We start from the raw sequence: 72,089 nt of genomic DNA, 5'->3' as shown, positions 1-72,089 counted from the left end.
AAATATACCAACTCCGAGGCCGCACTACATTGAAGTAAATGGAAATCTCCCCTTACGGAGATTTCCTTTTACTTCATCGACGTTCTGCAGTTTCGCTATTCTCGTGCCGACAATGTCAGATTCGATATTGTCGGCTTCCGAGAATTCAATATAGACCCGTAGGTTCAAGTATGTATTGTGCACTTCTTGGGACATGTAGGGTGACCTATAGCTGGCTAGGATATGGTACTTGATTTTGTCTGTGCTGATCTGCATGTGGAGGAATCCAGCACAGCATCCTGTTTGACCACCTTAGAGGTATGCTTGTTATTGATGTATATTAAGACAGCTCTGCCTTTAGCCCTTGTCTGTACAGCTACTGGAGTAAAAGTGTGGAAGGCACTGAAACCTTGCACTACCAGGGTACTCTCTTCTGCTTTAAACCATGTCTGAGTAAATGCACATATGTCTATATTCTCAAGTGTGAGGAAGGCTTGGAGGAAGTGTATTTTTTTATTTAGACTCCTGGCATTGAGCAGTAACTGCTTGAGGTTCAGTTGAGTTGAGTTTGCTACATCAGTAGGTTTGTCAATTTTAGCATTGCATATTAAAGGCACAATGGGAGTGGATAAAGTTTTAGCCAGTATTCAAAAGTCTAGAGGAGGCAGGTGCAAACCATCCTTGGCAGACCATGTGGTCTGTTAACCATGTCCTCCCAAGCTGATACATTTTGGATCCCCTTAGAATGACACCAGAAAGATAGCCAATTGTTGAACTTGATCATTTTTTGCTCATTTTGTGGCATCATCCTCAGTGATGATGGTGTGCTACCCAATGGAAGGCTCATACCAGCCTGACACACGTGGTCTGAGAGTACCATAATGTCTCTCTTCATATAGTCCAGAGAGGTGTGTCTCAGGTCATTTATACCCACATTGACTATGATGGAATCATACTGGGACCTGTGGTGTAATGACTTGAGTGCTTCATGATTTGGTGGGTCGTGGCTCCAGGTAAGCTACTAATCACTATCTCCTCCTTGTTCAGCCTGGTTAGAGGGGTATCAGTGTGTCTTACAATTGACTGCCCTGTGACAAGAGTCATCAGAAGTGTGTTTGCTTGATCTTATAGGTTTAGTGTTGGGAGTCCATTGAGAGTGACTGAACCTGTGGTATTAGGTGTTGTTTTTTCTGAGTGCCTTTGGGCTTGTTTAGGCATAGCTTTGCAAAAGGGTGGTCTAGGCAATCTTTGTTGTTTAAGAAGATTGTTTTCAAGTGCACCACCATATGTTAGTGTATGTGTGCATTTTGTGTGCTATGTGAGGCGAGTGTTGTGTGCATGGTTTCGACAATCTGATGTGTGCTTGTATGGAGAGTTTAGCCCCCCCACTGTATTTGTATAAGTATACCTCTCATACAGTATGTCTGCTTCTTTAAGGATTAAGTAGTTCTCTGTAAACATGAGGCAATTGCTATATTGTCTCAAGATACCTACTTTCACCAAGATGGTTACAGAGAAGTTAGAAAATGTCATATCCGTGTTGTCACTCCTTTGATTTGTGAGCTACAAGGGGTGGTGTATTGGGGTTAAAAGGCTATTAAAGGTGCTTTACTGAGGAAGATTATGCTAAACAGTATTAAAGTCTACTAGCTGTTAATGTTTACACAATACTGAATTCTACTAAATCTATAGGTAGTGCCACTCAACTCCCAATTAGCTGCTCTAAGCATGTAACCTCAAGTTAGTTGCTCTATATTTGCTGCTTTACAAGGTACAGTATTATGGAGCATTTTGTAGGGAATATTCTGCTTTTTAGGTGCTTGCTACTGTACAGAGCACTGCTAGCTGTCATTGCACAGTGAGCACCTCTGCGCAAAAGCACCAAATTTATAGCAGCACAGAAAAAATAGAATACTAACTAATGAGCCCTCTGGCCAATAAAGCAACTGCACTATGAGCCCTTTTGTGTGTTTCCCAACTCTGATAGACCACGCAAACCCCTCCCTCCATGAGATGAATAAACCCAGTCCTTCTAATATGAAAACACAGTAGGAGACACCCATACATGCAAAACTAAACAACTAGCTGGAAATCCCTTGCTGAAGGCAATTTCAAGACAGTCTTACAGCAGTAACAGTGAGAGGAAGAGCAACTTGTTTGTTCTTTTTTTGAAATGCATAAATAAAAGCAGAAAACAATAGTGATCACTCAAAATACATTAAGCAAGTGAGATTAGCAATCAGCTAATCGACCAAATAAGAAATCTTGCATCACTGGAGCAGTTTGTGATCTAGCTCTCTCTCATCCTCTTTGTAGGACTCCTTTCTGGGCAATGTTATTCTCCATTAAACCACCACTGATACAGCTGCCACTGCTGTGCTGCTGCAGTAGCATATTCACATTCAAGTGTATGGACTCCAGTTTTGTCTACTTTATTAGCTTTTTTTCTGATTTATTTGTAGCATTATGGCTTGGAAATTTGAGATTGCATATTTTCTTGCATTTGCTCTAAAATGGAACATTAATATGAAACCATGAAGGTTAAATAATTGCATCCCATAACAGCCAATGTATTAGTTGTGGATACTTTTTAACCATCTTTGTGTAGTAATCTGGAATGTTTATCAAAATATAAAGATGTAAGGTGGGGACAACCTAACCAATCTTACTCATTAACGCAGACCGTAAAGCCAATTTTTCCACTCTCCAAACACACCACAACAATAACCCTAAAAAATTCTGGGATGGAATCTCATCTCTTCTTAACCCAGGTAAAAAAGAAAACCCTTGCCCCAAACCAAATGCCTCTGACTCAGATTTAGCTAGTCAATTCAACTCATTCTTTATTGATTCCATATCCAAACTATCATCATCCTTCACTAATAACCTTGCTTCTCCACAACATCCTCCATACATCTCCTTCTCCTCCACTATCTCTAGCTCCCAACCTCCTCCCTTCTCCATGAACCCTATCCCTATCTCTACCATAAATAAACTTATTCTAAAATTGAAACCTTGCTCTAATGCCACTGACGAAATACCCTCCTGCTTCCTAAAAATAGCTGCAGAAGCCATTGCCCTCCCTATTTGCATCCTAATAAATCGATCAATTTCGGAATGCCATGTTCCCCACCTCCAGAAAAAGACCTATATTATTCCACTCCATAAAGGCAGTAACAATAATGATATCTCCAACTTCCTTCCCATCGCTATCTTATACCCTATTTCTAAACTTCTCGAAAAATGCATCCACCTGCAACTCCTACCCTATCTTATAAACAATAACCTTTTTACTCCCACCCAGCATGGATTCTGACCCAGCCATAGCACCACCACCACTCTCCTCTCCTTCCTAGAAACTGTAAACAAAGTCCATAACTCTGGTCATATTGTACCCACCCTCCTTCTAGACCTCTCTAAGGCCTTTGACACCATCTCTCATAACATTTTTCTTACTAAGCTTTCTAATAAATATATCCCACTCCCCTATTAACTGATTCACCAGTTACCTGTCAAGTAGGCAACAAGCAGTTAAGTGGAAAAAAGCTACCTCACCATTCCTAAACACTCCCACAGGTGTACCGCAAGGCTCAATTCTAGGCACCCTTCTATTCAATATTTTCATTAACGACCTCTACCATGCCATCCCTAATGCCAACCTCATCCAATATGCGGATGACTCGACAATAATCTTTTCTGCAACCTCCACTTCTTCATTAACAAAACTAACCCAAGATGCCTTCTCCTCTATAGAACAATGGATGCTAGATAACCATCTAGCACTAAATGCAACCAAGACTAAACTCATGATATTTCCCCCCTCTAAAATCATCACCCTAGACAAAAACTCTTTATCACCAGCTGAAATAGCACTCCTCTTATAATAGTCTCCACTGCTAAACTGTTAGGAATCCTCATCGATGACCAAACTAAAGTTTGATAGCCATCTTCATGTAAATATAAAAAAAAACTCAGAAGAAACTTTGCATGCTTTATCGCCACCACCGTTTCATTTCTCCCTCCACCAGACTCGCTCTTGCTAACACATACCTCATCCCTTCCCTCCTGTATAGTGTCTCTATCCTTACCAATCTGCAATCCTCCCTCAAATCAAAACCCTCCTCCTGCTGCTATAAAATTTCAAAATTTGCAACTGGCCACAGATCCAATGCCCATCACTGCATCTCCCTGCACCAACTGAACTGGCTTGAACTGCCCAATTATCTTACCTATATTCAACTCATCCATGCACATAAACTTATTTTTAGCCCCTGTCTCTGCCCTTCCCTTGCCTCTACCTTCCAAATGCATCTTCCTAACAGATGCCTTCGATCTAACTTACAAAACTACATAAAACTGCCTGCCTCCTAGGCAAACATCTTTTATCCTTCTGCTTAGCACACCACTGGAATTATCTTCCACCTCTTATCCATACCACTAACAATCTCTCTACCTTTAAAACTTTACTTCACTCTCACCTAATCTCACAATGGAAATGCTCTTTCTCTCAACCTACATAACTTCCTTAACTATAATTAACTATAATTTTCTCTACACCAAACATATCTGCTAATAGCCTTCTGTAGCCCATAATTTTCCTGAAGGAACTTGCATTCTTTATACCACCTTACATTTTTCATAATGGGATTTTTCATGCATTTGCTCCATCAAATGCCAATTTATTGCAACTGTTGTTACCATGTATTTTTTTCTCTAATGTCTCATTAACTGCTTTTGTAAACCTTGTAATTGTTCTTATTTTGTAATTCTGCAATTTACTATATTTCTATATATTTGCATTTTCTGGAGCTTTTCTCCCCAGGACTTCATTGAAAATGGGCTCCTCATGGCCCAATGGACCATCCTGGTAAACAAACTGCAAATAATAATAATAATAAAAATTAGAAGTTAAAAAAGAGACAGTAGCAGGCTCTTCCTGATATATATACTGGATAAATCTTGTGACTCTACAATAGATTTATACATCTTGTCAGACATTTTTGGATGAATATCCTGTGAATGTGGACAAGGACCATTTTAGAGCATCTTGAAAAGTTCTCATTTAAAACTCATCTTGGAGAGACGATCCATTTTGAATCTAACAGCCTCGTTTTCTTTCTGTGTCGCTTTATCAGATGAGCTATTTATTACAGACCAGTTTTAAAATTCCCATATCAAAGTCTCTACAAAGAAACTATCTTCAGGAGGAAAACATGACAATTGTAAGGAAGAATTCTCTTTATCTGAATCCTGATAAATATGAGAGTCTATCTATCCCCTATCTCCAAAATTCTCGAAAAATGTGTACATAAGCAACTATTAAGCCTACCTACTGAAAAACAATATCCTATCAGCAACACAACATAGATTTTGACCAGGTCACAGCACATCCACAGCACTTATCTCCTTCCTTGACATAATCAACAAGGCCCGTGATTCAGGTAATATAGTGTCAACTATTTTTTTCGACTTATCTAAAGCATTCGATTTATCTAAAACATTCGACACCATCTCCCACCCTATCCTCCTCACCCAGCTATCTGCTATGGGACTATCACCCCAATCCATTAACTGGTTCAAAAGCTACCTCTCAAACAGGAGCATGCTGTCAAATGGCAAAACTCCATCTCCTCATATCTGCATAACCCAACAGGAGTACCTCAAGGCTCTGTCCTAGGCCCTTTCCTGTTTAGTATTTTCATTAACAACTTAAATCAAACTATCCAATACAGCTCCCTAATCCAGTACACAGACAACTCTACTATAGTCTGTTCTGCTCAGAGCTCTGACACCCAACTGAAATTCATCCAAGCAGCATTTTTCACAGCTGAAAAATGGCTTCACAAAAAACATCTGTCCTGAAATCCAAATAAATCCAAACTTATGATATTCTCCCCTAGGAAAAATAGCCCTACTAATATAGACAACTTCGAAATCTTCTCACTTGACTCCTCTAATATTGAGTTAGTCACCTGTACTAAATTGCTTGGGTTAATAATCGACGGAAAACTCAAATTTTATCTTCACATTCAGAACTGCATAAGTAAAACCCACAAAAAACTTGGGTCACTCTACCGCATAATAAATTCCTCTCTCTCCCAACCAAACTTTAGCCTCATTTTATCTTCTACCCTCACTAACCTATGGCACCCCTTTACTAGTAAATTTACAGTCTTCTTCACTAACAAAACTAGAATCTTGCTATAACAAGATTGCAAGATTCGCCACCAGTAATCACCATTCTACACAACACTGTCTAGCCCTCAAACGATGTCTAGAACTTCCCCACTATCTGCTTCTCCTACTGCTCACAGGTTCAAATAAACCAATATATAGGCCTCTAGACTGCCCCGCTCTCAGCCCTTTAGTTAGCCTCTATAACCCTACCAGGTCCCTACAATCTGAACACCAATACCTCCTCCAAGTCTACAAGCCCAAGCTACCTGTAAGACAGTTATTGTACTCATGGAAATTGCCAAAGTCTGGAATAACCTTCCTCCTTCGATCCGCTCACAACAATGTCCTTCTATATTTAAAAGGGAATTATAGCTTCAATTTTTTTATCCAAATGGAAATGCAACTGTTCTGCTACTCACTCTGCCATCACTTAATTCACCTACTTATACTCAGTCACTGACTCTAGCATATTCTATTACAATACCTATACTCAACCACTGACCTTAGCCTACTCTAACTTTGTCACCTTATTACTTACCCTTAAGCTCCACAAATTTCTCTCTCTTCACTTACTCCTCCCTTTCTGCTTAAGCCTCTCCACTCCTCCATTAACCTTCCTTCACTCCAAATCTCCCCTCCAAAATTTAAATCTGCTATTTCCTTTCATTCTTCTCTCTCCATGCTGTGCTTCCATTGCCCAATGTATAAAAAAAGTATTATTATTATTATTATTTTAACTTCCTGCATTTGTAACAATCATGTAAAGTTACTGTTCTGTAAATTTGTTCAAATATTCTCTTATTTTTCAAATATTATATAACTTCTTGTCTGGAAATGTAACTATTTGTAATAGAACTTTTCTTCCCAGGCCTCCACCAAAAATGGGCTTTCAAGCCCAGTGGACTTTCCCGGTAAACAAATGCCAATAAATAAACAAATAAATATCATGTAAAATTCTCACATTCACTGATTGATTCAGGGGGAAGGACCTCTTTTCTTTTCTTTTCTTTTCTTAAATCTACAAATATAATTGCCAGGGTTCCTATTTCTGTATTATGTCTATAAACTGATGTCATTATAATAACAGTGTCAGTGTAGATTCCTGCTGTTTCATCACAGCTGTCTGCTCTATGTTGAAATATTCTCTTGCAAAGACGTTATAGTCAGAAGAAGGCTGCATTAAGATGGAATCCAAATTAGCTGTAGTTATGTTGGCCATAGCCTTTCTCAATACTCCTGCAGTGCTAGGTTTGCCATTATTTTGAGCCCTGGATCTAATATAATCACAGGGAATACAAATGTATGTATCTGTAAAAACACCAAATGCTTAGTTTTTATCTTTTGGCAGCATTACTACCATGACAATGACTTCACATCCTTTTTTGGGAGCCATTTAATTATTAATACCATCCTTAAGAAGCAAAACTGGAACTAAAAAATTATGTTGTAGTTTATTTGCTACCTACTTTGATGATTCAGCTTTTCTTTCTTTAACAGCTTTGTCTGCTTTCTCCTAATGAATGTCAAATTTCCTGCTAGTCATTTTATAAAAAAAAAAAAAAAAAAACATAAAAAGATGAAAAAAATTAAAAAGAAAACATAGACACTTGTTATCTAAAAGGCAGCTAACCTACGACAATCACACCTCAGTGCTTTAACAGTTTACTAAAGCTTTAAGCAATGATATTCAAAGAAAATGGTGACTGGTTAAACCAGAATTACCAAGGCATAAATGACGCAGCTGAAATGCTGAGAGCGGTGAGAAGAACAGATGAAGCCTTCTAATAATGCTGGCTACATATCCGTGTCCGGCACACTACAGCAAAGTTCCAAAGAACTCTGGCATAAGAACAGTGCTGGCCTTTACAGAGATATAAGGATACAACTGATGAGACCACTGGGAGGGTGGAAATAGCATGCAAGATGGATAACCACAAATATTATTATTTACTATTACAGCCCCCACCCAAAGATTTTAATGGTCTTTTTCACCTTCCATTCAGATTTCCATGCTATTTGAGATTTGCACTTACGTACCTTATTCTTGTTAAATCAAGAGGATAAATATATCTGCATGTCTTTATTTATGATGGGATGTATGGGGTAGTAAATATTATTCAATATAAATCAGATTGTGATGTGTATTTGTACTTGTCATGTCTTCCTTCAGGTGTGCAAGTTTTTCTCAGGTCACAGTACTGGCATAATCTAGTTTTTATATGGTTCAATAGCATTCATAGAAAGTGCATGTCAAGAATTAAAATCACATACAATCAAAAATGCACTTAAGATTAAAAAAAAAAATTTTGCTTAAGAGACTACCTAAAAATAAAGAAACTAATTTTAAGTTGGCCATATTTGCAAACAATCCATACTGCCTACCTGGACCTGGCTAAGGAGTTCGATACAATACCCCACTCGGGTATAGCTGACAAACTTTACAAGCCAAGAAGAAAAATACGTTACTGCAGATACTCCAATTCATGGTTCCAGCAGGACACAATCTCAAAAAACATTCAAAAGCTGTTGAAATGTTTGTTTTAGTACTTTCATTTTAATAAATGCAAAACTTCTTCAGATAAAACAGTAAAACTCCAAACACATTTGAAATGGAGCTTATATAACATCCTAAGTCACATGAGAACCAAGCCCTCTTTCATTCATGAAATTTAAAGCTATACACCCCTATTAAAATTTTTACCCCATAGCTTAAATTACATGGGTATTAAGCATTATAAAAAGATGTAATCTAGTTTGTTATGTTAAACTAAGTTTAGGTGACAGCTTTTCTACAGCTTTTGAGTGTTTTTTGAGATTGTTTCCTGCTGGAACCTTGAATTGGAGTCTCTCCAGCAATGTATTTTTCTTCATAGTTGACAAACTCACTGAACTGGACATAAACACCAACATAATTCACTGGATTGCCAGCTGGATCTCAGACAACACCCAGGAAGTCAGGACTGGTGATACTACCTCCACTAAGAGACCGGTCATCAGCTGGGTACCCCAGGGCTGCATGCTGGGACTGCTTTTATTTGGCATGTACTTCTCAGATGTAAATGCTAATATCAAGGGCCTTTGGCTGACCAGGTTCACAGATGACTGCAAATTGTGAGCTGTCATAGAATGCCCCCATGACACAAACATCTTACAAGAGGGTCTAACACAGACAAATGACTGGTGCCAAGTCACGGACTAAAACTCAATGTCAAGAAATACATTATAGTACCTTTAGGGAAAACTACCACCAGGCTAATTACTACATTAATAAAACACCCCTAAGGGTTAGCTCAGTAGTCAGGGATCTGGGAACATATGTAGATAGTAATCTGGCCTTTGACGAACATGTGACCAATTTAGTAAGAAAATCATTTTATGTCGCCCAACTTATAAGAGCACGGCATCAGGTCCAAGGAAGTCATAGTCCCACCTTATTTGGCCCTTATCAGATTCATCATTGAGTATAATGCCCCCTTCACACATATGCCTATGACCAAACATATATACAATAGCTGGAACACCCACAAAGGTTCTTTATCAGGAAAATCCAGGGTATAAACACATTGACCTATATGGATCACCTTAAAGCCCTGTCTCTATACTCTGTCTCCTACAAGTTACTGATGGGCAAGCTATGGTATACAAGGCATCCTCAAAGCCAGCTCTGATGGACCTTTTGCACATCTGTTAAATGAGCAACATCAGAACCACTAGATCCAAGGAATACATTTTGCTTGTGACATAAATAAGACATGTTGGTGAGACAGACGTGTCTCAGAGGATCCCCATGCTCTGGAACAGGCTACCTGTCCATGTGTAGCAGAGTCCATTCCTAACTCTATTTAAGTGTAACCTTGACCAATGGATGGGAAATCAGAAATTTGCTCCGGGTCTGGTCCCTATGTCTCTGATAGACAGAGGCAGACAGTAATACCCAAACTAATGCACCCTCCCCGCACATAACCTCTAGAAACTTCCTAACATACTCTCTCCTAATAAATCCTAGTGATATATGGGGGCACAATTGGGTTGGATTGAACAGCTAGGCTTATAAAACCCTGGGGGTCATTAGCCTAGTATACAACTATGAACCTATGAACCTAATTGTGGGATTCAATATATTAGGGCTTTAAAAGCAATTTTTTTCATTCACAATGCTAGTTTCCTGATTATACCTGAGGTCAGGTATTGAAATAGTTGTAGAATTAGTGCTCTTGATTTAAATGTGAGAGTAAACTCCTCATTGCTCTACTGTTTTCCAAGTGCTTTAACTTGATTCCTTTTACAGTCATCAGGAATTAAAAAAATTCAATAACACATTACAAAAATCACAGGATTAGGTACCTTGCCATTCATGGAATTCCCACTGTTCACTGCATTTCAATGTATTTTATGACAGACTGGACCTCAGTACAGGTATACCAGGTATCCAGGCATGAAAATTAAGAGCTGCAAAGATGCCCTTGAATATCTCCATCACAGTTATTCCAAAAGACTCCTGAGGAAGCCATAACCAGATACAAATGATAAAGTTAAGCCAACAAATTCTATCATATAAGTATGAATACCATGGCCTATCCTCAAAGCAACTCCACACAATCAGGCCATGGTCATTGTGCATGCCCTCCCTGCCTGAATCACACAGACACACACACACACACACACACACACACACACACACACACACACACACACACATACACACACACACACACACACACACACACACAGGCAGATACTCACGCACACACATATAGGCAGACAGACAGGCAGACACGCATGCACACGCGTGCGCACGCACGCATGCACATGCGCACACACACACGCACGCACGCACACACACACACACACACACACACACACACACACACACACACACAGTCTCTCTCTCTCTTTTTCAGTGTCCATAAACTTTGCAACAGTGAAACAGCATCTATCTACACTATCTAATATGTCTGTTGTTGCTAAAATCAGTCCCTGGTAATTTAGTTTTTCTCCTTGACAGATGTCCTTAGTGCACAAACATCAAAAAAATTTAAAAAATAATTTATTTATTCTTACCGATTATGTATTCCCTAATTAAGTTTCAAGACTGCAACAAGCTAGGCAACTTGCTGGAATGACATTTCTATTTAAGGCACACATAATAAAGCGAATTTTAAGAATAAGGGTGATGTGCAGAGCTGTAGTAACTACAGAGGGATTAAATTGATCAGTCACAGCATGAAGTTATGGGAAAGAGTAGTGGGAGCTAGTTTAAGAAGGGACGTGATGATTAGTGATCAGCAGTATGGTTTCTTGCCGGGAAAGAGCACTACAGATGCGATGTTTGCTCTGAGAGTGTTGATGGAGAAGTACAGAGAAAGTCAAAAGGAGTTGCATTGTGTTTTTGTAGACTTAGAGAAAGCATATGACAGGGTGCCTAGAGAGGAGTTGTGGTATTGTATGAGGAAGTCGGTAGTGTCAGAGAAGTATGTAAGAGTGGTACAGGATATGTACAAGGGTAGTGTGACAGCGGTGAGGTCTGCGGGGGGCTGCGTTTAAGGTGGAGATGGGGTTACATCAAGGATCAGCTTGAGCCCTTTCTTATTTGCAATGGTGATGGACAGGTTGACAGATGAAATCAGACAGGAGTCCCTGTGGACTATGATGTTTGCAGATGACATTGTGATCTGTAGTGAGAGTAGGGAACAGGTGGAGGAGACCCTGGAGAGATGGAGATATGCTCTAGAGAGAGAAGAGGAATGAAGGTCAACAGGGCTAAGACAGTATATATGTGTGTGAATGAAAAGGAGGATAGAGGAATGGTGAGGATACAAGGAGTAGAGGTGGTGAAGGTGGATGAGTTTAAATACTTGGGATCAATAGTTCAGAATAATGGTGAGTGTGGAAGAGAGGTGAAGAAGAGAGTACAGGCAGGATGGAGTGGGTGGAGAAGAGTGTCAGGAGTGATTTGTGACAGACGAGTACCAGTAAGAGTGAAAGGGAAGGTCTACAAGAGGGTAGTGAGACCAGCTACGTTATATGGGTTGGAGACAGTGGCATTGACAAAAAGGCAGGAGTTAGAGCTGGATGTGGCAGAATTAAAGATGTTAATATTTGCACTGAGTGTGACGAGGGTGGACAGGATTAGGAATAAGTATATTAGAGGGTCAGCCCAGGTTGGAAGGTTTGGAGACAAAGTCAGAAAGGCAAGATTACATTGGTTTGGACATGTGCTGAGGAGGGATGCTCAGTATATTGGGAAAAAGATGCTAAGGATGAAGCTACCAGGTAACAGGAAAAGAGGAAGGCCTAAGATAAGGTTTATGGATGTGGTGAGAGAGGACATGCAGGTGGTTGGTGTGACAGAGCAAGATGCAGAGGACAGGAAGAAATGGAAACAGATGATCCGCTGTGGCAACCCCTAATGGGAACAGCTGAAAGAAGATGATGATAATAAAGCATTAAAAGATCTACAACATCATAAACTATTTTCTTGTTTAAAATATATTAAAAGCTGAGAGATAATGTATGATTCTAATATAAATTCTTATATTGTGGGGATGAAATACTCTGGGAGAGGAGAAGTGAAATACTCTAGTGAGAAAATGCTAAACAACTGTTGATGAGTACTAACCCTTGCACACAGCTTCTCTCTTACCTGTGTCTTGTTTGGCCAGTCATCACAAATGCTGTGTAAAAAAACACACTGCTGAGGTGAAAGCATGCAACTCAGATTCAGAAAGAACCTGAGTGCTCGTGGAAAGTGCTGTAGTAAAAAGGCCCTGTTTCCACAATGTGGTAATTCGAGATTCAGAGGCACACTAAATGCAAGTGAGGAAAGATTTTGTTATCGACGAATTTGATGTCTCTGAATTCCTGTTAGCTACCATGAGTGCAGATCAGCAATGTCCTGTGGTAGTTAACACTGTCAGCCCATGCATTGCATTGGCGCAAGCACCCACCTACTCACTCTCCCACACGCAGACAGACACATACACACCGCATACCCTATACCTGTTCCTGAGTTGTCAAAACTTCCCTGATATCTTCTTTTTTCCTGCAGTTGTACTTAATCAGTCAGTTGTTTATAGCAGGCATTAGAGTTTCAGGCTTCATATCCTTCAGTAAATGCATGTTAATGCAAAAGCTTTTATTCTAGTGACTTTCTAAGTTTATAAGAAAAATAATAACAATCTATCCCTGACTGTGTGTCCCTGTCCCTTATTAGTTTTGTCTTTGACTACATTTCTTGCACTACAAAACTGAGAGCAAAAGGGAGTGTCTAAATATTTGGGACTTGATGATGGATCAACAATAAAACATGAACAAGTGCAAATAAAACTTAGAAAGGAATATTTTAAAATACTAAAATTAATACTGAAAACAGCCCTGACATGTAGGAACAAAGTCCAAACTATAAAGCAATTTGCTCTTCCTGTTCTAGCTTACAGCTTTGGGGTGACTGATTGGCCTCAAAAGATACTAGATCAGTTGGACAGGAAAACAAGAAAAATGCTTAACTCTTATCAAATAATTTATAAAAATCAGTGCATACCAAGATTATATATTCCCCATTCTGAAGGAGGTGTGGGCCTCCTTGAAATTGATTACATGTATAGATCTGCAGTTGTAGGACTGTATACTTATTTGATGACCTTGCAAGATCCAAACATCGTTAAAGTTTTAAAACATGAGGAGAACAAGTCTAAGATGACTTTCCTGCTTAGTTTAACAGAAGCATATTGGTGTCAAGAGGGAAAAGAAATCAAACCAGGAGTAGATAAAAATCAGGCAACAACTGAATATGGCAAAAAACAAAAAAAGATTATAAGGTAATGGATCAGATAAGAAGGCAAGAAAAATGGAAAATGCATAAATATAGTTGAAATACAGAAAACTCCTGGAACAACCTCATGTCAATCAGGATTTAATGTAGGAATGGTTAAGGAGAGGTAAATTTAAACCAAAAGACAAAAGGTTAATATTGGCGGACAAGGATGGTGGACTATGTATGCATTGGTTTACAAAGTCCATTGAACATGTTGGCGAAACAGATAAATGCAGGTTTTGTAAAACAGAATTGGAAACAGTCACACATCTTGTTGCTAGGTGTGATACACTAACGGTAGATAACCTGTATACTGAAAGGCATAATAATGTAGCAAGACTGGCGCACTGGGGATTGTGCAGACATTATAGTACTGAAGTAGCTGAGAAGCACTGGAAACATGAGCCACGAAGCATTATAGATGTGACAACCCACCACTGGATCAGTAATCAAGGAGCCTCAGTCCTCACCACTGGCACTAGTGAGAGACGTTCACTGAGAGGATGACAGGAACACACACTATTTCCAGATGCATCAAGTGCAATTTTCCTTAAGAGCATACAGAGACCACAGTCATTCTGGGGCTGGTTTCTCTCTCTTTCTCCAGATCCCCAATAAGACTCCCCACTGACACAGTTATAGAGTTGAGATCTCAGCTGAGTGACCAAGCCAAGACCTACCAGCACCCTCTCTGTCCAACCAGTGCTTTGTGACCCTCCTCAATTAGCTAACACACACACTCCTTGAGGTTTGATTTACACACACACACACACACACACACACACACACACACACACACACACCTGGGAGAGGCTGTCACAGATTTACTAACTATGCCCCCTTCTCCCAGACTGTTAGGTAGTTACCACTGCCACCAGTCAATTCCTTATCAGCTACTTTTAGGCCATTAACAAAGGGTGTCCAATCTTATTTTGTAATATTAATATTAATACAGATGGTAGTTAGACCAGGAGTAAGGCTATTAGGAGTGGCCTACACAGTGTCACCAAATAAATATGGAAGTACTCTCAAAACTTAATATCTCTACACAGATCAGCCACAATGAAAGGTTTAAATATGTGTAATAATAAATAATAAATGAACATAAAAATACTCAGTATATATTCACAGTGACATCAGAGTTCAAAATCATAGGAAATATTTAAAACAACCATGAAGGACAGTCCCAAATAAATAAATAAAAATATCCAAACTAAGCTTCACTAGATTCCTGACTGTATCTAAGAGAGTTACTATACTCTAGAATGTTAATCCAAAAAGTGCTCAGCCAAAACCGAGGTTCAGATGAAATGAAACGTATTTATTTAACAGGTAGATAAACCAACGTTTTCGCTTCTGTTAAACTCTAGAATGTTACTTATAGAGCAAGGCAGATGTGTGGTAAATGGTTCTTGTCAAGTCCAAGGCAGAATACAAAATGTTGTGTCTCTCTAAGAGACTTCTCAAATTAGTATCTCAAATATTACTGCTGGGATAGCTTGCAGAATGATATAATTTCTTGTTATCTGATTCTATCCCAGGTGAAACCCTCACTGCTGGAAGCTTGGCAGTATTTATCATCTACCTGTGAAAATACATAGACCTCAGATCTTTGGCAGATGCTGGAAGTCATAAAACAATTGCATTCCTTCATGCTTTCAGATGTGGTAATTAGTTAACTATGAAGACAATACAGAAAGCTTCTCAGCACAGACTCTGTGTCTCTAGCTGCCTTGAAAACTTAAAGATACCATCTTTTATTGTGTAGCCATAAAGTAATTTAATTTCAGCTATTTTCTGAAGTTAACCTCCTGTATATTAGGGTTGCCACCTTTTAAGCAGGCCAAAGTGGGGCATGGGGGTGTGGCCAATATGACACTGGTCACACCCCCTACCATGACATCACTACAGAAGTTAAGGGTACCAGTAAACATGTTCCCATCCCTCAAAAATGCAGACATATTTTAAATATTACTCTTATAAATGTAGAAAGGTGCTTAACAAGGTTTGTGTTAACATACATTTTCTGAAGGATTTGAAGTCTGAAACTCAAATATATGTTATTATTTATTGACTTCAGTACTCCTCAGATCTTCCCAATGACTTGCCAGAAAACAGAAATTTTATGATGAATAGACCAAAAAATATGACGCAAAAAAAGTTGGACATTCTGTGAAAATCTGGAGAGTTCAGAGGTATCTGCCACACCTAAATTGCAGTGATGATGGCATTAACTACAAAGCCGATATCATCACCATCACTGTAGTGTGCAGTTGCTTAAATGACTTTTTGTGTGTGTGTGTGTGTGTGTGTGTGTGTGTGTGTGTGTGTGTGTGTGTGCGCGAGTGAGTTATTCAGTTAGTGTTAGTACCTGTAGCAAAGAGTTCCACAGCTTTTGTTTTTTTTTTTAGTTTGACACTGGAGAGCTTGAATTCAGCCAGGAAGAACCCTACAAAGATTATCAACAGCTCTGCCCGCAGGTCTGGGTTTGTCATCTTTGGTGACGTAACTGAATTGCCATGGAAAAACTAGAAGTGTTTGCGTTTTTTCCATGGCAATTCGGCATTATTGAAAAGTGGGACTTTTAAAGTCCCACTGTTTTACAGAGCGGGCAGCAGGATGAGGTTGCTCAACCTGTGAGTGTCCCGCTGATAATGAGACGGCTGGCAACCTTACCTGTATTCCAGTTTCTACAGTTAAAATATATGCATTTAAACAGTTACAATAGTTCATGTACATTTCTGTTCTATTCCAGTAGGGTGCACTGTGATTAGATTTCAAACCATACTGTGCAAAAATCTTTTCAACACACACTTCTGTACTAGCAGTTTGATAACATGGCATGCAGTTCTAATTCATTTGTAACAGAAGCCTCTTATATAAATCATGTTGATATTCACAAATGACATATAATTATTTACAAAATTCCAGATACCTGTGCTGGCATTCCCCCCCCCCCCCCCACACTCTTTGTCACACATCTTCCCCTCTCGAAGACTCAAGCTAGTTTTTCATGTGCTCCTTGAAAAACATTGTTTGAGAGGGATGAGCCTACCTGAGAATACAGTACCCTATTCCCTGTCTTCAGATTCCAGCTGACTTAGCATTACTGACTCCAGTACAATGATGCACTGTCATATCATGTGCCTGCAATCCTAGGCTCCACCACAGTAATTTGGGATTTTGCTGGCTGGCTCCCTGTAGCCATAGATCCCCCTCAGACTCCTCCTGCCTTCTACTGCAAATACTTAGCAACAGGGCCTCCCTGTCATGGTAAGGTTTCATCATGTTTACATAGTACAATTTGTGCCCCTGCCTCCTGCCCAGCAGTTCTACCATGTAGTCAAGATCACTGACCTTCCTTACCACTTTGAAGGGTCCTTCCCAAGATGCCTGTTGTGTCTGACAGAAATGAGAACCATAACCTGCTGCCTTACAACATACTCTCTAGCTCAAGCATTCCTGTCATACCAGACCATTTTCTGCTATTGGGCTTCTGCCAGGTTCCCTGAGCCTTGTTCTGAGGTTTAGGATATATGCCACAGCAGACTCTTTGTGGGATTCACACTCACCCTCTCACTCATCATGAATAAAATCTCAAGGTCCCCTGAACCTATGCACATACAGCAATCTAAAGGGTGAAAAAGTGTGGATTTCTAGGGTACCTCTCTGTAAGCAAACAAATGGGGCAAATATTTGTCCCACTCACTCTTAACCTGGTCTGCAAATGCCCATATCGTGTTCTTTAGTGTAGAGTTTAACCTCCCCACAAGACCATTAGTCTAGGGGTGGTAGGGGGTGGTCTTTAGGTGCTTCACCCCACAGTGCTCCCACAGACAAGCCAGCAGGTCTGATGAAATTGGCACCTCTGTCAGTCACTATTTCTTTTGGGAAACCTACCCTGCTGAAAATCTCTAACAAAGCATTTGCCACCTTTTCCACCACAATGGAGGACAGAACTACCACCTCAGGTTATCTGGTAGCATCATCTACTACCACTAGGATATACGTCTCCCCTGTGGAACTTGGGGTACTCAGAGACCCCACAGTATCCATATCTACCCTCTGAAGTGGCTCCTCAATCACAGGCAAAGGCACCAAAGAAGCTTTGACCTTGTCTCCTGCCTTGCCTACCTTTTGGCACTGCTCATTGGTCCTGTAGTACCCTGTTACATCCCTGGAGATTCTAAGTCAATAAAAGTTCTGTATAATATGTCTCTTGGTATGGTTTATGCCCATATGACCTGCAAAGAGAATGTTATGGGCTATGGCTAAAAGTGCCAGATGGTAGGCTCTGGACACTTCCAACTGCTGTATTACCTCACCTTCCAGCCCTCCCTCAGGGGTCCATTCAATATACAGTAACCCTTTGTCCCAGTATACAAATTCCCCTTTTCCTTGAGAATCAGGCACCTTCCTGGCTATCACCCTCAAGCCTTGTAATATAGGGTCTGAGAGCTGAGCCAGTCTTAACTCTCTCTTTGTAACCCTTTCCAACTCCCCTTCCACAGGAAGTCTGGTATCTTCTGACAGTGGTGCCTCACTGTCAGCCTAGGTACTACTACTCACATCTGCTCTTGCAGTCACTCTGTCCAAGGGAACATCAGTACCCACCAGCAGCTGTGACTTACCTTCAGTCTCACTGCTACAGGGTAGCTCCCTCCCTGAAGTAAACACCTCACCAGTCCTGGTTTCTAGTGTGCAGTCTGTCTGGGTCCCATGCAGGCTACCAGACCCACATGCTTGTCTACAAGCCTGACTGCATGTAACAGCATGCACAGAAGGTACTGCATTATCAAAATCATTCCCTATCTAGACATCTGCAGGGATATCCTCAAACACAGCTACTTGCTTGCTTCCTTTCCCACCCTTCTAGTCAAGGTGAACCCTACCCAAAGGTATTTGGAATGGGGTCTCTCCTAAAGCTCTGACTGAAGTAGACTGCCCAAGCAAGTGGTGCTCCTAGTTAACCATTGTAGGCTTTACAATGGTTAGGTCAGAGGCTGTATCTGTCTTAACAGTAGCTTATTTTCCATCTACTAAGATAGGCTATAATCTCGTGTGGTAATTTTTTGCCCTTGTTGTCTGCAGACAACTTACCACTGGCATTCTGTCATTCCCACTTGCTGGCTCCTCTATGTTTTGTTCCCTACCTTGCCTCCATGGACATCTATATGTTACATGGTCCCACTGGTTGCATTTAAAACATTTAACCCTTGATCCTGGTTGTGTACCTGAACTAGTGGCTTCCCGTGTTAATGGCAGACTCTATTGGAGCAGTTTAGACTGTGCACCATGGGTTTCTTTAGACCGATGAGCAACACTGGGTATCCCTTTCCTGTGCAGTGATGCCCTGCTCACTAGGTATAGGTCTCCCTTTTTCCCCAACTCATCTGCGGTATTGCATTCCCTATCTACCAAATAGATTCTCATCTCAGGCAAAGTGCTAAGGGCTTGTTCCCTCACCAAATGGTCTGCCAGCCCTTCAGAAGTGGTGACCTGACACCCACTCACCCACCTATAAAAATATGTGCTTAACTCAGCAACATAATCACACACACTTTCATCTGCCTTGCATCTATGCTCACAAAACTTTTTTCTATAAGCTTCAGGTGTTAACTTAAAACATTCTAATAAACAATTTTTAACTGTATTATAATTTAAGCAATCAGTATCAGATAATTTAGAAACAGCAGTAACAGCTTTGCCATGGAGTAAGAGGGCCAGGAACCGTACCCAGAGCCCTTGGTCAACATTATACAGTTTACATACCCTCTCAAACATATGAATAAAACTATCAAAAGTATCACTGTATGTAAACTATGGGGGAAATTTCCTGACCTTTATTGCTTCTGGGGTTCAGTTATTCCCTTCCCTATTACCTCCAAGAGTCAGCATCTCCTTTTCATGTTGCCTGTGCCTCTCATTTTCCTCAGCTTCCAGATGTCTCAGTCTCTCTGCTGCTTCTAGTTCTATTTGTTTCTCTTGCTGGAGTCTCTCTGCCGATTCTAGTTTCAAACATTTGGCGTCCAGCTCAAGTCTCTAACTACAAACAGATTTTTAAGTCCTCTGAGGCAGATTTGAACTGCCCATTTTCTGAGAGTTGTACATCCCCAAGGCCAGTCTGGTTGTCCTCCTGGTTGCTGGCTTGTGATGCAGCTGTGGTTAAGGCTGCAATAATTTCTGCTTTATTCAGGTTAGCATGCACCAATCCTTTGTCTTGGCAAATCTCAGCCAACTGTCTCTTTTTTAGCTTGCCATACTCCTCTGCTGGCATCCTTGCCTGCTCTCCCTGACTAACTAAGCTAACAAAAAATAAATAAAACTATTGTGATATGAAACTCTAAATGTCAACAGTGTGGTTGCTTGAGAGTACAAATACCTTATTTAGTGACCACTGTTTACAGGCTACAGGAGTTCAGTATCCACACCACTGAATACCAATATGTGATGTGGTGATCCCACCACTGCCAGCCAACAATGTGACAACCCACCACTGGACCAGTAATCAAGGAACCTCAATCCTCACTACTGGCAACAGTGGGGGAAGTTCACCGAGAGGGTGACAGGTACACACACAGTGTTTCCAGATGCAGCTGTCTGCATCAAGTGCAATTCCCCTTAAGAGTACACAGCAACCACAGTCAAGTCCAGGGCTGTTTTCTCCCTCTGTCACAAGAACCCCAATAAAATTCCCACTGGCACAGCTATACAGTTGAAATCTCAGCTGAGTGACCAAGCCAAGACCTACCAGCACCCTCTCTGTCCAACCAGTGCTTTGTGTCCCTGCCCAAGTAGCTGAGACACACACACACACATACACACACACACACACACACACACACACACACACACACACACACACACACACACACACACACACACACACACACACACACGCACCTGGGAGAGGCTGGCACAGGTTTACTAGCTTTGCCCCCTTCTGCCCAGATTATAAGGTAGTTACCACTGCCACTAGCCAACTCCTTATCAACTACTTTAAGGCCCTTAACAAAGGGTGTCCAACCTACTGTGTAATATTAATAGTAACACAATTGGTAGTTTGACCAAGAGTAAGACTATTAGGAATGGCCCACACAGTGTCACCAAATAAATATGCAACTACTCTCAAAACTTAAATATCTCTACACAGATCAGCCACAATGAAAGGTTTAAATATATTTAATAATAAATAATAAAAGAACAAGAAAATACTCAGTATATATTCACAGTGACATCAGAGTTCAAAATCACAGTCAATATTTAAAACAACACTGAAGAACAGTCTCAAATAAATAAAGAAAAATATCTAAACTAAGCTTCACTATATTCATGACTGTGTCTAAGAGAGTTACTATACCCTAGACACTTACTTATAGAGCAAGGCAGATGTGTGGTGAATGGTTCTTGTCAAGTCCAAGACATAATACAAAATGCTCTGTCTCTCTAAGAGACTTCTCAAATTAATATCACAAATATTACTGCTTGGATAGCTTGCAGAATGACATCATTTCTTGTCATCTGACTCTGTCCCAGAGGAAACCCCCACTGCTGGAAGCTTGGAAGTATTTAGCATCTACCTGTGAAAATACACAGACATCTTGTTAAAGAGTTATCCTTGTGCCTGTTGTTCCCCTCATCCACACCTTGTATAAGTGCTGCTCAGGCACTGTCTGTTATCTCTGGTAGCTAATGTTTCCCTACCCTAAGTGCCATTAAGGCCCGAGATGAAAGTGTTATCCCTGGTCTAGTGGTTTGCTCCACCAATCCAAGTTGTCTTCTTTTCTTTTTGTTGTATTAAGTGCCTTTAAGGCATGCTGTATATTGTATCCCTGAAATCTAGTGTTTCTAGTAGTTCTCCTCCAACTCAACATTGCAGGTTTTGCTTGTTAGTCTAGGGGAGTGTGGAGGTATGGCAGCCCCCAACTTCTATACACACACACACACACACACACACACACACACACACACACACACACACACACACACACACACACACACACACACACACACACATGCAAATCTACTCAGCACCTTCACTGACCCTTACTGCGACCTTCCAGGCAGACACACTCAGACATGCAGCATTTCACATACATACACACACACACACACACACACACACACACACACACACACACACACACACACACACACACACACACACACACACACACACACACACACACACACACACACACACACACACACAACACTACCTGTCCACTAAACTCCCTGTATCTTGCATCTATCATACTCATTAACATGAGTGGCCAGGATTGTTCATGTTAACTTACACAGACCAGAGATTATCTGAGTCACTCAGCTTTGTAAATGCCTTACCACAGGCAATTCTGAGGGAGATCACATGGCTAATGTGTGTATGTCACTCCTCCGGACTGCCTCATTAGCATTTAGCACAACCACAGAAACGTCCCACTGTAGTGCCACATGACTTTGTGTTGTAGCTCCGTAATAGGGATGTTTCTAAATACAGAAATATTACTGCTAGGCATACACATTGTGTACACCTTGCAGGAACCTTTCAGAATTCAGCCCTTTGAAAATGTCAAAATAATGAGGTTATATTTTACTTTACTGGCTCACCCGGAGTTTTGCGCAGGAGTGGGCGTGGCATGGATGATTGATGAGCAAACATGCATATGAAATGAGGCATGATTGACATGCTATTCATATTAGTAGGTGAAATCATGCATACAGTGCATGTGTTAACCTATGCTATGACTACGGAAAAGCAATGTAATGTTAAACACAAAACACCTCACAATGCCACTGTTTTACAAACACAACCCGTTAATCTAACTCCAGATACCCAGTAAAAGCCACAATCACCTCGCAATGCCACCTTTCTATAAACACAAAGAAAACATGTTTACGTTTACCATCTCATAATACCCGGGCATTAAAAAACATGCATTTAAAAATACATGGAAAGTGGCATGACCACCTCGCAATTGCAGTTGTTTAGAAACACAATAACAACACGGTTAAGTCCAACTCATTCAAAAGACATTTAAGTTGCAGAATTTCAGTTCAATTCATTTATCACCTCATACTTCACCTCACACTTCAAACAGTACTTTGCTGTATAAAAATGGCATGCTATCCCTCTAGTTGTCCTACTTTCCAAGACCCACCGAACTATTGTGGGTATTCTGCTAGTCTACTGCTGTCGGGGAGAATCTGTCCAAAATGTCCAAATACAATGAAAGGTTCATGCAGGAAATCACTTCTTCAATGTGGAATGTGATTGCCTTCTTCCAGTCCTTTAGTATCCTGCCAGAGGAGAGAAACTGTCATAGGTGTGAGTGCAAGGCTGCACTTGTACCTGAGAAATTGACCTTTATCTGGAGGTGTAGAGCCAAGAAGTGCAGGTGTAGAAGAGGGATGCTGACAGGATTCTTTTTCGAGAAAAGTCATTTGCTTCTGCCAACCCTACTGAAAATAGTCTACTGCTGGCTTCGGAGGTTACCTGTGACAACAGCTGCTGACCACCTAGGTGTTACAGGGAAATCTATGGTGGACTGGTATCAGTTTTTATGTAACGTCTGCTCATGGAAACTTCTCCAGGACCCCATGGTTCTGGGGGTCCTGGAAAGAAAGTCCAAATAGATGAGTGCCTGTTGGTACTTGCCAAGTACAACAGGGGCAGAAACCTGGCCAAACAGAACAGGTGGGTGTTTGGCATCTTTGGAGAGTGACTCTGACAATGAAGATTTAGATTCAGATCTGGGAACCGAAAGAAAATGTAACAGGCTGGAAAGTGATTCTGACAAAGAGAATTACCTTCCTGGACAGTAAAAAGATGTAAACGTGTTTTTCGGCTACTGTTTTCGGAATTTGAATCTTGTTGGATTTCCCATATTGTGTGGATATTTCTTTGTTTGATGGCGGTGGTCATATTAAATATACATTTCTTGTTCAATAATTATTTCTGCGTCCGTGCATCATTGCTCCAAATGCTTTGGAATTGTTTTATTTTATATTTTATAATATTAACAATAGAAAAATGTGTTTCCTGCGAACATGTACTTTTTTTACTCTTGCAGTACTTTTATCAGGTATAAGTATTAGATGAATATTGTGAATTGAAATGAGCAAAATATAATTAACAGTATTCTTCTCAACAATTAATATGGCATTTATCAGAAATGAGCAACGTGGTTGTGACAGTGTAATTACGATACATAATTATTTATTACTGTTGCAGACAGTCCGCTTGAATACTTAGTGCTTAACTGTGACGTCAAACACAGCGGGAGGGGTTTGGGCGGTGCTTGCTACTGTGCATCTGGTGAGCCAGTGAAGTAAAATATCGCCAATAATGCTATGGCCATGTGCAATTCTCTGTGTTTAAGCAAAGCAGAAAATTCAGCAGAGACTCTTCTATTTCAGTTAAATGAAAGACACAAATTGATAAACTATTATCAGTGTTCAGCGGTGTCTAAAGTAGAGAAAACAGTCTGGTAAATATCTTAAAAAGTGGCATCTCTCCTCAAACACAATGAACTGCCCAAAACTAATTATAATAATATATTGTTTAATATGGCACAAAGCACATGAAGAAAGGTAACTTGCTGTATTCATGGAAGAATACTTGCTTAGTGGTCTTACCCAGTTAAACAGAGAACATAGCGTCATATGTAAGATATGAGGTTCCTGCTTGTACAGTTCTTTTGTATATGTATATGCGTATATTACTGCCCCTCTTCTTAATATCTTCTGCTTCTGCTAGGTTCTTCCCAGTGTTTCCAGTTTTGTCTCATATCATGCCCATTTCCCTGAAAGTTCCCTCAATATCATCAATCTTCTTGAACAGATCTCTTGTTTTTCCCATTCTCTATTATGCTACCATTTCTTTCCAGTATTCACTTAAAGGAGAACTCCACCCAAAAGTCATGTTTTTCTTTTCCAAAAGTGTTTTTCCTCCCCTGTAATCCAAGACTAAACACTTCACATACAGAAAAAAACATAATTTAATAATTATGTTTGCCTTACTTTCCTGCATGTGTTCTCATCTGTTACATCACAACAGCTACTAAGAGAGGCACAGTAACTAAGTTAGGTCACTTATCCCAACAATAGAGCTATTAAGAAAAAAAAAAAAGACATTTAATGTGCCTTATCAGTTACAGATCACCAGCATCACATCTCAGATAAATAGTGTAACCTGGAGTCTGACCAAAGGCAGGACATTTAAGCTTAGTTTTTAGATCCAAATGTCTTTCCCTGTAATAAAACTCAGTACCACAAAAAAAACTTTTCTTACTTTCTGTCAGTATATGCTTTTGCATTTTTTCTACACTGTAATTTCTGCAAAAGTGGATGTTTCTTCTGGAGATGGGGAAAGAAAATTAATATCAAAGACTTTAATTCCAGCTATAATATTTAAAACTGTGAATGCAAACCATCTCAGAAGTCTTTCGGCTTTTCCCAGTTAGAGGTCGCCACAGCGGAACTCCGGTCCGCTCATGATTGGCAGTGGATTTTTATGGTGCCAAGTTGCTAGCCTGACGCCCAACCTTCAAAAGAGGCATGCCCATTCACACTTGCACCTACCTGCATGTCTTTAGCATCACTCGACTGTGGGAGCGACATGCAGCCTCCACACAGAAGGCGCTCCAGCCAAGAATCGAATGGGAGAACCTCTTGCTGTGAGGCGACAACACTAACTGCTGCACCACCGCAGCTATACCATCTCAGCCCAAGTAACACCTATTAATCACATGGGTCAGATTTCTCACACTTGAACGCTGAACTGCAGTTACTTTGAAAAGAACAATTAACTCGGCTACATTTCAAGCCTGTCATTCAAACATCCCTTAAAATGGTGTAACAGAGAAAGCCACTAATGAAAATCAAAGGAAGCAAAGGAATTAAAAAGGCGGACTGATGTTGACAGTGAAAAGTAACAGTCGCAGCGATGTCGTACACTGATGAGAGACAAAACTACAGTAAATGATCCCCTCATCTTAAGGATTTCTTTGTGTCCCGCTAATATGACATGAGGAAGGCAAAGCCATTCACTGAAAAACAAAATAATGCTTGCCATGGCAGCCGCGTTCAGATTGTTTTGGGATATAATAAATTAGAAAATAACGGCAACCATTTACTTTGATACAGAGGCATTAACAATGCAGAAAAAGTTCAAGATTTTGATGAAAAACATACATCTTTCAGTTTTTAGGTGTAGTTCTCTATATGCGTCTTTATCTCTCCCTGCTATTCTCTGAACTTTTGCATTCGGTTTGGTATATTTTTCCTATCTCCATTATGTTTTGCTTTCCTTTCCTTAGGCACTTCTAAATTTTCATCAAATGGCCATTTTGCCTTCTTAGCCTACTTTCTGTTTGAAATATTTTTGATGACACCTGCTGGATTATATGATGAACTTCTGTCCATAGTTCTTCAGGTACCCTATTCACCAAGTCAAATTCCTTAATTCTGTTCCTCCCCTCTATTACATATTCACTTTGAATATTATTGAGTTTGTGTCTCACTAGCCTATTAATTAGTTCATTTCTATACTTTACAATAATAAGCTGTTGATCTTAGCCAGATTCAACTCTAGGTCTTGTTTTGCTAACTGTATAGATCTCTTCCATCTCTGACCACAATGTAGGTATTCAGTCTGATTTTGGTACTGACCATCTGGTTTATAACCATTTGTAAAGCCATCTATTAGGCTATTGGAATAGAGTGTTGCTAAGAATAGTGAATCATCTTGGCAGAATTCTACTAGTTTATGCCATGCTTCATTTCAAATGCCAAGGCCAAGCCTGCCCATTATTGCAGTTGCACTTTGATTGCCTACTTTATTATTGAAATCACATATGATGAAAATAATTTATTTTTTGGTGTTATTTCCAAACGTTGCTGCAGATCCTTGTAAAACTGATCAGCTTATTTCTCTACAGCATCTATAGCTGGAGTATAAATTTGTATCATGGTAATGCTGAATGGCTTACCTCATAGTCTGATTGAGACAATAATACCATTTTATTTTGACTGATGAATATTTTGAGTTGTTTTCAAGGGGGTTCCATTTTGTTCCCTCTCATCCTTCCAATACTGTTAATACGTTAATTGATTTAAAATTATTCATCAGACAATTGAATTTAGCCATATGTTTTAAAGGTCAAACCATGGTTTCCGCAGGGCTGTCGAGAACAAGCACATTCAATCCCCCTATTCACCCCTTGCTTAAGGTTTTTGAAGAGCTAGTAGAAAGGGATATCAGAAAAATTGATCAGGCTCATAGTACCAACTATTCCACTAACATAAGTTACAATGAAACAAGACTGATAGATCTTTTGAAACATGAAAAATGCAGAGTGATGAAACCGGACAAGGGGAGAGGTGTAGTGCTTATGTACACTGTAGACTATGACACCTATTTATTTAGGATGTTACAGGAAACAGATCAATATGAGTTATTATCATTAAATGAGATTAATATTGCACATGCAAAAATAGCTTACCATCTGCATGATCATTTATTGCAAGGCACTATTAACGAGAAATTATACAACTATCTACATGTGGAAAAGCCAAAAATCCCAGTAATTGTTGGCATTCCTAAGACTCACAAAGGTTTAAATTCCATTAAATTTAGACCAATAGTATCCAGGGCCGGAAATATCACTGAACCACTCGCTAAGTATGTAGATTACATCATGAAAAAGTTCCTATCTTCCATTATTTATATAAGTAAGGATTCTTGGGATTTCCTTAAAGGAATTGACCAGCAGCTCTTTGATGTGGGTTTATTAATGGTAACTATTGACATTGTTGAGCTTTTTCCAAGTATTCCTCATTCAGTAGAACTAGCATGGTTCAGTGAGGTATTAACCTCCAGGTCTTTTCAGGCTTGCTAGTTGTTGCTGAAGCACCTACCAAGAGGAGAAAACGCTGAGAGAAGAAAAGGAGCCACTTTTGTGATTTTAAGTATTTTCTTCTAATTTTTTGTTAAGTTTTACTGCTTTGCCGCCTACTTTTTGGCATTTTCCGGCTTGCTAAAGTTTATATCTCTAACAGTAACAGTACTTGGAACACATCTAGAGCCTGTTTACTGCATTTCCTGTGTTGCACTTAATTTAAAATAGTTTTTTTCTCTAAAAACTGCATTTTACCTGATTTTGGTCTAGCACTCAAGTGTGGGGTCATTTATTGCACTGTTGTGATTATTTTGCTGCTTGTGTATCTCTGCTACCTTTAAACTACAACAAAAAGAAAAAAAAAACAAAAAATCTTGCTTTTTTCCCACTTTCTGAAAGTTAAGAAAGTTCAGTTACAGATTTGCTGTTCTGAACTGTTTGGAAGTTTCTAGAAGGCCAGTGCTTGCTTGGGCTAAAGGGAAGTCTCTGTGTTCACCAGTGGGAGTGGTAAACACTGAACAGCCTGCCTGTCCCTGGAGGAGTGGTTACTACCTAGAAGCTGTAGTTTTATTGGCCATTTTGGGTCAGTTCTAAACTCCTTGATCTCTCTCTCTTAAAACCAGACTGCCTCATGGTTTTGGCATCTCTTCAGGCTTGCTAGTTGTTGCTGAAGCACCTACCAAGAGGAGAAAATGCTGAGAGAAGAAAAGGAGCCACTTTTGTGATTTTAAGTATTTTCTTCTGATTTTTTGTTAAGTTTTACTGCTTTGCCGGCTACTTTTTGGCATTTTCCGGCTTGCTAAAGTTTATATCTGTAACAGTAACAGTACTTGGAGCACATCTAGAGCCTGTTTACTGCATTTTCTGTGTTGCACTTAATTTAAAATAGTTTTTTTCTCTAAAAACTGCATTTTACCTGATTTTGGCCTAGCACTCAAGTGTGGGGTCATTTATTGCACTGTTGTGATTATTTTGCTGCTTGTGTATCTCTGCTACCTTTAAACTACAACAAAAAGAAAAAAAAACAAAACTTTTTTCCCACTTTCTGAAAGTTAAGAAAGTTCAGTTACAGATTTGCTGTTCTGAACTGTTTGGAAGTTTCTAGAAGGCCAGTGCTTGCTTGGGCTAAAGGGAAGTCTCTGTGTTCACCAGTGGGAGTGGTAAACACTGAACAGCCTGCCTGTCCCTGGAGGAGTGGTTACTACCTAGAAGCTGTAGTTTTATTGGCCATTTTGGGTCAATTCTAAACTCCTTGATCTCTCTCTCTTAAAACTCTACAACTCTCTTTTTGCGCACTGAGCAGCGTCGGGCAGCACCGCCTAAACAGGTTTAAACTATTCCAGGCTCCACAAAGTCTGCTCTTCACTTTTTCCCTTAGATCTGTTCAAACTCTCAAAGTAATCACTCTATTCTCTTTCTAAAGCCCTGCAGCTGCTCAGTTCTTATAAGGAAACATTAACTAACTGAAGCACTACACCCTCCTTGACTTTTCATAAGTATTAGATTCCCGATTGGTCCTTCCTGATCAAGTGAAAAATTAGTTCCCTTCCCTAATCTGATCAGTAAAAAAAACAGTTCCCTATACTAATCTGGTATGTCCAAGGGTCAGTTTCAAGGTTACTCTCCAGTCCAGCTGGTGAATCTGGGAATTTTGAGGCAATGTTACAATTGCCTTATGTACACAGACAACCCTCTCCTCCTTCCAACAAACTCTAATACATGTGAGAGATGCAGTTACACAGCCAAACTGGAGGCAGAGCTCTCTCAACCCAAGACTGGCACAGTCAGTCAGGAGGAAAAAGTAACCACCCACACCACAAATCCAGTCTCACACAGACCTATTGCATCTGCATACCCAAAACATAAACACAGAAAAACATACTCGGAGACTCTAAATAAAAATCTGCCTAAACAGCAAAGACCTCCTAAGCAGATATCCAAGCAACAGCCACCCCTCAACAATACCCACAAATCACATATCACACAAAATCAGTGTGCCTCACAGTCACAGCCCATAAGGCCAAACAACACACCAAATACACTTGTTATAGGGGACTCTATTGTCCGGCACACTGACATCCCACTCACCAGACTGAACAAGGAGAAGGTCACTGTAAGCTGCCTGTCGGGTGCCAGGATCCACCACATAACGCAAGCACTCAGGTCACTCCAAAGCAAGTACAAGTATGACTCCGTCATTGTCCATGCTGGTGTGAATGACCTGAGACGTACCTCCCTGGACTACATGAAAAGAGACATAGAGGAGCTCTCTGACCATGTAGCCCAGGCTGGTATGTCCCTGACCCTTGAGTAGCATCTTGCCCTCACCAAGAATGATGCCACAGTAGAAAGACAAAATGATCAGTTTCAACAATTGGCTAAAGTATTGGTGTCATTCAAAGGGGATCCAGTGTCTGTCAGCCTGGGATGACATGCTCGACAAGCCACGTTGCTTCGCTAGGGACGGCTTGCACCTGTCACCCTTAGGCTTTTGTATACTGGCCAAGGCTCTTGCCACCCCCATAGTGCCTTTTTTAGGCAAGGCTCAAAGGACAAACCCACCTCCATAGACAACCCAAAGATAAAAAAACTAAAGGTAATGCTATTCAATGCCAGAAGTCTAAACCTCAAGATGCACGCACTCAAGACTCTCCTCAGTATGGAGAAAACCGATGTCTGTGCAGTAACAGAAACCTGGTTCAAGGCTCCTGAGAGCACCCCAGCACTACTAGGTTATAACTCATACCATGCGTTTCGGCCCCAAAACATGGACCAAAGCACAAAAGAAGGGGGAGTATCTATATTCATCAAAGATACCTACACCTCCAGGTTAGTGGCACTGCACGAAGCATCGGAAACCATCCATGTGCAACTAACAGCGGGCAAAACTGCCTTTCAGTTTGTAGCCTACTACAGAATACCCTCCCTATTACAGGAACCCCACTTGGCATTCCTGAGAACACTGGAGAATATGAAGGTTTCTCCAAACACTATGTTATTGGGTGACTTCAACTACCCAAACATTGACTGAGAAAACTACTCAAGCCCAAACACCCTCGCCCAACTGTTCCTTGAATTTATAAGCTCTAACACAATGGAACAACTGGTCACCACTCCCACAAGAGGGAACAACATATTGGACCTGGTCATCACCAACATGGGGACTCTATGTTCCACACCAGAGGTAAACCCCTCATTGGTAAGATCAGACCATAAACAAATTTCCCTAGACATCCATATCCCATCCCCACCCCCAGCCAAGGAAATCACTGTAAAGAATTTCTCCAAAGCCAACTTTGCACTTCTCAAGACTGAGGTGGAATCCTTCAAAGTCCCTGGGCCAGAGGATAATACAGCCCAATCCACAGAATCCTTTACAAATGCATTCTATGAGCACCTGCAGGAATGCATGGATCGTGCTATCCCAAATAAAACCAAGACTCACTCCTCCAAAAACAGGAGAATGGTCTGGTGGACCCCGGCCATAAATAAGCTATACAACAGAAGGAGGAAGCTACTACATGACAGAGCAAAATCCCAAAAAGGGAAGGCATCTCTGATCAGTATTAGCAAGAAACTTCGATCCCTCATAAAATTATCAAAGGCCAGTTTCGAAAGAAAAATTGCCCTAGACACTAAAGATAATCACAAGGCCTTCTTTAGTTATGTCAGAAACATGGGCGGAAACTCCCAGATATGCTCTGAATTGTTGCATAACGGTACAAAATATACCAAACCTACAGACATAGCCAACATCCTGGCAGACAGATTCAGCACAAACCCCCCCCCCTTCCCCCCCAAAGGAGCAAATGCCTATCCCAACTGAATGTAACCTCCCTGACATCACAGATGCACAGGTGAAAGCTGCCCTCTCCAAAGCAAAAAACACAGCATCTATGGGACAGGATGGTGTCCCAGGCTGTGTCTTACATGAGCTCCAAGAAGAACTGAACCCTCACATTAAGTCACTGTTCAAACTTAGCCTTACTACAGGATATGTACCCAAAGAATGGCGTACAGCTACAGTGGTCCCACTCCACAAAAGTGGTGCCACAACGGACCCCGGAAACTATCGCCCCATAAGCCTGACTAGTCTGGTCTGTAAAACTATGGAGTGTATTATAATGGAAGTCATAAACAAAGACATTGGGAGCCTCCAGACACTGGACCCTACCCAATTCGGCTTTGTTAAGGGCAGATCTTGCCTCTTAAACCTAGTTGATTTCTTTGAAACAGTTACCAAAGCCATAGATGAGGGCAAGGTAGTCCACACAGCCTACCTGGACCTCGCAAAAGCCTTCGACAAAATACCCCACTCGGGCATCATAAATAAGCTTACCAGCTTAAATATCAACCCCTATATCACAAGGTGGGTTGCAAACTGGCTCAGAGATAGAACCCACATGGTCAGAATCACAGGTGCCATGTCCGAATCCAAACCAGTTACAAGTGGCATCCCACAGGGCTCAGTTCTGGGACCTCTCTTGTTCAGTATATACTTCTCTGAGGTTCAGGCTAACATGGGGGGATTATGGCTGACAAAGTTCGCAGATGACTGCAAACTGGGGGCCATAATCGAATCTCCAGCTGACACAAGCATCCTCCAAATGGGTCTCACAGAGATGGATGCTTGGTGCCAGAACCACGGCCTCAAGCTAAATGCTAAAAAGTGCATAGTCATCCCCTATGGGAAAAACAAGGTGCCCACAAATTACTATATAGGTGGTAATCCATTAAGTACGGAAGAAGTAATTAGAGATTTGGGGACCAACGTAGATAGTAATCTCTCCTTTGATAATCACATTGCCAAAGTGGTTAGAAAGACCTTCTATATAGCCCACCTTATCACGAAAGGGTTCGCATCTAGATCAAGAGAGGTCATTGTGCCCCTCTGCTCATCACTCATCAGGCCCATAATTGAATACAATGCCCCTTTTGGGATGTACCTTACCCGACACCTGCAGCAACTGGAGAGACCCCAAAAGTACCTCACCAAGAGGATCATGGGCTACAAACAGATGTCCTATGCAGCTCGACTAAAGAAACTCCAGCTCTACTCAGTTGCTTACCGCCTACTCAGAGGCAATCTATGCCTGACGTACAAAGCCATGTCAAACCCAGAATTAATGAACATGCTCCACCTCAAAAAATCCAAGTCCCTTAGAGCTACACGCTCCAGGGACCTAAACCTCAGCAAAAAAATAAATAGGACATGCTGGAGGGACAGATTCATTTCCCAGAGGCTCCCCTCACTCTGGAATAGAATCCCAATTCATGTTAGACATAGCCCCTCGCTGACCCTCTTCAAGCGAAATTTGGACGCGTGGATGGGAAATCGCAAATTCACCCCTGGGATCTCTCCTGTGTCCCTGCTAGATGGAGGCACAGTAAACTAATCTTAAAAGGGTACCTTCTGTGACATACTTTACAGAGGCACAGTAGGTTAATCTAATAGGGAGGCGGAAGCCAACTACACTCTGTCTAGGCTTATAAATGCCCTAGGGCAGATAGCCTAGTATCTACCTATGAATCTATGAACCTATAAGTCCGGCCTTAACAACAACACTGTTAATTTAATATTGGACCATGGAAATTATCCTTGAGAACAATTTTATATACTTTAACTGGGAGTTTTACCGGCAAAAGAAAGGGGTAGCAATGGGGGCCCCCTGTGCTTCCCTCTATGCCAATTGTGTTTTACATCATTGGGAGCAGGAATACGTCTTTGAGAGTCCATGGTCTGAGTTCATAGGACACTACACGAGATATCTGGATGATATCTGTCTTTTATGGAAGGGCACTAAAGATGATTTAGAAGAATTTTTGAGACATATTAACAACAGCACTGAATTTTTGAGGTTCACTTACAACATCGACCCTGACAAACTAAATTACTTGGACGTGACTCTATTCGAAGACTACAATAACCACTGTTTCCAATCAAGGCTGTACAGGAAAAGTACATTCTTGAATTCTTACCTACACTTTGAAAGTGGGCACCCCTTCTACCAGAAGAAGGGGATAGTTAAAGGCCAGATCATCAGGGCCTCGAGAATGTCCAGCGCCCTTGAGAGTTTTTTAGAAGAAGTGGAGATTATTACAAGATTGTTTGAGGAAAGGGGGTACCCTAAAGCCCTGACTGACAGTATGATGCAGGAAGTGTTAGCAAACAGAGATTCCAAATATTTCCCTTTGCTAGGAACTGGTTCATCTACCTCTAATCAGGTATCAAGGCAAGAACAATTTGAGTCCAAAAACAACTTTGTACACACCTTTTCTTCTGGTTCTTGCAAGGTGGAGGAAATTGTTTTAAAACATTGGCCTATGTTAGCACTACATGAAGAAGTCAAGAATTATGTGGCACCCCGTCCTCATTTTGTGAGGAAAAGGGATGTTAACCTGAAAGAACTTTTTGAAAGGAATGTAGGGTCTAAAGCAATCACTGTGACCATGAAAGTTGGCACACTTAAATGTGGAGCCTGCAAACAATGTAGTTTTATGTTTGATCAAGACACGCTTTATATCCCTTCTAGAAAATTTAGGTTTAAATTCTCTGAGCATTTTAATTGTAGAATGAAAGGAGTAGTCTATTTGGGGTTATGCACAAGCTGTTTTAGTTTTTATGTGGGTAAAATGAAACGGCAATTGAGGAGAAGAGTTTATGAGCATCTATATGATGTCTCCAGGGGCAAAGAAAACAATGCCTTTTTTAAACACTCCCTAGTGTGTGAGGATATGAATTTAAAGTTCTTAGTATTAGAACAGGTGACTCGGGATTTGAGAGGTGGTAATTGAGAAACTAGGCTCGAACACCGTGAACTATTGTGGCAACTTAAATTAGACTCAGGGAGGGCCCCTGGGTTGAATGACAACATCAGCATTAGTAGTGTTTTGAAACTCAGAATGGCCCGGTTATAATGGACAAACTTTTCAAGACTACATGTAGTGTTGTAAACCTGAGGGGAAAGTTTTTGATGGGTTTTAATACTTTTTTTATAAAGGCATTTGTTCTAAACTTGTCCTTCAGGTCAAGTAGTATTTTAGATTCATGAGGTTTTCCATAAACACAGATGTGTCATTTTGACTTTGAAGATTTTTTGTTCATTATTCATTGCTGCACTCTAATTCACTCCCCCACTCTTGTCGACACCTGTATTGTATATGATAGGATCTTATTTTAAAAGAGGGTGGGGGCAGAAGGTTCATGTGATGTATTCAGAACTATTTAATGATTGTAGGCACAACTGAAATTTCAACTTCTGAAGAAGCTCAGTATTGACCGAGCAAAAGCGCTTAGGATTATTGTTTTATTTGTTTTTACTTGTTTAACTGTCATTTGACTACATTAAAGTGTCTGGAATATACACACCAGTTTGGACTTTCTTTGTGTTATCCGGGTCCTGTGGCTTTGGGCTACACATTGTTTCTTGGCTGGACTTTTTCATTTTTCATTACCATTTTTACATTGTAACCAAGCATTGGTTTTGATACTATTTTACTAAGTATGAGGTCTACTCCATTTGTTTTGTGTCCAAAGCTTTGGCTAGGTCAGAGTATTTAGTGTGTACCATTTTACCTTCATCCATTGCTTTGGTGACCTTTTCAAAAAAAATCTACCAGGTTGAAAAAGCATGACCTGCCCTTGACAATTCCAGACTGAAACAGGTCCAGTGTTTGGAGGGTCCCCGTGTCCTTATTGATTAGTTCCATCATACGTTTTTCCATTGTTTTGCATATGAAACTTGTCAGACTTGTGTGTCTGTAATTGCCTGGGTCAGTGGTAGGTCTTCCCTGATGCAAGGGAATGATTATAGCTGTTCTCTCTTCACTTGGTACAAGACCTGGATGGAAGCTGAGATTGAGCAATGCTGTTTGGGGTGCAGCTAAATTATGCTTCATGCTACTTAAGATGCATCACCTGATATTGTCAAGACCCACAGCACTGTCTGGTTAAATTACTTTGTGCAGAGCCACACAGTAGGCAAATGAAGCCTGAGAGAATCAAACCCTGTATTACAGAAATCAGCTCATTAATAGCTCATTGCCTTAATCCTCTGCACTAACTGCCAGACTTGAAATAATAGGATGCCCTGTAAGCATCAGACTCATACCTAATCCTGGCATCTAATGATGGACAATATTATTTTCTGTGCTGTAGGATTTAGTAGCAAGCAGAATAAAAAATGGAATTATAGAAAATAAAAGGATATAAAACTAAATGTTTATAATTTCCAGTTAGTTTATTATTAACAAATGATATTCCTTTGCATATAAACTGTGATAAAAAGTGTTTTTAAAAGGTCTGCGCACATCTTTGAAAACGACAAAATGAACACATGGATATATTTAAGGATATAGCAGTTTATGAAGTTGGAACTGTCAAAAGGTTAAGTTAAATGATGACAGACATCATATATAGATAAACTTTTATTTATGTTTGTCGCTGGTTGTCAGCATGAGAGACTCCCATGCTGAAATGTTTTTATAAGCAGTTTGCTAGTTAAACTTTAAATTATTATTGCCTTAATAAGTTAATAAGCTTTTAGGTTTAAACAAAACACTATAGATATCAATACTCACTGCAATTATAAGCTAGTTTTTAGCAAAGAAAGTGGGACTGAATGTGATTAAAAATAATTATAGATCAACTTTTAACTCCCTTTGGTAAATGTGACTTAAAAGTTTTACAAGAAAAAATGATAGATACCTACCAGGTACAGGTTTTTAATTTTCCAGACAAGCCTTTAGCCTACTTTGTTTCAGCATTAGATGCAAGGCACAAATGAAAGCTACTCAAACTTAAAAATCATTTAATTTAGAAGCTGCCTTGCAGCAGGAGGCATACAGGGTTGCCAGAGATCATTTCTATACAAACTATTGATTTCTGGATGAATCCTTTATAGTCACAGTGCTAAAGATTATAAGCAGCTCCAAGGGAGCTGATGAATCGCAACAGAATCGACCAGAGCACTTAAGCAAAAGAATTTATAAATGTATGTCTTCCCTTGCAAAAGCAATGACTTGCTGGTTAAAGTGAATAAAAATGGCAGCAATTTGTAATAAACTACTTTTTTATTCATTCAATTACAAATGAAATTAGTTAGGCAAGAATTTTTCTTGGTCTGAGAGATGTGGTATAGCCACATGTTCATGCTGAAGTGGTACATTTTAAACGGCAGCTATTCATTTGTTCTACCTCACTATCATGGACAAGGGCTCAGGAAAGTAGGTTTAGGTAAACGCTGTCCACGATAAATACTAGGGAGATTTTGTCCCCCAACCCCCCAACCCACACACACACACACACACACACACACACACACACACACACACACACACACACAGACACACATTTTAGCAGCACTTAAGAAATAAAGCACATTTCAGATTTATTATTATTAGTAGTAGTATTTAAAGCTTATTAGATAATGAATTATGTTAGTCTGCATAAATTTACCTGACTAGGGTCAAGGACATTAGTGGAGGAACTGTTGTTTTTTATTTTTTTTTTCAGTTTAAAATATGTTAAATGATAAACAGCGGGCACATTCAAATTTCTGATTCTGAACTGTGCACCATGGATAAATAGGGGGTTCTGTTTGACATGAGATTGTTGCAGTGAGTTGCAGTTCATCAGCTTCCTCATCATCATCAACCCACCCCCTTTTTCCCATTTTCTACATGGTATCAAGGGGTCACGTCAACATCACCATCTCTGTCAAGTCAATGCCACTCCCCTACCTTCATCGACAGTCACATCTGCAGCAGGTCTTTCTCACAATCCAGTCATCTTTTTTGCTGGAAACCCTCATTTCCTCTTGTCTTCTTCCTGTCTGTGCCAAACCTTTTTAACCAGATTGTCTTCTGCTTTCTGCACATGTGCCTGAACCACTGTAATATGTTCTCGTTGACTTTCTCTGCAATTGGAGCTACTTTGTCTTCTGATCTGATATCCTCATTTCTTTGTCTATCCCATAGTGTGCATCCTATCACCCATCTCAGGCACCTCATCTCCATCACATTTAGCTTACTCAGTTGCTCTGCCTTTACTGCCAGACTTCTCTGCCATACAGTAGTACTGATCACACCACTGTTTTATACACCTTACTTTTAAGCTTCTTTGCATTCTTCTGTCATACACTATCTCTGGTACTCTGTGCCAGTTGGCTGCAGCCCCTCTTATTCTAGCTTTCACCTCCTCATCCAGACTTCCCTTCTCCTCAATAAAACCTTCCAGATACTTTAAGCCGTTAACCTGTTCCACTATTTCCCCTTCTGTCTCAGTTCTCAGCTTATTCTGATTTCATTTGCTGCTAATACAACTGTCTTATTTGCAGTCAGTTTCATCCCATATGCCTTCAATTTTACATTCCATTCCCCTGTTCTTTGCTGAAGTTCTTGCTCAGAGTCTGTCTGTAATGCCATATGATCTGCATATAGCAAATTTGTTGATCTGTAACTGCCGACATGTTTGCTAATGTAGTCCATCACCAGTATGAAGCTGAACCCTGATACACACCCACTCACACTGGAAACCCCTCTATGAGTCCAAACATCATTCATACTTAAGTCTTTGGGTCCACGAGGTCTATATCACCTTATCAAAAATCTGTAATATCGAACAGCTATTCATTGAACCGTAAAAGTCAAAAGCTTAAAATAGCGAAAACGCGAATGACTGAATTCTTTCCCCGGGAAAGAAATCGCTTGGCCATCCTTGTGAGTTTGCCATTTTCCCCACTTTAGTGCGATCTCGGAGTTGGTATATTTAGTTAGAGGGGTGGGAGGCACAGCCCCTCACATTGGGGGTATGGGGGGGTGAAGCCCCCCACTTTATGTTTAGATTAATGTGCAGTTAGTGGTAGGGCTAGAGATTTCTTTCACAGGGAAAGAATTCACTCATTTGCATTTTCACTATTTTAAGTTTTCGACTTTTACGTTTTGATGAAAAGCGATTTGATATTACGACTTTTCAATAAGGTAATATAGACCTGGGTCCTTGTACATAGCCTGCATTAAATCTACCAATGTTTCTGGGACTTCAAACTACTGCAGGACTGCACAAATCAGCTTTCTTGAGACCTTGTCACATGCTATCTCCAAGTCTAGGAATGCAAAGTTGGACTACTTCCTTATCTCTAGCCTTTTCTCAGCTGTCTATCTCATTGCAAACATCAGGTCAGTTTTGCATCCTATCTCGGATGATACTGCACACCACAGTTGATATTCAAAGAAGTTGGTCTATACAACTCTTCCCCAGTAAGGCACCATCTAGATTCTGTGCTGCTGACCACAGCTCCATTCTTGGGTGGAAACACTCAGCATGTTTTTGGTTGGTGAGAGGAACCTCACAAAGACACAGAGAGAGCATGCAAACTCTATAAAAGCATTGGCTAGAGGACAGGATCGAACATTGTATATATATATATATATATATATATATATATATATATATATATATATATGGGGTCACCTTCATTTGCACGACAGTTCATTTGCCCAACAGAAATTTCAGGCAGCCCAATTGCCTGACAGTTCATTTGCCCAACAGTTCATTACCCGACAATTAGAAAAAGGCAAGTAAAAGGTATATGTCCTTTTCCCCACAGTAGTGCAATCCTGGAGTTAGAATATATAGTTAGGGGGGTGTGGGGGGGTCAAAGCCCCCCACCTACTTAGGTTTTAATGAACAATAAAAAAACAAACTGGACAATATGCCTCACCACAATGTAGACCATGGGGGCTATAGTGTACAACAAATGATGCTGGGGCCAAGTGAGGAATGGTCTTGGGCAAAAAATGGGCTTTGCAATCTTGTACCATGTAACAGGGGTAGCAGAGTTACTTCTAGAAGAAGGCATACTGTAATTTTCAAATCCAACAATTTTTAAGACATTTAATTTCACAGTAATGTGTCATGAGACCGAGAGAAAGGGAAAGATACCAAGACAGCCAAGCCATCATTCCACTCTGGGACTCTACTATAACTTTTCCAATTATCAGGCAGAAGCAGCCCACAGTGGCTGAAAAGGTCAAAGATTTTCTGTTTAGAAGACGCTTAATCTTAAAGATAGAAAAATATCAGTATGAAAGTAAACAGCAACCACCACACGGTCTTGACTAACACAAGGTCAGACTCCCTCTGCTTGAGTGTAGCTAGACAGAGGAAGGTCATCAGTATGATATCATCTGTTTTAGACAACCAACAGTCCAGGTGACAGGGTACAGCAATTTGAAGACACACTAGAATATAAGCAGAGAGGGCAGGGCAGATGTAAATTTTAATTGTGAACAGAGGTAGTGCTCCAAAATCAAATTCAGAGGAAGAGGAAGAGGGAGAAGATGTTAATTTATTGCTCCAGGAAAGAACTTGGAGTGGAAAGAACATGTTTCTGCTGAGTAAGAAGACATGCATTTCAATATCCAAAGATGGCAGGATGAGTCCAAGTACGAATTCCCAATGCAGCACAGGGAAAATTTATTTAACGTTTGTTTACCAGGAAAGTCTGACTTGGAACAAAGCCAATTTTCAGCAGAGGCCTGAGAAGAAATGCTCCAGATGCTTTTCTTTAAAATGTGGAAGGAAACCAGAGCACCCAAAGAAACCCCACCTGAATGCGGGGAGGACATGCAGACTCCACACAGAATGCACGTCAGCCAAGAATCAAACCAGAGAACCTTTTGCTGTGAGGCAGCAGCACTACCGCTGCACCACTGCACCATCTGAAAATATGGAAGGATAAAATATTTGATGTTTGCTTTCCTGTACATTGGCATGCTTGCTCCTTTAAATAAGTATACAAACAAAAGTTATTATGAGGAAGAACTGTCAAGAGAAAAGGATGTAACTACTACCTTAGCTGGCTTGGACAGAAGTAGAGCACTGTATCCTTCCTGGCATTCTCCCAGAACTGGGGTGATGAGTTATAAAACAGACAGGTAGCTCTGTTGTCTAATAATCAAGGTGTGGCTAAAACCTCATCAGATCTGAAGGTGCCTAGGTCATAGTAGAAGACACCAAGCTGCTATCTTTAAGATTAAGCGTCTTGGGGGAGGGGGGGGCTTGTTTAATACCAGCTTTATTTAACATTGTTGCTGATGCATTGATACATTTGCAATTACAGGTGTTTAACAACTAATACCAAGGACAAAACTGCATGGACAAGGAATCCAAGGAGAGTTATAGGAGTGTGAAGCGAAAGCGTTGCAGCTAGATCCAGCCTCACAGGGTCTAGTACAAAATTGTCTTAACACTAATGTTACAAGCAAAATGCAGACATTTCTATTTCTATAAAGTATGAGTGTCTCTTTAAACAACTTAATACAATATGGGCTGTCAGGAATTTTATATAATCTGATGAATAAAGGTTGTAGAGCCCTTCTTGAATTATATGCAGAATGTAGGGGAGGTTGGTTGTTGCTAGATGAGAAGACTAGCTCAGCAAAAGTCTGGACTATATACAGAATGATTTTTGATCAATAAGGCAGCAACGGCAAAAAGATTAGAAAACCCGTTAAGGATTTCATTCCTAAGGCCCATGCTGCACCAATTCACAATGATGGCATGGAGAATATGGGAAGAAGTGCTTTTTTAGAATATTAGTCTTACATATGTGGTTTGGAGCTTTTAGAATGGAGACTTTTCAGATGAACCAAAAATTCCCTTGATACAGAAAACATGGCAGGGTTAAGGTTGTGGTTAGCACATGAGGAAAGTGCCCTCTATCCTACCTTATTTACAGGTGCTAACCTCAACCCTAACCCTGTCCTTAAACCTATACCTAAATACTACCTTACAAAAAAAAAACCTTTCCCCTAACAGTACCACTACACAGACAACATTTTTGTTTAGGTGCTACTGTTAAGGTTGTTCTTAAGGTTGTTAAGGTGTGGAAAGTGGCAACATTTCAGGGATGGCATTAACTAGGCAACTATGATAGAGTGTTTGGTATTAACACTTCCTTTTCTATCTGGGCATATCTTTTTGCATTGCTATAGTTTTGACCCATAAGCAACTGTCTATTACATTGTAGGATCACAGCTTATGTAATATTCTGACTGGTATCTAGTATTTTAGTCTAGTATTTTGATGTTAGTGCATCTGTAAATAAATTATTGAGCATTTTAAACCTGTTTTCATCTTCATATCTTCGTTCACAATCCAGTAGCATGGCTAGAGTGGGGGGAAGGGGACAACTGCTCCAGGCAAAAAGTGCTGGGGGTGCAATTAGCTGATCTGAGCAGTCTTTAATGCATACTGGCTTTTAAAAGAATGGATTGCATTTCTGGTCAAACCTGAGCAGTTTGCTACAGTTTAAAAGAGAGAACATATTTCTTTTTTTTTTAACTAAAACCTGAGTGCTGTAGCACTCCATGCAGAGAGAAAAGGTCTTTTTTTTTTTTTAACTAAAATAATGAGAGGAAGGAGGGGCAGGGCAGGGTGCAGAAATGGGACCTGATGTTCTGGGGTAGAAAGGAGAGGGAGGGGGGCATGTTATGTATTTGGCCACCTGGTTGGTGTGCCAGCAGAAGTAGTAATCTTTTTTCCTCTTCACTTGAAGAGCTGAGGGGGTGGGACGCAGGGCACTGATTGATTCAGCTATCACAATCCACTCTTATTTTACATTTGCCGTTATTTAAAATGAAATTATGCTGCCTTAATCTATTCAGCAGTTGTAGCGCTTTTGTCATATTTTCCTCATGTCTGACCCCATGCTAATATATCATCAGTTATGTTTATAATACCTTCTGACGTATGAATTACTTGTGCAAGAGCTCTTTGGAAAACAACTGCTGCCAATAAAATACAAAACAGAAACATAAAGAATGTCTACATTGCTAATGTACTAAATATACACATTTGGGAGATTTGTTTGTCTAGCATTATCTGCCAAAAACTCTGGTTTGCAATAAGTGTTGAAAATGCATTCCGCATTCTTGAGGCCACTTTTTCAGCTATAAGCAATGGATAGTCCAGTATTGTACTCACTTTATTCAGATCACACTAATACAAATGTGAATCTTGCCTTTCTTTAAAATGTTCTTTTAACTCTTTCTCATGAATCTTATTGCTTCTTACTGCCATCTAAGATTTCCATTCTCTTTAATCCCAGCTCTTTTCTAATTTTTAGAGCTACCGGAACTTGCATGTTTTTCCTCGGTGGTTTTTGCCCTCTACTGTTTGAATACCAAGCCTCTCTTAGCCAGATAGGGCCCATTCATTCCTCATCTCCAGGGCTTTTATTCACAGTTGAAGCAAGGGCTGCCTGGGGTGGGAGGCATCATTCAGGCAACCATGGGGGTGCTTTGTGCTCTGACCCGCATCCCAACAATGAAAACATTTAAATGACGTAACCACACTTAAACATTATAAGGATGAGTGACCCGATTCACCATAGAGGCTCACTACACATGTTCACTCTTGCATGTCCACTATGCAAGCTACTATCAATTGGTGGCTTGATGAGCCTATCAACTTCCTCAAGACCACATATTTGCATTCCAAACCCTGCTCGAAGGTGACCTGTGCAGTACAGGATGACCACATTCATCCTCCCTTGCCAGTGCTGTCAAGAGTCCATGGTATTAATTGAACTTTAGTCATGTGGACCTTAATCAGGGTTTTATTTGTCTATGCCACAGGCACTGGCTGGGTTTTAGTTGTACTAATTGAACTTGGGTCACCTGGATTTTAATCAGGACTTTATTCATCTATGCCGAAGGCACTGGCCAGGTTTTATTTGCATGTGATATTCTGCTGGCAACCTTTTTAAGTCTGCTAATAAATCAGTATAGTCTTGCAGGATATCATTGCTATGACTTTGCAGAGTATCAAATATTCCTCTGTGCCGATATGATTGATTCTGTACGTGCACTCTTTGGCCCCGATTCCAAAAGACTTGCTCTCAGTATAAATGACCACATACACTGAGAGCAGGTGTTTTGGAATCTGGTCCCCACAGTAAGTCTGTTTATAGATAGGCCTTACACCATGTTTATAGATAGGCCTTACACCAAAGTAAGTCACTTACACTGAGAGCAAGACTTTCGGAATCAAGGCAGACTTAAACTGAGAACAACTATTTTGGAATATGTCCCTTTGTTTTCACACTGTGAATTTGTTTTATCATTCTTGTCTTCTCATTATCCAAACACACAAAATAGTAGAGGCGTTAACTTCTTTAAGTGAAATAGTCAATAAACTACCTCGTACTTCATACTTTTCACTTCACATAAACAATTGTTCACCTAATGGCTACATCAGCTAATTTGAATATGTTGACAACATGCACAAATTTCCCTGTTCAGCATTTTCTAACAACAATGCTTTAAAAGTGTTTTCAGACAAAATACACTCTGCTCCTGTTTAATTTAAATGTATTATTTTCCTTATTAATTCTCAGCATTCCTTTTAAAAATCTGAATGGTTTCAGTGATTCAGGGACGTTTTCAGATATTACTTCATCAGGTGTGTTTTTTTTAATATCCAAAATAATCAGCTTATTTTCATATTTCTGTTCAACATGCTAATTCTTTTGACCACCCTTGTTTTGCTTTTATATGCCTTAGAAAAAAATATCTTTTTCTAGCAGAGTCCACAAAACTTATTTAATGCATGCAAATGCTTTCTCTCATGCTTACAGTCATACTTACTAGATGAGGCTTGGATTTCAGTTGTGCGAGTCTCAACTACTTCATTGGCTAGTCTCAACTACTGCCACAACACTTTGCTAGATGGCTATCTTTTTCAACTATCAGTTTTCCAATGCATCAACACTCTCTATCTCATTTTACACATCCTTTTCCTCTTCTAATTCTTTTAACTGTATACCAATTCACTAGCTCTGCACACATCTATAGCTGTTAGTAATGGTATGATATGTCCCCTGTTTGACCATTTCTTATACCACAGTCTATTCTATTTCTTAGTAATGACTCATGCACCTCACCAAATTCATCTCTTAGCTCCATTATTCAACTTGGTATTGTAAGTCTCTAGAATATCTGTAAGAATATGTATGTGCCCCTTTTGAAGAATACACAACACCCTTAAGTTCTTCACCATAAATGCCCAAAGCCTTAATAACAAAATACACCAAATACAAGCTTGGATTTCCCATAACCAACCTGACATCCTAGCCATCTCAGAAACCTGGCTAAAACCCCATATATCTGACTCCGAAATCCTTCCCCCTGGATTCCAAATCCATAGAAATGACCGTTTAAACAGAAAAGGTGGAGGCTCCGCTCTAATCTACTCCAATCGGCTCTCACTAATCCCTCTACAAACTCCAATTCCAAACTTCAAAAACACTGAACTAACTGCCAGTCTCCTACAACTAAATAAACATAAAATATACGCATTATCTCCCTTTATATTTCCCCAGGTGATAACATCTCTACCCTTGAAAATATCCTTCACTGGGCCTCAACTAAAATAAAATTCGAAACCTACATTCTAGGTGATGTCAATATTGATTGGAATAAAATCAACTCACCTTCCCCCTCCTTGTTCATCAACCTCTACAGATTCTCCCAAGTAATTCATACAACTACACGCCCAAACAAACGCCACCCCCCAGGATCCATTATCGACTGGATCCTAGTCTCCCATCCTGATAAAATAACTCTCTCTGGTACTATCCCAGACACATTCAGTGACCATCTCCCTGCTTTCATACACCACTCAACCAACAACAGTAAACACCAACATCACTATATTCACACTCGCAATCTCAGAAATTTCAACCCCACACAATTCTCAAACACTTTTAAATATACAAACTGGCAAATCCTTTATATTCTTCCCCTTGACAATGCAGTAGAATATTTCAACTCTATCTTCCTAAAAACCCTCAACTCCCAAGCCCCTCCAAGAAACAAACGAATCAAGACTAATTCTGCTCCTTGGCTATCCAAGGAAACTAAACAGGTCATGCACTGCAGGGACAAATCCTGGAAGCTATACCAAAAAAATAAGATACCCTCTACCTTACTTCAATACACCCAACTCCGCAACCAAGTAAAGAAACTAATAACCTCTGATAAAAAAACTACTACAACAAACTTCAATCCAACAATAACAAGAACCCAAAACAATTCTGGAAAGGTATAAATTCCTTACTCCACCCAGGATCTAGGAATAATCCCTGCCCTGATCCTAGCTTAACTGACTCAGAACTAAGCTCTCACTTCAACACATTTTTTACAGAATCCATAGCTACTCTAACCAAATCTTTTCCCAACAACAATCCAACCATCTCTCTCTCCTCTACTCACAACACCCCAAATAACAGTACACTTAATTTCCAACTCAAACCTGTACCTACTACTTTCATAAAAAGACTCCTATCAAAACTAAAGCCTTGCTCAAATGCCCCTGACAACTTACCCTCATCCTTCCTCAAATCTGCTGCTGATGGTATTGCTTTCCCTATCAGCATCCTAATTAACAGATCTTTAAAAGAATCATATGTACCCAGACTCTGGAGATCTGCCTTCATTCTACCTCTCCACAAAGGAGGCAAAAACTACAATACCTCCAATTTCCGCCCAATTGCCCTTCTCTCTCCACTTTCAAAAATACTTGAAAAATGTGTCCATCACCAACTTATGCCTTTTTTAACTCAGAATCACCTAATAACTCCTACCCAGCATGGCTTCCGCCCTGGCCACAGCACCACTACCACCTTACTATCCTTCTTAGACACAGTAAATCGGGCACGTGACTCTGGATTACTTGTATCCACTATACTGCTTGACCTTTCCAAAGCCTTTGATACCATTTCCCACAAGCATCTTCTCTTTCATCTCTCCAACCTTCATCTCTCCCCTGACACCCTTTCCTGGTTCTCCAGCTACCTATCTGACAGATCTCAAGCTGTCAGATGGAAGAACTCTACTTTCTCCTTCTTGCCAACACCCACCGGTGTTCCCCAGGGGTCCATCCTCGGACCCATGCTTTTCAACATTTTCATTAACAACCTTCACTCAGTCATCCCTGACAACAGTTATCCAATATGCAGATGACTCTACCTTAGTCTGTACCGCCTCCAACCTACCTGAACTCCTGACTAAAACTCAAACAGCTTTTTCCACTACCGAAAACTGGATGCACCACAACCATCTCTCTCTCAACTCCAATAAATCCAAAATACTTCTCTTTCCTCCCTCTAGAAATTTCTCCCTTGACAGGAATGCTTTTACAGTCCTTAGCCAAAACAACTCTGCCATAGAAGTGGTCCGTTCTGCAAAACTCCTCGGCATTACCATAGATGAACACCTTTAATTTGATATCCACATCCAACAAAACATAAAGAAAACCCATCAAAAACTAGGCATGCTGTATAGAAATAACCACTTTCTCTCCAACTCCGCAAGGCAAACTATCGCTAATACCTACCTCCTACCCTCTCTACTATATGGAGCCCCTCTATTAACTAACCTTTCCTCTTCCAACACCTCTAAACTCGAAACTTGCTATAATAAAATCTCTAAATTCGCAACTAAATCCAAAACCTCCACTCTCCACTGCCTAACCCTACAATCCCTGAACTGGCTTGAACTCTCAAACCTCCTTGACTATCTCCAACTAACCACCGCACACAAACTAATATTCTTTCCAGAAAAATGCCCAGCCTTAACAAACATCCTTCCCCCATACATCCCAACCAGATCTCTGAGATCAGAACACCAAAATTTAATCTCTGTCCACAAACTCAAACACCCTGCAGGCCAACTCCTTCTCTCCTTCTCTCCTTCACTATAGGCAAAAAATGGAACTCTCTCCCTCCTTTGCTCAGGACCACACCTAACCCTGAAACCTTCAAAACCCTACTTTTCTCTTACCTATCCACTAAACGTAAATGTTCCTGCTTTCACCCTACCTAAAATCTCACAATTTTACCCTTTGACCTTTCCATACTCCTGCTCTTCTCTACACTATTACCTCTTTTCTATTCTCCCAACTAATCTAGCTAACTTTCTCAGACTAAACAATCTCTCTCTCTCTCAACTCCAAGTATTGTATATATTGTAAATATCAAGTAATTCACTGATGCTTATTGCCCAATGAGTCTAAACTTACTGTTCTGAATGTAAATACCTACTAGCTGTTCTACCTAGATCAAAATTGCATTTCAATGTTATTCTATCCACCTGTACCTGACTGCATGACCTCATATATGTATTTAGTAACACATTATGTAACCTTCGTAACCATGTTGTATGTATTTCCATTGCATTATGCAAACCTTTGTAACCTTATTGCTTATTGGAGCTTTTCTCCCCGGGCCTCCACTGAAAATGGGCACACCTCTGGCCCAGTGGACTTCCCTGGTAATCAAACTGAAATAAATAAATAAATAAAAATGGTGAATAAGTTGCAAATTCTTTCCAGTCTCACAGTAATTCATAAATTTCTGATTTTTTTCAGTATATTATGCCTTTCTGAACTTTCTTCATTAATCCATTTTAGTGAGGAATAAATTGAATTTCTGGATCCAACACTTCCAGCTTTATACTAAACCACCTTCATTAATCCATTTTAGTGAGAAATAAATTGAATTTCTGGATCCAACACTTCCAGCTTTATACTAAACCACCATCCAGCAAGATCATTTCTAGTTGCTGCAGTTGGGTCAGTTCTACCACAAATTTTACTTAAGTATTTCAAACACAATCAGCTGAAGGCAAATATTACTGCATTTATTCATATATATTTCTGCAATTCTGCAATCATAAATTGGATAACAGAAACACACACCATGATGGAGACAACAGAAACTCCACAGGAATAATTGTGAATCCTGCTGGCACAAAGTATGCAAATACCAGTCTGTCTGAGGCATGTTTGGCAGCATAAAACTGAGATGCCAGGTCACATTCATCCAAAGGCAAAACTCTCCTAGAAGCAGGTAGTTGGTCCAATTGTCAGAATATACTGAATGTTCAGAATGCTGGCACAATCATTCGAAGCAGCATTTGCCAGAAGAATGCTGGCATTACTTAGTTCAAGATCACAATGCAGTGGAGACTGGGGACTTTACCTTATCCCCAATGTATTGCAATCTCATAGTTGGTGTATATAATTAGCAGGAGGTGAGGGGTTCACTTTGTTAATTTCATTTTTGATCAGCTGATGTTTGAACATTTTTGTTCAATCATTTGCTATTCGAAAATGTGTTTTTGACTGAGTGTCTGACACCCAACTCTCCAGATAGCCAACTTACTATCAAGACTACATAGCCTCCTACCCACCTGAAGCAGAGCTACCTATTGCTTTGCCATTCCAGAGATATCCTGAGACAACTAGATAGACTTCTTGTTATTTAATTTTTACTTATTTATTTATTTACTAGCATATGTTTACCATGATAGTCTGACTAAGCACAAGACCCCATTTCAGCAGAGACCTGAAGAGAAAATCACAACACAAAAAGCAAAAAAAAATAAGTTTACAAAAGGTTACAGTAAGAAAGAGGCATACAAGTCTAATAAGAGCATTACAAGCAACTATCGGTTAATGGCTAGAAGGCAAAAAGTGAATGTTACAGCAATAAGTAGGTAGTCTTAACAATTAAAGCAAAAGAGAAAAGGAATAAAATACCTCAAACACAAATAACAGCTATGTAGACCTATTGCAGTATAGAAATACCTTATTTGCACTGAATATGCTGTAAACATGACTACAGGGTTGAAATAATCAACACCAAGCAAAGAGAGAGTAAGATATGTTTGAACAATGAACAGCAAATAAGTAGGATGATTACATTGCAGTGTCAATTATTAATGACTAAAGTTCATATACAGTGTTCATAGATGAGTGATCTGGCTGCTATAGGTGGGGCAAGAGAGATGCAAGGAGAGATTATAAGTACAGAAGAGTGGTGGTAAGTAGATGGTGGACTACTGAATTGTAAGACAGAAGAGTAGATGGTGATGTACAGTATTATGGCAGTAAATAGATGCAGATATATTAAGATGAAAGACGTAAAAGCACAGTGAAGTAAGTTTGATGAGCTGTGTGGTTGATAAGGTTTAATGGAGGAGGTAAAAGAAAAAGTACAGGAGGAGTGGCTAGACAGGATTTATAGGTAAAGAGCAGATAGCCAGAGGAGAGTACTTTTGGGAGATCTCTGCCTGTATTATGAAAAATTATGAAAGATATTACCCAGAGAAGACCTGTATCTAGGGTGGAGCAAAGGGGACTGTTACTTCAGGTACAAGCTGCTATAAGCTGCAATGTGGTACCCTTGCAATGCACTGAACGCATTTATTCATTCATTATCAGCATTCCTCATTTCACCTGCCAGTGTATTCATTCATTTAAACAGTTGCAGAGCTGTGGCTGTTTAAATTAAAGACTGAATGACTGTTAGAGTTGTGAAAGAGTAAGGAGCAAATAGTCAATCTGTTAGTCTAAGAATGGATTGTTCTAGTATTCCATTTTGGAGGAGCTTTGTTTCCCCTCAATCTTTTGACTAAACCCAAGGTATGTGTGAAACATGAGTAGTGGAGGTAACACCTGAGCAAACCTGAATCTCTTTATAATATAGAAAAAAGTTTTTGCAAATTGCAACAATTTCTTGTCTATCTTAGTATTGACGCCATCCAGGATAGGCCACCTAGAAGATGTCAAGACTTAGGAGACAAGGAAGTTGCTGAGCTCTTAAGGGCACATTTATAGGTTCATAGGTTCATAGGTAGGTACTAGGCTATCGGCCCAAGGGCCTACGTAAGCCTAGCCAGCAAGATTCCCTGGCTTACGCCACCCCAAAAAAATATTTTCCTGTGCCACTGTCGAGCAGAGACACAGAAGTGATTCCCAGGGTGTATTTCCTATTCCCATCCACTCATCAAGATTTTTCTTGGAGTGCTAATGAAGAACTTTGCTTGACATAGATGAGTAACCTTTTCCAGAGTATGGAAAGTCTCTGGGACAGGAATCTATCCCTCCAGCATGTCCTGTTTATTGTGGTGACAAGGTTTAGGTCCCTAGAGCGTGTAGCTCAGAGGGATTGGGATTTCTTTAGGTGTAGAATGTCCAACAGCTCTGGGTTTGACATAGCTTTATATGTTAGGCAGAGATCACCTTGGAGTAGGCGATATGCTACGGAGTAAAGCTGGAGTTTTTTGAGACGGACAGTGTAGGGCATTTGTTTGAGGCTGGTAATCCTCTTTGTGAGGTACTTCTGTGGCCTTTCCAGCTGCTGCAGATGTCTTGTGAGGTACATTCCAAAAGGGGCATTGTACTCTATAATGGGTCTAATGAGTGTCAAGTAGAGAGGAACAATGACTTCTTTTTTCCTGGATGAGAACCCTTTTATGATGAGGTGTGCCATGTAGAAGGACTTCTTGACTACTGTGGCGATCTGACTCTCAAAGGAGAGACTACTGTCCACCTGGGTCCCAAGGTCTCTTATCACACATTCGGTGTTAAGTAGATTGCTGCCTATGTGGTAGTTCATGGGTACAGAGTTTTTACCAAAGAGGATGACCCTGAACTTTTTGGCATTGAGCTTGAGGCCATGGCTCTGACACCAGGCATCTGTCTCAGTGAGGCCCTTCTGTGGGATGTTCACATCATTTGGGGACCTGACTATGGCTCCTAGTTTGCAGTCATCTGTGAACTTCATTAGCCAGAGGCCTTCTGTGTTAGCCTGTACTTCAGAGAAGTAGATACCAAACAGGAGAGGTCCCAGGACGGAATCCTGTGGTACTCCACTTGTCAATGCTTTGAGGTCAGATTTGGAGACTGCAACTTTTACAGTGTGAGTTCTGTCAGTGAGCCAGTTGGCAACCCATCTTGTGACGTAAGGATTTATACCTAGTTTAGTGAGTTTAGCTATAATTCCAGAATGGGGGATAGTGTGGAAAGCCTTGGCGAGGTCAAGATAGGCTGTGTGAACCACCTTACCCTCATCTACGGCTTTGGTGACTGCCTCAAAGAAGTAGATCAGGTTCAGGAGGCATGATCTGCCTTTCACAAACCTGAACTGGGTGGGATCCAGAGTTTGGAGGTTACCTATGTCTTTGTTAATGAGTTTCATGATGATATGTTCCATGGACTTGCAGACCAGGCTCATCAGGCTAATAGGTCGATAGTTCCTGGGATCAGTGGTGGCTCCCCCTTTGTGGAGTGGGATAACTGTTGCCGTGCACCATTCAGTGGGCACAAAGCCTGATGTGAGGCTATTACTGAACATGGTGCTTATGTGGGGAGCCAGTTCATTCTGAAGTTTGTGTAAAATGCAGCCTGGGATGTTGTCTGGTCCCATGGATGCTGTGTTTTTGGCTTTAGAGAGCACAGCTTTTACCTGTGTAGTTGTGATTACAGGGACTCTGCATTCTTCCTGTATAGATAAGGGCCCTTAAAGAGGTGGAGGGTAAAGTTAGCATTGAACCTATCTGCCAGGATGTTGGCAATATCAGTTGGTTCTCTAATTTTCATGTCGTTGTGCTGTAACTCAGAGCAGATCTGGATGTTGCCATTAAGATTCTTGACATAGCTATAGAAAGCTTTGTGGTTGTCCTTAGAATTAGTGGTGATTTTGTTTTTGTAGCTAGCTTTGGAGGATCTTATAAGGGATCTCAGCTTCTTACTGAGGCTGACCAGGGAGCTCCTCCACTCATGGGAATTTACTCTCTTTTGCAACAGTTTCTTCCTTCTGTTGTACAGTTTGTTTATGGCAGGGGACCACCAGATTGTCTTCCTTTTTTTGGAGGATAGCCTCTTGGTTCTGTTTGGGATAGCACGATCCATGCACTCGTGTAAGTGCTTATAGAGTGCATTTGTGTAGGATTCAGCAGTCGTAACTGTATTGTCCATCTGCATGGGTGTCATGAAGTTCACCACTTCTGTCTTAATAGGCTTTGGAGAAATTTTTTACTGTGGTTTCCTTAATGGGGGGGGGGGGTGAGGGCAGGATGTGGATATCAAGAGTGATTACCTTATGGTCGGATCGGACCAACGAGGAGTTGACTTCAGGTGTGGAACACCGGTCACTCATGTTGGTAATGACTAGGTCTAGGATATTGTTGGCCCTGGTGGAGGTGTGGATAAGTTGATCCAGGGCATTGGAGTTTATGAATTCCAGAAAGCATTGAGCTAAGGAGTTCGTACACGAGTAGTTTTCCCAGTTAATGGTGGGGTAGTTGAAATCGCCCATTATTAGGGTGTTTGGTTGAACCCTAATATTTTCCAGTACTTAATGAAAATAGGAGTGGGAATCCTGGGGCATGGTGGGGGATCTGTAGCAAGCTACAATTTGAATTGCAGTTTTGCCCAGAGTTAGTTGCACTTGGATAACCTCAGATGCATTATGCTGAGCAACTAGCCTGGAGGTGTGGATATCCTTAATGAATATGGACACACCTCCGCCTTTGGTGTTTTGGTCCAGGTTACATGGCCGAAAAGTGTTGTATGAGTTATAGCCTGGTAGTGCAGGGGTATTCTCTGGAGCCTTGAACCAGGTCTCAGTCACTGCACAGATATCAATGTTCTCCATTTTAAGGAGTGCCTAAAGTGAGTGCATTTTGAGATTTAGATTTCTAGCACTGAGTAGCATTACCCTCAGTTTTTGCTTGCCTGTTCCTGCTACAGTGGTGAATTTGTCATTTGAACCTTGCCTAAAAAAGGCTCTATAGGGGCAGCAAGAGTATTAGCCAGTATCCAGAATCCCAGGGGCAACAGGTGCAAGCCATCTGTGGCAAAGCATCATGGTCTGTCAACCATGTCATCCCAAGCAGACAGATACTGGATCACCTTAGAATGACACCAGAAGCTTAGCCAATTGTTGAAGTCAATCATTTTGTCCTTGTACTGTGATATCATTCTGGGCGATGGCAGAATGCTACTCAGGGCTAGGGTCATACCTGCCTGGGCTACAAGATCGGAGAGCTCCTCCATGTCTCTTTTCATGTAGTCCAGGGAGGTATGTCTCAGGTCATTCACACCAACATGGACAATGACAGAGTCATATTTGTACTTGTTGCGGAGTGACCTGAGTGTGTGGGTTATGTGGTATATCCTGGCACCTGACAGGCAGCTGACAGTAACCTTCTCCTTGTTTAGCCTGGTGAGTGGGACATCAGTGTGCCTGACTATAGAGTCACCTATGACTAGTTTGTTGGGTACGTTATTTTGCCTTATTGGCTGTGGTTGAGTGGCACACTGAGTCTGTGGGCTATGTGTCATTTGGGTTGTGTTGGGGGATGGAGGCTACTTGCGTTTCTGCTTTGGAGGTCTCTGTTGCTTAGACAGATTATTATTGAGAGCCTCCGCAAATGTTTTTGTGTTACTATGTGTGGATTTTGGTGGTGTAGATTTAGTGAGACTATGTGATGAGTGTGGTGTAGTGCAAATGTTTACCTTCTCCTCATGACTGTCAAGTTCAGTCTTGGGTGGAGAGAGCTTTACCTCCAGTTTGGCTAGATAAGTGCATCTCTCACATGTTGTAGTGTTGGGTGGTAGGAGGAGAGGGTTGTCTGTGTACATGAGGCAATTTCTACATTGCCTCAAGATGCCCAGATTCATCAAATAGACAGGAGAGAACACTGGGAGCTGACCCTTGGACATGCCTGAATAAAAACTATTTTCCTCTAGATAAGTGGGGAAAGTGAGTACAAGAGCCATTTTTTCTCTAAGCAAGTGAGAAAAGTAAGTACAAAAACTGTTTTCCTCTAGGTAATGAGGAAGGTTGAGTGCTATAGTAATTAGTAGCTTATTTAGTGCTTACAAGTTCTGAACAAGTGCTGAGCATGAATAAGCAAATTTAAGTGCTAAAACTAAGAATCTGTATCTGCACTATACTAATTACAGGACAGAAACAAGTGCAAATGCAGGCTTTCAAATCAGAAAGTTGAGAGAGATGGAAGAGATTGCCCAAACGGCCAATAACTACAATTTCTGGGCCAGAACCATTCCTTATGTGGTAGATGGGTTACCTAGTGCTTACCACTCCCACTGATAAGCTAGAAGGCTTCCCTCCAACACAGAAAGGCTTGGGGGGCTCAGAAGCTTACATACAGTCCTGGATACAGCAAATCTGTATCTGGAACACTAGTTACAGGAAAGGTAGGAAACAGGCTTACAGTTTTTTTGTTTTTTTACAGAAAAGTAGCTAAAACAGTAGTAAAAACAATTCACATGCAGTGCAAGCTAGCACACTTGAGTATGTAGCAATATTAGACCAAACACAGTTTAAAAAATGCAATTAAATTAAAAAGGACTAAAAGCAAGTGCAGAAAGAGCTTATTAGGTAGAATGTGGTAAAGAGATGGGACTCGGGGAGTGTCCCAGATCAAATCTACAGTAGGGCGGGCAACTGCAAAAGCCACCAAATTTAAACTACAAGCCATAAATAGGGAGAGTGGGTGGGACAAAACAGTTTTAACAGAGAATACTACTTGTTGGATGGTAATTGAAGTGGTACCTATGGTTTGCTGTTATGCCAATTATTTATATATATATATATATATATATATATATATATATATATATATATATATACATACATACATACACATATATGTATCTCTGCATGTGTGTGTGTGTGTGTGTATATATATATATATATATATATATATATATATATATATATATATATATATATATATATAACACACATCTTTATCATACATTATAAATATAGTGCCAAATTTAAGAACAAACTCATTTGTAAAAACCCCAGTATCAATAAAATAAACAATAGAAGAAAAAAAAACTGCTAACCTGGAAAAGTAGGATTAACACCTCATCAGCTAGGTAAGAACTCAAAATGATTAACAAAGAACACAGAAATAAAATAAAATCTGCCAAGAACAAGTGCAAATTGCTAATCACCACCAGTGCTAACGATAATCACAAAGCTTTCTTCAGCTATGCTACAAACCTAAGAAATAATAACTAACAATACACTAAGCTAATACAAACAAAATCACATACGCCTCACAAGGATATTGCCAACATATTAGTTAATAAATTCAGCTCAGCTTTTCCCCCTATCCAAATTCAGCTCAGCTTTTCCCCTATCTCCCCCAAAGTGCTTGCCTCTACTTAGCATGCTAATGCCACCTTCCCCATCGACTCTGAGCAAATCCTTAGCACTCTCCTCAAGGCTAAAAGCACTAAGACCGTGGGCCCTGTCAGTGCGTCAAATTGTCTTTTTGTCAACACCAAACACAGCCTGGATTACTCCTTATTACTTCTGTTCAGTTTCAGACTGTCCATTACATTCATGTTGGACATGTTGAGAACTGCTGCAGTCACCCCCCCTCCACAAAGGGTCACCCACAACTGACCTAGGCAACTATAATATCTATTAGTCTCACTAGCCTTATCTGTAAGGCAGTGGAGCGCATCACTGTGAATCTCATAGAAAACGATATAGGCATTCTTCAAAACCTGGACATGAGCCAGTTTGGGTTTGTTAAAGGCAAATCTTGCCTCTTGAACTTAGTGGACTTTTTTGAACACATCACAAAAACATTAGACTCAGATAAATCAGTACACATGGCATATCTGAACTTTGCCAAAGCCTTCAATACTTTATATACTCAGGCATCACAGATAAGTTAATCCAATTAAATGTAAACTGCTATGTTACCTAGTGCATAACAAACTAGCTCACCAACAAAACACAGTCTGCTAGTGGTGCAGGTACACTCTCAACTACAACAGTGATTACTAGTGGTGTCTGTCAGGAATTAGTCCTGGGACTTCTCTTATCAGATCAATAATATAATATAATGCCTCTGTGGCAGGTACTTGACAAGGTGTGTATAATCCAGCACAAGAGATAGCAGTATCTCCAAACCAAAAAATAAAGGGCTTGTCCTCCTTGAGTTACTCTGACCACCTTAGAGTTACCACCTGTCCCACTTTGCGAGGGGACCCCTCTTCTTGGGTTTGTGTCCTGACAAAAATTTAAAAATGGAAAATGTCCTGAGATTTTAGGACACAATTATTTCCTATATTTTATGTAAACAGTTATTCTGTATCTAAAATACCTAAAATGTTATAAGAAACAGAATAAGCAATTAAAAGTTAAGTTCTATCCTTCATACTGACCGTGGGTATGTGTCGGCCTGTAAAATCTGATGTTTGTGACCCTACCACCTTAAAGTGCTTCCAGGCTTTTCTATTTCCTATTGTCTATTGACAGGAGATCTCTGTCTTACCTATTTAGTCCCAAAAGACTCAGTCCTTTGCAACCTCCTACAAAGTCACAAGACTAATATCATCCTAAACACCCACTCAAGAGACCTAAACTTCCACCAAAAGATAAATAGGATTTGCTGGTGGGATAGATATCTTTCACAAAGAATATCTCTTTTATGGCATAGGGACACTACCCTTTGAGGTTAAACAGAGTAGCTCCGTGACCCTTTTTAAGTATAACCTAAATGACTTGAAGGGCAGTCATTAAGTATATCCCAGTGTGTCTCCTCTAGCCCTTATGGAAAGTGCCAAATCTAAGTCATTGTCTGGTATTAATTCATATCTTGGTAAATGAGTGGGATTGCTGCCTAGGCTACAGACGGCCTACTGGATCTACAGCCTAGTATGAACATATGAACCTATGTAATTCTCTACTCTGATACTATGACATATCTGTGTAACTAAGACAGAGGCACTGACATTATGGCCTAACCTTCATGAGATATATGTATGATGTACTCTATAGCTACGAAGGACTAAAAGTTTGAAAATATGCTTTTTGTTTTGCTCTCATATACTACCGAGAAAAGATCATGGGTTGTCACTTAACATTAGTTTTTATTAGTGGCATATGCAAATTACTTTAATTTTGGGACCAGATAATATTTCTGGTACAATAATTCAGAATTAAAGGCTAGAATGTCATAGCCAAACCTGCAGAAGAAAGTTATTTGAAAATGGTTTCAATTACAAAGCATTCAAGCCTGTAATAACTTAATGAGATTTTAATATCTATATGAACAGTGGCAGAAAGTAACAAACTGACTAGATATAAAACATTTGACAGGAGTGCTGTCATTTTGATGGAGAATTGTCCCTTTTCTCTAATATGCAGCTACTTTGAGATGATTATGAAAGTTAGGAAACAGAGATGCTCCCCAAATCAGTGTGTTTGTGGGGGGGGGGGGGGAGTGGATTTGTCCCCAATAAAAAAATAGATGTTTGTTTTTTTAATACTTTTTGCTCCCATTGCCTGCTGAGTGGCAGTCCTTCCTTCCTTGGGAACTGTCATACAGGCAATAAACTGGGGTTTTATGGGTAAGTCCTTAACCCCACCCCCAGTAGCTGATGCAAGCACCTGATCACTGCAGGAGCATTCTACGGCCCTTGCTGGCTTGTGTGTACTCTTACATACATGACTATAAAGGCTACTGCCACTGGCTTGGAATGCAGCCATAGTTGTCATGCAAGTGTTTCCCTCTCCCCAGAATGTGTGCTAGTGTGAGCTGTTCAGTCCTACCCTACATTCTTCAGCATCTCAGCACCCTAGGCAATAGTTGAACTGAGGAGGTCCAGGTCATATTCAAGGTTTCATCCCTCTGTGCCAGATAGTGTGTGTGTGTGTGTGTGGGGGGTGTCTGTGTGTGTGTGTGTGTGTGTGTGTGTGTGTGTGTGTGTGTGTGTGTGTGTGTGTGTGTGTGTGTGTGTGTGTGTGTGTGGGTGTGTGTGTGTGTGTGTGTGCGCACATATGTGTATTAATTAAGAGTTAGCTATTTCATTATGTTTAATGATGGACTTGTATGATATGGCTGCATCAAAGAACTTGTTGGAGTAATTGTAAGTTTGTTGCATTTACTAATCTAGCTGTGAGCTCATTGATCTCCATTGATTTTAATTTATTTTGTTGTTAATGACCTTGATATTCCTTAAGTATTCTAGATTAAAAAACCTAGCCATTTTAATGTCATCACTGAGACACAGCGATGGATCCTGCTACTGACTGCAAAATCATATTGTTATACCCTGTGGAAGAGTGAAGTTATACTTCTGTTCTCCTGTGGGTCAGAGTTGGTGAATGAGACATTGTCATTTAGCAGGACCAAAAGAATACAAAATTATTAGCAGTATCTTGGTGGAAGTGGTTAGAGAATGACTGACTCTATACATGATTGAGCAAGGGAAATAGGCAGCATCTTTTGCTTTTTTAGGCAGTGTACCACATATTTTCTGACTTGGCCCAAACTATGCTTGCATTCTAGGAATGTAAGGACAGGTGAAATTGTTTCCAACATGCCAGTTTTCAGCTCTAAATAAGCAGGACTAATTTCACTGAAGGGCGGTGCAGTGGTGTAGCAGTTAGCATTGTCACCTCACAGCAAGAGGTTCTCCGATTCGATTCTCGGCTGGGGTAACTTCTATGTGGAGTCTACATGTCCTCCCTGCATTCCAGTGGGTTTCCTCTGTGTGCTCTGGTTTCCTCCTACACTCCAAAGACATGCAGCAGGTGGCTTGGACACTAAATTGGCCCTAGGTGTGAGTGTGTGTGGTGTACCTTCCGAGAAGGGTTGGGCCTTGTGTTAGCATTGTGAACCCATAAAACGCATAACTGCTACAGAAACAATGAGCACTGAAAGGTGCTCATTGCCTGATATACCACATGCATAAACGAGACAGAGACTTTCACTGAAAGACAGAAAAATAAAGGTTGCTATGTGCCTGTACCTGGTATTATAAAAGCTGTGTTAGATGAACTTGGCAGCCCTTGCTTTAAGAAATAGAGAAGTTATACTATGTGGAATTCACATTATTCATGTCAAATTTAAAAAACAGCTTTATTTGTATTCTTTTTGCCATTTTGAAAAACATGTTAAATAGACAGCTATAAGACTTTTCATTTTTGTGAGTCATTGGGCATCATACCAATTGGCATAAACGTCTAAGCAATAGTACTGCCATGCTTGGTGTAAGGCTGGCAACAAACAGTTCCTTCCACTGGAACATTCCAATCATCAGCCACATTTCAGAGGATGACAAATCATCCAAGTTATTTTCTGTTGCTCATCTGTATGAAGCATAAGTTTATTCTCAGGATGCCCTCGAAAGATGTTATGCAATGGCTCTGTTTTATAGATTCATAGGTATATACTAGGCTAACAACCAGAAGAACCTTTTTAAGCCTATCCATGCACCCCAAATATATCAAACAAGTTTGGTGCCCTAGAGATTTTTTTAGGGGAATGTGTAAGCTAGGGCATGGGTGGGCAAATATTACAGGTTGCCTCTATCCATTACAGACATGGATGATAGACCAAGGTGAATGCCTGATTTTATGATTTTCCATCCACTGGTCCAGGTTACACCTGATTAGGGTCAGAGAAGAATTCTGCTTCACATGGACAGGAAGCCTGTTCCAGAGAAAGGGGTATTCTTTGAGACATATACCCGTCCCTCCAACATGTCCTATTTATGTCATAAGCAAGGTTTAAGTCTCTGGATTAGGTAGTTCTGATGCTATCTGTTTTGCAGATGTGCAAGAGGTCCATCAGAGTGGGATCTGGGATGTCTTGTATGCCAGACAAATATCACCCCTCAGCAGTCTGTAGGGGAGAGAGAGAGTATAGGGATATGACTTTAAGGCAATCTGCATAGGATATGCTGTTAAAGCCATGTATTCTTTTTTGTGAGGAACATCTGTGGATATTCCAGTTACTGCATGTGCCTGGTTAGGTACATCCTGAAGGGTGCATTGTACTCAGTGATGGGTCTGATGAGGGCTGAGTACAGTGGAATGATGACTTCCTTAGATCATTCTAGATACTATACCCTTGCTTATATGTTGAGCAACATAGCATGATTTCTTTATGACTTTAGACACATGTTCGTCAAATGCTAGGATACTGTCTATATAAGTCCCCAAATCCCTGACTATTGGCTCTACTCTTAGGGGTGTGTTATTAATGAGGTAGTTTCCTGGGGTATATGACTTCACAAAGGTTAATATTATGCATTTCTTTATAGCATAGCCCAATGATGAAGTGCTTTCTCAAGGTGTTGCAATCAATTAGCTGTGAATAAATAACAAAGCAGATGACACTATATCATGAACCCCTGAATTTCTAGCTACTTATTACAAGGCATTGATAAGGATGTATTCAGTCAGCTTTCATTAAGCATAAAAAAAAAATCTTAAAATCAAAAGCCAATGTAGAAACAGGCAGGGACATGAGCCCTTGATGGGACTGGAATCCTTGACCCTGAAAGACAAGAGAGGGTACATAATTCTAAGAGACATGAACTGACAAGAAAACCCCATCAGAAGCTTAAAGTCAAACACCATACTAACAGCAGGGAACTAAGTTCTAAGCTTTCAACCACTGACAACAACATCCTTTTTGGTGAAGGTTGGATGGCAGTGTAGCTGTAGAATTTCTCCCAAGAGTGAGAGATGGGGAGCTTCCTTGCTCTATTCCTTATAGGACATGTGGCATAGTGGACTTGGTGACAATGCATGACCTGCTGTTAGAATAAGTGACCATTGAGAAGTCAAGGGCTACCATGAAAATGAGCCAAACCATGGGGACGTTATCCTAAAATTCTAGTCATTTATCTTATGCCCATTTCCATCAGGTCACGTATCTTTAAAATTGTCAACCGCCAAAAATTCCTTCAGATGATGCCTTTTGCTCTTGCCATTTTACAGTTCCATTTGGTTTCATCTATTTTTAATTTCTCCAAATATTTTGGGTGTCTAATACCATGATGGGAATGGATCCCATTCCTAAATCAAGGTATAATTAATGTTCATGAAATTAGTATTGTTTCAGTTTTTGATGTTAGCTAGAAGTGCTCTTTGCTGCCCCCACAATGTGCCCAGTAATGACTCCTGCAATTTGTATGGAGTTACATGTATCGGTAACATATCTAAGTACAATTGTAAATTCTTTTTATAGGACTCCTAGCTCCTACTACTACTGGAACTGTCTGGGTATCTTTCTTCCACATTTCCCTCATTTCTGCCTGCAAATCCTGGTACTTTATGACTTTGTGTCGCTCTGTACATAAGACACTGTAGTCACTGGGTGTAGCAATTTCAATAATCAATGCTACTTTTGTCTTCTTTTCATGGACTACTATATCTGGTTTTCTTGCATCTATTTTTTGAACTGTTGATAATGGATGACCCTATGTGATATAAACTTCATCATTTTCCGTAATGCTTTGTGGCTCATGCTTCCAGTGTTTTAATGTTTGCACAATCCCTAATGCAACAGTCTTGCCACATTATCATGCTTTTTGGTATACAGTCCTTCTGCCATTAGTATATCACAAGGGTCTATATTATAAGTTTGAAGTTTGAAAACTTGAATCTCATATGATCAACATCATATCAGTGAAGTTTTCAAACATCGAACGTTTCAACGGAGATCGCCGTAGGGAATATTTCCCTTCACTTCAATGTAGTGTGATCTTGGAGTTGGTATATTTAAGTAGCGGGGGTGTGGGGGATGCAGGGGGGCTTGCCTCCCCCCCTGCATAGAGCATTCAGGTAGGTTTTTTTTTTACTTTGTTTATATTTTAAGTTCAATGTTTGAAAATGTTGCTCGTATGGAGTCAATCATATGAGATTCGAAGTTTTCAGACTTCGAACTTATAATATAGACCCTTCACCACCAACAAGATGTGCAACTGTTTCCAATTCTGTTTTACAAAACCTGCATTTGACCATTTCTCCCACATGTTCAATGGACTTTGTAAACTAACATAGCCAGAAGATGTACAGCCTGTACTTTCTTATTGCCATCTTTCATTTACATTGCCCCTATATTCACTAATCTTCAAGTTTCACAGTTGTCCAAACTTGAGCAATGTTATAATAAAATAGACAGATTTACAGTAAACTATAATAGTACAACACACCCATTGCCTAGCTGTCAGAAACTGGTTACAACTACCATATTGCCTAGCTCTTTCTCAGCTAACAACAGTACACAGATGTCTCTATAAGCCAGAAAATTGCCCAGCCCTTAACAGCTTCATACAACACTACTTCCACAATAAAATGTTATGCTCTAGAGAAAATCATTAATCACTATGACCAAATCATTTAATATTGCAGATGACTCGCTATATTCAAATAGTGGAAATAAACTTTGGAACCACATCCCATCACCACTGAAATCCATTAAAAATACAAACTCATTTAAAACACAGGTAAAACGTCACCTGTCAAAATCAGTGGAACTGCTCCTGTATATCTCTAGGATTAATGTCACTGTTCTCTTCAGCTTGCCATATTGTCAAAACATTTTTCTTCATTCAGAATCCTATGTCTAACAACCAGTCTTCACCAATACATAAAATACTTTTACTAGCATCTCCCAGCTATATCCATTGTTTTGTGACATTACTCACCACCCTCCTCTGTACTGCTAATATAAACCTTATGCTAGCCATATATATAATCTGTGAATTTACTTTATATATACCTCACTTCTTAACTACAATACTAACATTGTCTGCCCTACCTGGTTCGTTCACTCACCTCCACAACAACATTGTCTGCCCTACCTGGTTCGTTCACTCATCTCCATACTAACATTGTCTGTCCTACCTGGTTCATTCACGCACCTCCATTTCTTTGAATTTCTAAGCATACGATCTATTATCTATCTGACAACATCAGTAATACACCTCTTCATATGCTTAATGTTTGACTTCTACTGATGCATAAGTATGTTTTATATAGTAATAACTGTCTTTGATTTCATATGAATGTAATTTGATTGCAAATATATGTGTTATTGTTGATGTACATTATGTATATTATTTAATATCTGTTCAAGTATATTACTGAATGTATGTTCATAGGTTCATAAATTCATAGGAGGTTGCTAGGCTAGCAGTCCTAGAGCCTTTACAAGCCTAGCCATGTTAATCCCAGGTATCCCCATTTGTTCTTTTTTGGGTAGTTCACAGAAATAATTTATGAACAGAGCAGGTCTGTGATCAATACTGGCTAGCTCTGTCCATGTACTATATATATGTTTAAAAATATTTGTAATATATTGGAGCTTCTTTGCTGAAAATGGGTTTGTAACTAAACCCAGTTAGACAAATCCAGTAAACAAAAGCAAAATAAATACAGTGAAAAATAAATGTTTTATAAATCTTTTATTTATTAGGATATGTTTGGTCAGCTGATTTTGTTATCCATGTCTTTTTTCGGTTAAATGCATTGCTACCATTTCACAAGTTAATTTGTTGTTGCTGTTGATGTAGTTGTTATTATTTACTTTTTGCCTCCCATTGGCTTATGACATTAGATGCATAACTACAACACTTTAGTACATCACTACATCAGTATGTTTTCTCTGCCTCTTAGTTTTCATTCGCATTAGAACTCCCATTTGGTGTTCATTAAAGCGATTGTTCCACACATTAAATGCCTCCATGAATCCTTAGATGTTCAGTCAGTGCTGTATTTGTAACACGCTCTGCATTTTTTCTACTTCACATTTCATTTTCTTTATAAATAGGATCACGTCAGTTAAATTAGCTTCATTTCTTACTTATAGTCCATATTTATGTTTCCTCTGAGCTGCATATAAATGAGCAAAAAATGAACAGTGGCTACAGCTGGGGTTCTTCCAAGTGTATGTTAAGCCAGCTGGCTTCAGGCTTTAACTGCTTCTGCCACGAACATTATGCAAATAACGTTGCTGCTTTGCAAATAAAAATAAAAAAAAGCTTACTATGACTGGCACCTTGCATTTCTTCTTAACATTATCCATTCACCATAGTCCTTGCTTCTTTCAGGAGCCAAATGCAGAGTTTTAATGTTTGAACATCTCCATGGTATAACAGAGATGTTATGATGTAGTTCCTCTTTGTTAGGTGACCTCAAGATTAAAAAATGTCAGTTTTGCTTCAGCTTGTATTATATTTTTCTCTATCTTGAAATTCAAAGTAGTATTTATGAATATGATTTTTTTATAAAAAGTGATTTCATCAGATGCATAACCAAATTAGTGATTTAAATAAAATAATTTTAATGTAATAGAAAATAATAAAGGCATCATTTTTTAATATCTCAGACATAAGTTGGACAACTTTGACAAATTGATATCACTCCCATTCATATTAGCTCAGTTATTAGCAACAGCATTCACTTTCAACACCAGCTTTAAATAGTTGATGTTATTTAATATCAGAAGATAAACGGATTGCTTTTTGGATTTGCCCTGAGACTAAATTTGCATCAAGATGGCACAGTGATTTAACAGTTAATGTTGCTGTGTCACAGCACTTGAGTCACCAGTTAAATTCTGGAGTGGGGTGCTATTTAGGAGGAGTCTGCGCACCCTACATGTGTTCACATTATGTTTTGTAAAGTGCTCCAGTTTGTTGCTATAGCTCAAAGATGTGCTGTAGGCAAACTGGTGTTTCTCCAAATAACTCATAAGTGTGAATGCTGTGTGGGCATGTGTGTGTGTGTGTGGGGGGGGCCTGTGTGTGTTTTGTGTGTGTGTGTGTGTGTGTGTGTGTGTGTGTGTGTGTGTGTGTGTGTGTGTGTGTGTGTGTGTGTGTGTGTGTGTGTGTGTGTGTGTGTGTGTGCATCCTGTGATCCTCTTCCTAGCTGGCCTTAGGCATTGGCCAACTAGGCAGCTGTCTAGGGCACTGCTCTAGCAGGGGTGCTTTTCCAGTAATCTGGATGGTGTAGGTAGACGAGCATGAGGGCACCAAGTGGTGTTGGGGGGTGCTGTGTAGACCTTTTGCCTAGGGTACCAGAAAACAAAAGGCCATCCCTGATCCTCTTATCCCCTGATGGCTGGTGCTCCATTCAGGGTTAATCTCTGCTTCTAGCTCCCCCCTTGTCCCTGAATTGGATCAACTGAATAATCAGAAAATGAATAAGTGAATTTATACCTACAGTTATTTACGGTAGAGAGTCTATTATCCGAACATCGATTATCTGAAACGTCAGTTATCCGAACCAGCCTTCCAAAGTTTTCATGTAGGAAAGATCATAAAGTCTGAATATGTAAACATTATACATATTTGCATGTTTTCTGAGCTTGCAGCCAGCTTGTGTGTGAAAAATATTCATTATTGTCCACTTTAATCACTAAATGATTGAAAAGTATATTCCTTCATGCAGAAAAAAACAAGATGTTTTTATCTAGTTCAATTATATGTTTGATTATCCGAACAGTTTGATTATCAGAACTACCCTAGGTCCCAATTAGTTTGGATAATCGACTCTCTACTATAAGTATCTAATGTCGCTAGATTAAACACAAGGGCATTGGTAGATACAAATGCAAATGCAAAACAGAATGCAGAAATTTAAAGAAAGAGTTAAGCAGTGTTCATACAGTGCTGAAAACAGTACAATTAAAACCAATAATGGGAATGCCACATAAACATACCTCCAGGTAGATAGGGAGCTGCATTTCAAATGTAATTATGCAAATGGCACATAATACCTCAGGCATCTCCACCTGCAGATTGCATGGTACTGGTTAATAAGGATTTTGTTTAAATTCAAGGACTATAGTGAATGACGTTATGTGAAGTATGACAAAATTCCAAACTATAGTATCCTAGTAGAAGAAAGATTTTGGGCCACATTAAGTGTACATGATCTGTATTTGAAAACATCCCTCCCACATTTTTTGTGCTTTCTAATCACTCTGAAAGATTATACTAAGTGTCCATGTAGTCTATACTTCGTGGCATCCTTTATGAATCCCCATGGATATTTAAGACTACAGGAAAATCAGTAAGAAAACTAAAATAAAAGAAAGAAGGTGTGAATTGTACTTGTGTTGTCTGTTCACTCCAAATAGTGTACACTTAGTGTACACAGCGTAGGCATTATTGAATCCCAGGGTTTGTAAAAGCAGTCTAATATGTCTCATTGAGGATAACAGTAAAAAGGGATTTTATTGAAAAGATCTTAGGATGTGGATAGATGTTAAGATGGCACCCGGGGGAAGGACAGTGACCATGGTAGAGAACCCTAAAACTTTAGTTCTGTGTGAGATGGTTAGAAGGTTATCTTTTTTAATTTCTCCAAGTCTTTTGGGTTTCTAATACCATGATGGGAATGGACCCCATTCCTAAATCAAAGTATGATTAAAGTCCATAAAATTAGTATTGTTTCAGCCTTTGATGTTAGACAGAAGTGCTTCTTCACAGCACCCAGAATATACCCAGAAATGACTCCTTCTGCAATTTGTACATAGTTACATGTTTCGGTAACATATCTAAGTGCGATTGTAAATTCTTTTTTATAAAACAGTGTAAGAAACTTCCCTGTGTGGAAGATTTTCAGTCCATATATTTCTAGTTAATCACTGTATATTAATCAGATCAGACAACAGTAGTAGAAGTAGCGAACGTAAACACGTCAAGTCAAAACAAAACAAAACAAAAAGTAATAATAGAAAATATATAATTGTACAGCATTACTAAGTATTCGAAAGTAATCCAAGCAAGGCAGGCAGACTCCATTCTTCATAATTTACCCTTTATATTTAAACCTTGGACTGACCTTACTTGTCCAAAAATCGTTGTTGTTTTACAAAACCAACATTTTTCTGTTTCTCCCACATGTTCAATGGACTTTGTAAACCAGCTTGTATGTAGTTTACTATCCTGGGCCAGAGATATTAACCTTTCATCTTTTGGTTTAAATTCACCTCTCCTTAACCATTCCTGCATTTGATCCTAATCAACATGAGGTTGTTCTAACAGTTTTCTATACTTGCAATTACAGTTATGCATTTTGCACATTTCTTGCCTTCTCATCTGATCCTTCACCTTATATTCTTTCTTTTGCTTTTTGGCACATACAGTTGCTGCCTGATTTTTATCTACTTCTGGTTTGATTTCTATTCTCACATGACGCCGCTATACTTCTGCTAAACTAAGCAGGGAAGTCATCTTAGACTTATTCTCCTCATGTTTCAAAACTTTCACTACATTTGGATCTTGTGAGCTCAGCATGTATGTGTATGCAGTCCCACAATTGCAGATCTATACATGTAATCAGTTTCAAGGAGGCCCATACCTCATTCAGAACAGGAAATATATCATCTTTGTATGCACTAATTTTTTATAAATAATTTGATGAGCTTGAAACATCTTTTTTTTCCTGTCCAACCTATCCAACACCTTTTGGGACCCATCAATCACTCCAAAACTGTAAGTTAGGACAGGAAAAGCAAATTGGTTTATAGCTTGGCCTTTGTTCCTAGATGTCAGTGCTGTTTTCAGTATTAATTTTAGTCTTTTAAAATATTCCTTACTAAGTTTTATTCACATTTGTTCATGTTTTATTGTTGATCTTTCATCGATTCCCAAATATTTATACATTCCCTCCTGTTCAAGTTCTTTTATATCACATTCCTCTCCCAAACCGATGTTTTCTTGGTGCTGCAGCTTTCCTGCTTTAAAGGTTGCGTTTGCACACTTATCAAGACCAAATGACATTCTTATATCATCTGAAAAAGTTTTGATCATTGCAGTTCTGCTTTTAGTTCCTCATCTGATGAACTATACAGTTTTAAATCTTCTACAAAAAGAAGTTGAGAAGTCTTTACACTTTGTTGTTTTCTGGAAGCCATATTGTAGCCATGACCTAATCTGTTAAGCAGACAGCTTAATTGGGTTAAGGGCAAGATAAAAGAGCAGCTGTAACCAAGTGTCAGCCTGGAATATCCCCTTTTGAATTTTTATGTGTGGAATATTAATTTGTCTGGGCTTCTTGCATAATAGTAACAATGCATAATTTCTTTTTTATCCTCAATAGTCCACTCTATTGCATGTATGGCTCTTTTTTGGCCTATCAGTTTTTGTGATTTTTGAGGATTGCTACTTCCGTCTACAACAAGGGGGCCATCCCCCCCTGGGCTTGGCCTGGCTTAGCCCCATTGTGGGAATGTTTCCATATCTTGAGGATTCTACATGTCATTTTTTCCAGTCCTGGCACCAGTGCACCTACCAGGATTGGGCAATTTTTTTATCCTGGGTCTTGTGCACCCACCTATCTTTTTTTATTTTTTAACCTACTTCTGTCCATGACATGCTATATAAAATACAGTATATATGTCAGTGTTGTCTTGGTGAGATTTTGTGAAAAACAGGGACCACCTCATGAAGGTACTCACAAAGACTTGAGGATGAACTGAATTCCAGCAATACTACTCTCCTTTGCTTGCTGATTTAACATCTCTCCATTTGGATCCCTTATCTTTACTGAGTGTGAACCAGTGATGTTCAAGTCAAGGTGAATGAGTCATTACTCTGTATGTGGACGTTTTGCCATGGGCAATAACAAATCATCTCTGCCCTACCTCCTCTCTCTGTCTTGAATTTCAAATTAGAGAAATTGTAAAGCAAGTTAAAAACTAACCTTTGATTTTTATACAATAAGATCACTTAACTGAGAAAAGCGTTACATTCTGACATTCCTATCGTAGCATGGAAGAATTCTCATTTTAAAGCTGTTAGTATGACTCCTGAAGGAAGTAATGACTACAATGAGAGAATAATATTAAATGTTAGCTACCATCCGTTAAGTCTTGAAATACTTTTACTACAGCTGTGATCTTCACATTTTTAGGAGATTATGAAATGTTCTGTGAAATGAAACTGTCCAGTTGTATTCAGTGGAAAAAAAGTCAGTTATAACAGAACCACGTTGTAAACAGCACCTAGCTGGTTTAACTTCTAGATATGACTATACAGATGAAAAATTCTTTCAGTCACTCCTGTAAGAGTTTAGATCTTTGTGTATGATGGAACAGGTCTGCTGGGAACACAAAGAACAGTAAATTGAAAAAATAAAGAAAGAAAATTAAAAACTATCATTTTGTATTTGTATCATTTTGTATTTGTGCCACTCTTAACATTTAAAAGAGAATACCCACAAATGGGAAGTATCTGTATTAAGGTTGGATTAATGCAGAGGGGGCCTTAGATAGTCAAAGGATATGACACTCTAATAGACATTTATAGAGTTTAAAAGACAGTGCATTACATCCAAGTTAGAACAATAGCCTATATGCCTACCCATGTTAAATATGGTAATGTGGCTTTTAAAACTTCAGAGTAGTTGTCCACGCATACACATTATGCAGTATGGGATGTTTTCAATTACCTGCTTCTAATAGCTATAAATTTTATTTGTCTATAGTTTTCCAGATTCCCATTAGATTGCATCTAACAGAGAAAGGCATGTTGGATAATGTAATAACTAAGTTTTAAATTCAAAAACTGCAGCTGTCCAGATTTTCACAGAAGATCCATATTTTTGCCTTTTTCCTCCCAAATATGTTGTTTTCTGACAAATCACTGAGGACTGAAGTCACTAAATAATGACAGGCTTCATATCTTCTGGAAAAGGCATCCTAAGGCAAAACCTGTAATTCCATCAACCTTCTAAGTTTGTAAGAGCAATATTTAAACATTGTCCCTATTTTTGTGTCTTGGTCAACAATAAGAAGTTGAGAACCTGGACTGCAGTGAAACCGCTTTGGTTACTTCACTCTCAATGATCTCATGTTGTACCACTGAGAGCGCTATATGTGCCAGCATTCCGTACGGTACAGGACTAAGGTGCTCTCCAACGTATTTGCTTGGATTGACAAGATGTGTCCATATGTCATGACATGCAGTCCAGGTTTTATCCATCCCTCTCAGTTGTCCCTGATGTTTCAGAATGTCCCTGATTTTGCCTCATATTTTTGCCCTGTCCCTTGTAAAATGTTTGATTTTCTGGTAAATCCTTGAGGATTACAGATAGTCAATAAAGCCAGACATTAGACACCATACCACCACTGACTCCTATATGGGTAAAAAGAAACACCTTTTTGCTCTGCATTTGTTATTTTAAAATCTATCACAGTATAAATGCTGATTTTAATTTCATATTAGGGAGAACTGCAGTTAGATTTCCTAGATTGCAGAGATTGGTTCTCATACTCATTCCTATGACAGGGGTGCCTTCCATGTGCACTCTGCACATCCTTCCTGTATTTATCTGGGTGTTTGCCTTGGGTTTCCAGTTTCTTTCCAAATCCCAAAGACATGTCAGTAGGTGGGATGCCTATCAAAACTGTGCAACCTTATTTCTACATCTGAAAAAAAACTCTGAACATGCCATCAGACAAAGTGTCAAACTTATGCCCAACATCAAATACTATTCACAAAATACAATATCTGAGATAAATAAATCAAAATTTTACAAGTTAATTTGTATAGATACTTTGCAGTAGGGTTGTGCCTTCTCCTCCCTGTATGAACCCAAACTACAGCTAACGTAATATATTCTCTCAAATGTCATATTGTCTGAGAGTTAGAATATGTAGGTACTAGGAAGAGACAGCAAAACCCTCACAAGGGTGGTTGGGAGGGGAAGCCTTCCTTCAAAAACACTTGTTTAGGTCTTTAAATGTGTACATGTTCTTCCTATGTTTGGACATATGTTCCCTAGCTACTGTGACTTTTTCCCACTTCCCAAAAAAAGGTGACTGACTGGCAGCACTAAAATTTTTGTAACTTGTATGTATGTATATATGGATAAAAATATAGATATAGATATAGATCCACACACAGTGTTCAGCATTGATGAATTATCATTATTGCATTTATCATTGTTACATTATATATTATTTTATTAGTGCAAAATTCACCTATTTTCCGATTCTAATGCTACAACTGTGCAAATGTTGTAGTTCTTTCTGATCTTGATGTTTTATGATACCAAGATATTATATAATTATACACTAGTTACAGAAACATTAAAGTAGTTCATCTGTACACAAGTTTAAAACTTGAAGATTGGCACATCTAAATAATATTAAAACTGTATTCAGTGTGGATGTTGTTGTCACTTTATACAGTATTTACTTCATAGTCTACTTTTCAATGGTAATGGTAATTTTAATGGTGCTTTCTGATGAATTATATGTTTTTGTACACTCTTAAAATACCAAAGACACTGATGCAGTATTATACTTCCAATCTGACATTTATAGAGTGTTTTTTGATGGACAAAGCAAAAAAATACCAACATTTAGGTGCCTGAAAAATGATATTTTCTTTGATTCCAGTTTTCTAGTATCTAGCTTATTGTTATTGCAGTCAAGCCTAAATTTTTCTCTTACAGGCATGTGGTAAACAGTCTTATAACCTAGTGACTTAATACCATTGCTGCTTCTCTTCAGTACTGATGAAGACTTGTTGGTGCATTTTCTACCAGTTTCATGTGAAT

The sequence above is a fragment of the Protopterus annectens genome, chromosome 11.part0 (assembly GCF_019279795.1).
Source record: "Protopterus annectens isolate FY-2018-M chromosome 11.part0, PAN1.0, whole genome shotgun sequence".
In the NCBI taxonomy this organism is placed as follows: Eukaryota; Metazoa; Chordata; order Ceratodontiformes; family Protopteridae; genus Protopterus; species Protopterus annectens.
The sequence above is the reverse complement of the archived record's forward strand: the minus strand, read 5'-3'. Positions refer to the sequence as shown.